A 72,089-nucleotide genomic window follows, 5' to 3' on the forward strand; every position below is an offset into this window, starting at 1 on the left:
CTGTATCAATTTAGATTCAGAAAAAATAATTTCCTTCCTTCCTTCCTTCCTTCCTTCTTTCTCTCTTTCTTTCTTTCTTCTTGTGTGTGTACTGATGCTGGGACTTGAACTCAGAACTTTGCCTTGTCATTTGACTTTTTTGCCCTATGGTTGATGCTCTACCAGTTGAGCCACAGTTTCACTTGTGATTAATTGGAGATAGAGTCTCACAAATTTTCCTGCTCAGGCTGGCTTTGAATTGAGATCTTCAGGTCTCAGCCTCCTGAGTAGCTAGGATTATAGGCCTAAGCCATGGGTGTTTGTGTCTGAAACAAATTTATAATAAGCCATCAAAACATTTGTGATTTTGCCAAACTCAGCTAGACCATCTTCTGCATTTCCATATCCTTAAAGAACTTTCTGATTTTTACAGAGTCTGGAAATTCTTTAGAAACAAATGTTTAAGCCATATGTGGAAACAGATGCTCACAACACTGATGGCCAATTCCTCATCATATGTGGGAGAATGCTTTGTGTGAGATGGGATGAGAAGCTGACCGGATGAGTGCAGACGTGGCTGAAATGCTTAAACACATATTTCCTCTGGGAAGCCCTGAACAGGGTGGAATTTGTTTTGCTACACTTATGGGGCAAATAAAACATTTTCCTTTTGTTTTCTCTCTTCTTTTTTTCAAATCATGTTTTTTTTTTTTTTTAAAAAAACGAAGTAACAAGAAGCTCTGTGCATCTTCTTAGTAAAATCATGGCTATAAGAGCTAATATTTTTATGCTTAAGCTTGTGGAAAGAGCATGATTAATGATCTATTTCAGGTAAAACTCAGGGCTTAGCTTTCACAGTGGCCTACATAGCAACTGAAGAGAATTTTGTGCTGAGGTAGTTGCAATGGAAGTCAAGAATCTGATTGACTTCTCCCCTGATGTTCTCTATTTTGAACTACAAACTGCAAAATGGCAATTTGTTAAATATGGCAGAAATACCTTGCTCTGTTGCTGAGCTGGAAGCCAGAGACAGGCTGTGGTAGGTTGCCATGGTGACTGGACCACAGCTCAGGACTCAGGTCTTATAAACTAGAAGAGATATTACCATGTCCAAATCAGAATGTACCATTTCTGTAGAACTAATAGAGCACTATCGTAAGTATTTCAACGTGTTAAAGTTGTGAGGATAGTCATGAAATGAATAGGTTCTCTTATTGTCCCCAGTTTAGAGAGAGGGAGGTTGATCCTCAGAACAAATAACTTGTTTAACTATTAGAATTAGGCAAGTATTAGGAACCAGTGGCTTTCCTCTGTAATCCTTAGCTGCTCAGGAAGCTGAGACCTGAAGATTGAGGTTAGAAATCATTCTGGGCTCAGCCTTGTAATTGTAGTTAATCAGAAGGCTGAGATCTAAAGATCAAGGTTCAACAGCCTGGGCAGAAAAATCCATGAAATTCTTATTTCTTGTTAACCACCAAAAGGCCAGAGGTGGAGCTATGCTTCAAGTGGTAGAGTGCCAGCTTTGAGTAAAAAAAAATCTCAGGGACAGTGCTCAGGTCCTGAATTCAAGCCTAAGGAAAGGCATACATTCACAGAAAAAAAAAGAACGGGGCAAAATGCAGGTTACTGATGGTTCATGCCTGTAATCCTAGACACTTAGGACGGGAGAGCTGAGGATCAGGGACTAGAGCCAGCTTGGGCAGGAAAGTTCATGAGACTCTCATCTATAATTAACTACCCCAAATCTAGAAGTAGAGCTGTGGCTCAAGTGGTAGGGCACCAACCATAAGTACAAAAGCTAGAGACAATGCTCAGGCCCAGAGTTCAAGTCCCAATGTAGGTACACACACACACACACACACACACACACACACACACACACACACACACACTCTCTCTCTCTCTCTCTCTCTCTCTCTCTCTCTCTCTCTCTCTCTCTCTTTCTCTCTCTCTCATACAATAGAACTGAGCAGTACTGGGTAGTGATGGTTCATACCTATAACCCATGCTACTCAGAAGACTGAGATCTGAGGATCAAGATTCAAAGTCAGACTGAAAACAAATCTAAGGGACTCTAACTTCCAATTAACAGCAACAACAACAATAAACCAGAAGTGGAGGCATAGCTCAAGTGGTAGGTAAGATGCTAGCCTTGAATGAAAAAGCTTAAGGACAGTGCCTAGGCTTTAAGTTCAAGGAAGTACTAGCACCAAACTAATAAATAAACAGCAACAAGAACAAACAACTAGACAATATAGCTTCTCCTGAACTATCAGACTATGTCTGAATAGAGCCATCTCAGTTGCACATATTATAAGGTGAAATGCACTTAATAATTTAACCTAGTGAGTACCAGGGCTCAGCAGAAACAAGTCGCCACCATGGTATGGTCGCCGACATGAAAGAGAGCAGACTGCGTGGCTTTTAACTGGCCAAATATCAAAATTCCAGTCAAAGCACAGATTTGAATGTGCTGAATGCACATGGGTTTTAAACCAAAGTAAAGTTAAAACCTTAAAAATCGAATATGGTCAAGGTGGGAACCATTCATACTTGTATTTGGTCAATCTGCACTGTGTGTGTGTGTGTGTGTGTGTGTGTGTGTGTGTGTGTGTGTGTGTGTGTGTGTGTGTGTGTGTGTGTGTGTGTGTGCGTGTTCTGGTACTGGGGCTTGAACTCAGGACTTGGATCTCTCATTGGCTTTGTTGTTCAAGGCTAGTGCTCTACCACTTGAACCACAACTCCACTTCTAACTTTTTACTGGTTAGTTGGAACTAAGAACCTCAGATCTTCAGATCTCAGCCTGATGAGCTTGGATTGCAGGCATGAGATACCAGCTCCCAGCCCAGTTCTGCATTCTTTTTTCTGCAACTTATTTATTTATTTTTTTAATTCATGTCTTGGCGCTTGAACTCAGGGCCTGAGCACTGTCTCTGAACTTTATATTGCTCAAGGCTAGTGCTCTACCAGTTTGAGTCACAGCTCCGTTTTTGGCTTTTTGCTGTTTAATTGGAGATTAGAATCTCATGGACTTTCCTGCCTGGGCTGGCTTTGAACCATATTCCTCAGGTGGGATTAAGCTGTGAGCCACCAGCACTAGGTTCAGTTTTGTACTTTTAACCTACATGTAGGTTCCTCCTCAGGAGGAAACTTGAGTGGACTGTGACAGTGACCATAATCCCACGGCTATCCTCACCACAAAGGGGCAATTCTCTTCCCTTAGTTTTGTGAAATAGAAACCATGCTACTAAATAACATGAGAGATGATTTTTGCTGGTACTGAGGCTTGAGCTCAGGACTTCATGTGCTCATTCCTTTTCTGCTTGTGGCTAATGCTCTACCACCTCTACTCCTGGCTTTTTGGTGGCCAGTTGGAGATAGGAGTCTAAGCAACTTCCCTGCTCATGATGGCTTCAAACAGTAATTCTCAGAATCTCAGCCTCCTAAGTAGCTTGGATTAGAGGTGTGAGCTGCTGGCACCTGGCTTTTTGTTTTTTTAAACATTTGATCAGTTTTAAAATGAGAATGCCATAGTCAGTTTTCACTGGCTGATAAAAATAATTGAATATATGGTAAGATATTCTGGTAAGATATTTGTAATGCAGGTATATCTGAACATATATCAATCAGATCCTTAGCATTTGGGGGGGGTGCCAGACATGGGGCTTTAACAGAGGTTCTGGGTGTTTTACTCAAGGCTAGCTCTTTACCACTTGAGCCACAGCACCACTTCCAGATTTTTCTGAGTAGTTTATTGGAGATGAATGTTTCATGGACATTTCTGTTTGGGCTGGCTTCGAATTTCAATCCTTAGATCTCAGCCTCTTGAGTAGCTAGGATTACAGGTGTGAGCCACCAGCGCCTAGCTTTCCTTAGTTTTTTCAAAGCTAGTGCTCTACCACTTGAGCCATAGCTGCATTTCCAGTTTTTTGGTAATTAATTGGAGATAAAAGCTTTATCGACTTGACTTTCCAGGCTGGCTTCAAACTACAATCTTCAGATTTCAGATTCCTGAGCAACTAGAATTCCATTCTTGAACCATTGGCATTCAATCTTCATACTATCTAAGAATAATCAAATACATTAAAAATTTACATATTGGTGCTAACCTCCACAAAATTGTACTTATGTATAGCTATTTATGGCCCAAATGGAAAGATTCATGATAAATTCATAAGTCACTACACATACATCATGTGCTATACAGTGTTATACAAATTAATGTAAAATCTCTTTATAGCTTGTAAAATTCAATACTCTCTAATCTTTGTGGAAAATTTTGTGACATGACTGCATTATATTGTGTGCTTAGATTATAACCTAAATCTCTTTGGGTCTTAACCAGAAAACTAAATGTTTTCCATCATTCTGGAAGCTTCCATAATCTCTGCATTCGTGTTATATACATGTTATATATGAAGCCAGAGGCTGCACTATTTCAATCTACTGGAATGAGCAGTGATTCAGACAATTGAAGAAAACCATAACAATCCTGATATATCAGATGAATACCATCCAGGTAGTTTTGTAGTTATGTTTCCATGAATTCACTGATGCCAATACAAGTGAAGATGGTTCCTACCTGCAATGGTTTGACATCATTTTCGGACTTCACAACAATGGGATTTTGCCCACATGTTTAATGTACTCTGGACAAAGCTGTGGGGTTTACTAGTGAAGGTATGTTAAGTGCTGTTTCTCCTTCAGTCAGGAATCTAGCATAAGGTGAGGAGTACCTGGATAGTGTTCTATAAAGTTCATCGTGGTTTAAAAATACTAAGACCCTGTTTCTGTCACTCAGTGGAACATCTCTAAAGTATAATTTGTACCAGAAGAAACACTTTTTGTTGCATGGGTCTGAATCAAGGAAAAGATATCACAGGTAGGTATCAACTTCTGAAACTTGTTTCCTAGAAGATAGGAAATGCTTATTTCAAGATATTAAAAATAAGCCATTGCTGGGTACTGGTGACTCAACACCTGTCATCCTAGCTACTCAGAAGCCTGAAATCTGAGGATCACAGTTCAAAGCCAGCCAAGTGAGAAAAGTCTGTGATAGTCTTATCTCTGAAAAGCTCAAAGTAGAGCTTTGGCTCAAGTGGTAGAGTGCCAGCCTTGAGCAAAAAAGTATAGGGACAGTGCTCAGGCCCTGAGTTATAGCCCCAGGACACACACACACACACACACACACACACACACACACACACACACACACACACACACACACACACACACACACACACACAGAGGAAATTACCAGTCTACAATAGGCAGATGGACATTCTCCAGTTGTTTCCCACTGGAAGTGGGTGGAGAGGGGCATTCCTGAGGAGGGAGCTGCAGGGAAGAAAATTATTCTGTCTCCCAATTTCAAAGCTGTTCTTCTGATTGCAAAGATTCTCACCACAGCATGTAGGAAAAACATAGAGAACTCTTCGAAGAAACTGGCGACTTAAAATTAGAGAAAGATGGCTAAATTGAAGACCACACAGATAGAAAGAAAATAGTGGTGTCTGTGCTTAAAAATATTTTGTGACAGGCATTTTGCAGGCTAATTAGAAGCTACCCACTCACCCTTATGAATAGCACTAATAAAAATCTGTTGTTAATACACACAACCAGAAAAATAGTAGAGCTTAGAAAATGAAGAAAGTTGCCTGAAGGTCCTTCATCTAGCAACATCAAAATATGTGTGTGTGTGAGAGAGAGAGAGAAAGAGAGACAGAGAAACAGAGAGAGACAGAAAGGCACAGAGAGAAAAAGAGAGAGAGAGGGAGAGACAGAGAGACAGAGAGACAGACAGAGAAAGAGACAGAGAGAGATAGGAACAGAGAAAGAGAGGGAAAGAGAGAGAGATATATATAGAGAGAGACATGGAAAGTTGGAGAATGTCAACTGAGAAATGTGTGTAATGTGTATACGTGAAAGAGAGATAGAGAAAAAGAGAGACATACAAAGAGCGAGAGAAGAAGAAGAATAAGAAGGCAAGAGAAGACTAGAGAAGAATAGACTGATAGAGAATTGGAGGCGTAGTGCCTGTGTATATGTGTAACAGAGTGACAGAGAGCATAGAAACAGACAGACAGACTGACACAGAGACACACAGAGAGAAACAGAGACAGAGAGACTGCGACTGAGACACAAAAAGAGATGAGACAAAGATGTAATTTTTAAAAAATATTTTTGTTATCTTTAAGTAGTTATACAAAGGAATTGCCATTTAACAAAGCTGTTTATGAACAAAGTGCATCTTGATCAATGTTGCTCCTTTCAACATCTCACCCACCCACCCACCCCCAGCCTACCACTTCCCTCACTTTTCTTAAGTTTTAGGATACATATTGATTTTTTTGCCATTTAACAAAGCAGCTTATGTGTACAATGCACTTGATCTGTGTCATCCCTTCAACATCTTCTCGCCCCCCTTTCCACCCACCCTTTCCCTTGTATTTCTCAATTCTGTGGTATATACAATGTCTGACTTCCTCTTCCACTCTTCTACCCCTCTTCCCTGGTTCCCGTTTCCTGGTACTTATTTTGTTGGGCTTTGACTTAGTTTTTCTAAAGAGTTATAGTGTTTAAGATCTCCACAGAGCCTATTATACTTCAGTTCATTTGAGAGATAGAATTTCAATTTAGGAGAAAAACTAGGAATCAGAATCCTCTGGCCCATGATTGAAGAGTGTGCTCTATAGTGCCTGCGTGAACCGAGGGGCGGGGCTTGTCCTGCACAACTTCCACTGAACAGAAGAGTCTCCTTGTTGCGTGGAATCTTATGCAGGGAAGTGCTCAGGGCCCTGGCAGCACTCAAATGGCACGCATTGACGTGATCACTGGAAACCATGTTTTATAAAGAGATTATTTATAATGTGTGATAAAAGCTGGAGAAGACAGTCCTGTGTGGTTAAGCATCCTAGTGCCAGTACCAGCTAGAAATGGCCGTTCTTACCAGAACCTGCTGAGCAAGTAGGCCAAGGTGGAGAAGACCCTTCAGGAGGAGGGGCCATGCAGGGAGAGGCAGGCAGTAGAGAGGTCTGGAGGAAAATCTCCAATGTAGCCCTAGCTCTGATCTCTTAGCTACGCCTCCTGTGGTGTGCTGAAATTTGTTGAACTACACAGACAATATTTGGAGTCAAGGCCTTTGAAAAAGGGATTAAGTGAAACTAAGTCCACTCAGATGAGCTCTAACTCAGTAGCACTGGTTTGCTTAGAAGAAGAGGGGATCCAAAAAGCTGGTGGCTCAGGCCTGCAATCCCAGCTACTCAGGGGCCTGAGATCTGGGGATCATGGTTCAAAGCCAGCTCAGGCAGGAATGCCTCTGAGATTCTTATTTCCAGTTAATCAACAAAAAGATGGAAGTGGAACTGTGGCACAAGTGGTAGAGCACTAGTCATGAGCAGAAAAAGCTAAGCTAGAGCTCAAGGCCCTGATTTCAAGCCTCACTACTAGCGCATACTCACAAATGTTGTAATGGACCATTCATATCTAGGTATTCATCATTTAAGAAAATGAAAATAATTATATAATCGTCATAACAACAGTAGAAAAAATATATCTGAGTCATTCCTTGTTTATGGACCTAGAAAATTCTGTAGAGACTGTAGGTTATCCATGGTGAAACTGGTAACTGCCCATCCTACAAAAGACCCTATGGGAAAGCACCATCGCCGTGAGCTGTACTATACATGGGTCACAAAGACAGCCACTGTCCAAGCAGCACTGGACACCTAGGTAGATAGGATAAATTGTAATCTACCTTGTACAGCCTTTCATTTTTGTGCCTGTCCTGGGGCTTGAACTCAGGGCCCAGGTGCTGTCCCTGAGCTTTTTTTCCTGAAGGAGAGTGTTCTATCACTTAAGCCACAGTATCACTCCCCACTGTTTGGTATTTAATTGGAGATAAGTCTCATGACTTTCTTGACTGAATTGCTTTTGAACCATGATCTTCAGATCTCAGCCTCTTGAGTGGCTAGAATTACAGGCACTAGCTACCAGCTCCTAGCTCATTTTGATTTCAGAAACTTAGAGACAGAGAGAGACAGAGACAGGGAGAAAAAACAGATTGTGTTTGTGTCTATGGAGGAGAACACTGTTGGGCTGGAGAGACTAAGGAATTCATTGGAGCCAACCAAAGTTAGGAAGCATCATGTCTTGCATGTCATTATCCAATTGGATAATGACATTATTCTGATCAAAGTGGTACCTCAGATACTAATTACAATCTACCCCCTCCTGTCAGATGTCTGCAGATCCATTTCATTTCCCCCTTGAGATAAGAACATCTTCAGCAAGAGATTCCCCAGGAGAAAGGGAATGGAGAGGTTGGTTGCAGAATGTGTTCTGGGAAGGGAGCTGGGAGGTTCTCTTCTCTGTGAGGATCTGAAGTCTACTTCCAGCTCAGCAATGAACACAGTGGCTTCCTCCTGCTTCACAAATCTGTGAAGGTTCTTCCTGATCTTCTGAATGATCATTAGTGCGATTGATTTTTTTTTTTTCTGATGTAAGACAGAGGAAATCAGCTGGGAATAAGGAGAAAACAGCCTTCCCAGAACTTGGAATCAATCTTTCTTATTGGATGGCTACTGCAAATAGATCCTGGTTCTCACTGTGAGAGGCAGGCGTGGGTGACAGCAGTTGTCTCTGAGGATGGGGTCGTGGTAAAGGCTCCACATTCACCCAGCTGGGATGGCCAAAGAGATGGAAGCATAGTAGGGATGGGTTGAATAAAATGGGTTAAATAAAATGAACAGATAGGCTTCTAGTCTGATACTTTATTTCAAGAATGAATAGATTTTATATACATACAAATACAATGAGGATTTTTGTATTGCTTTTTTTTTTTTTTTTAAATTGTGCCCAACCTGGGGCTTGAAATCAAGGCATAAGTGCTGACATATTGTGTGAAAGCCTAGCACTTTACCACTTTAAGCCACAGCTTCATCTCCAGGTTTTTGGTAGTTAAATTGGAGACAGGAGTCCCATGGACTTTCCTGACCAGATTATCTTTGAACCATGATTCTCAAATTTCAGCCTCTTGAGTAGCTAAGATTATAGGCATGAGCCACTGGCACCCAGCACACACTGGAATTTATTATAAAGAATTAGTTCACAGGATTGAGGGGCTTAAAAACTCCCCTTGTTGGAATTTGCAAAAACTGTGCCTTTAACTCGTGTGTGTCTGCAGGTGTATATGGTCCTCTAAAAGAACATCCTTGCTGATTCTATCATTTTCCCCATGACAGGTGCTCCAGGGAAAGCTGCTTCTAGTTTGGGTCTTGGCATCCATTTCATGGGCTATTGTCACAGGCTCTAATCATCTAATTCCTTTTCATTTTCCTGACTAATGGGATGATTTTCCATAGCATTCATTGGGACAGGGGAGTGGCTGTCTCTTTGTTTTTGAAGAGACTGAATCTCAAGCCTGAAATTCTGAGAGCAAAGCATCCTGTTCCTTGGGGGCAGAAAATAAGAAGTCGATGTGGGTGTGTGATTTTAATTTTCCTGGAACATCACAATAATTTATTAAATGTAATTAGTTTTTCACCAAGGGTGAAGTCTTTTTTTTCCATGCAGAGGCTCTGTATTCCCATTCAGATTTCCTCCATCTCCTCTTCCTCCTCCTTTCATCTTCTCTTTTTCATCTTTTTCTTTCTTCTCTTCCTCTTTCTATCCATTTTCTTCTTCACCTCTTCTTTTTTATCTTCTTTTTTCTTCTCTCATTCATCCTCCTCCTTCCATTCTCCATTTTCTTCCTCATCTTTTTCTTCTTCCTCTTCCTTTTCCTTCTTTCCTCTTTTGTATCATCTTCTCCTTTGTCCCTTTTTTCTTTCTTTTGCCTCTTCTTCCTCCTTCTCTTCCCTTTCCTTTTTTCCCTCCATTTCCTCATATTTTCTTCCTCTTCCCATTCTCCTTTATGTAGCTCAGGCTGGACTTCAACTTATGATATAGACTAAAGCTGGCCTCAAATTTGCTTTTTTTCAGCTTCCCCAAGTGCTGGGATTATAGGTATGAACCACCATGCTCTAACAATTAAAAACAACAACAACAACAACAACAAAAAACATTGCTTCCAGGAAATTCTCTAATCAGTTTTCTGCCTCTAGTTGAATGGTGTTATCAGAGGGCCTGAGCACAAGGTTGATATCAGAGGTCCCAGATGGTCAGATATTCAAAAGGAGAGTATTGGTGGTGAAATAGGAAGAACTACTTTCATTTGTGTGGCTGCCCATGGAAGATAGAGCTATCTTGAGTGTTGCTAGCAGCCTGGAGTCAGGGTTGAGGGGTCTGCATAGCAGTGTGGTGTCTCATTGGTGTCAGGGAGGCAAAGAGAGGATGAATCTCCATTTTCTTCCAAGAGAATTTTCTTTGGTGCCAAGAGGGCTGCAGTTGTTCAAGTGTGACCCTTCATTGTTTCTACAGGCTCCCCAAGGTGTTTATCAGATCTGGGATAAAGTGGTGGGGGAGGGGAGGGGACAATTCAGAAAGGGACAGCCCAGAGAGAGGTGGGGGTGGGGGTGGAAATTGAATGAATAATTGGATCTATTCATTTATTTTTGCTGGTCCTGGGGCTTAAACTCAGCCGAGGTGTTGTTCCTGAGCTTTTTTTCTTTGTTCTCTGTGCCTGGGTGCTGTCCATAGCTCTTCAGCTCAAGGCTAGTGCTCTACCATTTGAGCCACAGCGCCACTTCTGGTTTTCTGGTGGTTTATTGAAGATGTGTCTCATGGACTTTCCTGCCCAGGCTGGCTTTGAACCTCAGCCCTCAGATGTCAGCCTCCTGAGTAGCCAGGATTACAGGCATGAGCCATTCTCAACTGGTGGATATCCCTTTAGTAATATCTGCCCCAAAGTAAGAAGGGCCAATTAAACCTTCTGAGGATCTTTGGAGTTGACTCTGAGTTTGGAGTTGACTCTGGGTGGAGGAGGGGAGTTGTTTACCACTGCCATTGGTAGTGAGGAGTAGAGAGATCCCAGTTATGTTGTGTGTGTTAGGAAGTCATTTCTAATGATCTGCGTGTGTGTTCACATGTGCACCAAGTATGCACGCTCACACACTCTTGAGCCATGCGTCCAGACTCTGGGATTTTGCTGGTTATTAGGAGTAGAATCTTCAGATTTTTCTGTTTGGTTGGCTTCAAACTCCAGTCTTCAATTCTCAGCCTCTTGAGTACCTGGGATTACAGGCAGGAGCCACAATACTTGGCAAGTTGCTTCTGATTCGGAGGCTCAGCCTCATCACCAAGCAACTGTGACATCATTGTCACATAGGTGATGTCATAATTCCAATCATCATTGTGATTCTATACTCTCCAAAGACTTAAGTCTCAAGCGATAGGGTTGGAAAGCTCTAATGACCTTTCCTCCTCATAGAACCAATGTATTAGTAAGTGATCATAGCACAAAGAAATGAAGAAACATACTCTCCTCTTCACATCTACCCAGAGGAAGGGGAGAGTCATTCCTGAAAGCCTTTGGCTGATGTCCAACTATATCATGTTCTTGTGATAGATGTTTCTTCCAGTCCTGGGGCTTGAACATTGGATTTAGATGCCTTCCCTCAGCTTTTTTGCTCAAGACTAGCACTCTACCACTTAAGCCATGGCTCTACCTCCAGCTTTTGGGGGGTTAACTAAAGGTAAGAGTCTGATGGAGTCTGTGGAGTCTAGCTACCACATATGAGAGAACACATGCACCCTTTGTCTCTGTGAGCTTGGTTCTCACTTACGTTGATTTGTTCTGGGTCTATCCATTTCTATGATATCATTCAATGTATAAATTTCTTATTATTTCTATCAGTATATTATAATAATGTATCATTGCACCAATCAAGGGATTGTCATTTTATAGAAATTACAGCAATATATTTTAAATGATAATGATGACCTATGGCTCTTGCCTGTAACTCTACCTAATCAGGCTCACGCCTGCAATCCTACTCAGGGGAATGAGATCTGAGGATAGTGGTTCAAAGCCAGCTCAGGCAGCAAAGTCCATGCTATCTCCAATGAACTACTCAGAAAAAGCTGGAAGTGGGGCTGTGGCTCAAGTAATAGAGTGCTAGCCTTGAGCCCAAACAGGCTCAGGGACAGTGCCCAGGCCTTTAGTTCAAGCCCCAGGACCAGGAAAAAAAAAGCTGAGATCAGAGGATCACAGTTTGAAAAAAATTATAACAAGTTATGAGTCTTGAAGCAAGACTCATAACTCCAAGACTCATAACTCCAATTAACCACCAAAAAACCCAGAAATTGAAGTGTTGTTCAAGTGGTAGAGCTCCAGCCTTGAGTTAAAAATGCTATTGAAGAGTGTAGGCCACAAGTGTAGGTACCAGTACTAGTACAAAAAAAAAGCCACCTACTTTTGTCTCCTGAATGTTGGAAAACTAATATGCTAGTATCCACAAGAAAAGCAATCCAAACCCCCTAAGATCCGGCCTCTTATCTTACAGCTGAATAAGTCAATTCGACCTAGCAATAATTGACAAAGTGTTTGAACATTACACAATATTAGCTTTGGGAGATTACGGGAGTTGCTGCCACAGTTTTCTGTGTGCAGTATCTGTTCCCACGGAAGAGCCAGGATAAATCAGTCAAATTCCCTTTGAACATTATATGAAATGGCTTCTTCCAATCAAAGGTCTTTATTATTGCTGGTAATTGCTGATTTTCTTTCTCTACCTGAGATATTGCTGGCCTTCAAGTTTTAGTCTGAATTATTCTCTTTCCATGTGTGTGTCTGACTCTCTTTTTTCTTCCTTCCTTTTCCTTCCTTCCCTTATTTCCTCCCTCCCTCCCTCCCTCCCTCTTTCCCTTCCTCCCTCCCTCCCTCCCTCCCTCCCTTCCTTCCTTCCTTCCTTCCTTCCTTCCTTCCCTTCATCCTTCCTTTCTTTTTTCCTTCTTTCCCTCTCTCCCTTCCTCCTCTCTGTTTCCCTCTCTCTCTGCATGACCAACAGAAAGTCTTAACAGAATGGCTGATTCTTCCAGGGTGATCACAGTCTTGGCCAGTCATCACCACAGAGCTCAGGCTCCGTTCCATACTTTAGGCAGGAAAGGCAACATATATTGATCAGCGTCTTTCACCTTGGAAAGAAGGAGATTGACCTGCCTTGCAAAAGGACCCTATTGTATTCCTTTAACTGTGGAGGCACAGATGGAAAAGTCAGTACCTGCGACAAATGCACTTCCTTGAGACACAAGTTCACAGATTCTCTTTCCTCCTGGGCATAGTACATGGCTCCTAGCAGGGCCTCTCAGCCAGACTACATGCATTTCCCAGACCATCTCTGGGAAATTTCTGCTGTGTTGAAAACATGTGTTCAAGACAAGCAAACAGAAACTTTGACATCCACTGAGGAGTTGTACATAGTGCACCACTGATACCCTAACATCTGCTTGGTACACAAGAGCACTCTTCACAGTTCACTCTAAAATGTGGTGCTAAGAGTAGGAGCCTACAAGTGTTTGCTAACAGGGGAGGGGTAGGGAACTCCTCATTGTTCTGCTGGTGATGAGGCAGGTGTGGTGATTAGATCTTGGCTTTTGGGACAAGTCTTAGCCTGGGATATTTGGAGACAGGTGCTGTGTTATCAAAGCTGCCTTCTGCTACTGTGTGCTCTCCTGAGAAACAGAAACAAAATTTGACATGGAGAAAGCAACTCAACTGCCTGGAAACCAGCGACACACCACAGCTCAATGGCCGACAAGGATGCCTTCCCATGCCATGGTAGTGTGGCCAGGTGGCCTGAGTGCTTTCTTAGGCCCTTATTCACAGGCTTCTCTGGGAAAATGCAAGTAACAATCCCAACTACATTATTTCTCCACAAACTGATTTCATGCCATTATATAAGAAAAATACTAATAGCCTAATTTAGCACTTTGGTATCTAGTCATAATTGCTAAGCATATAAATTGACTGGGAAGTAAGGAGAAAAACATTGTTTGGGGCTCATTCTGAACAGATTTCCAAACATTGAATATAAACCCTTACAGTGAGCCTCTTTCCTCTCTTTTCATGTGTTACTTCAGAATAGACCCTCATTAGCAATACCATGTACTGTTTGTTTGCTTCAACTATTAAAGAAGCAAAATGCAGGAAAATATTAAAGCAACTTTATCTGAAAGCAATAGAAATAGACAAACTCTTTGTACAAGGTAGGGTCCAGAGTCCATCTAGGTCTTTCTCTAGGGCCTGCTTTATATAAAGGTCCCTTGGCCCTTCCCTCTTAGCATGAGTTTCTGGTCTGATTGGTCCAGGGGTGGTGATGTGCTTGAGGAAGTCGTATGATTGGCTCCCTATCTCTACACGATCCTGCTCAGTGATTCTCTCCATGCTTCTTGCTGAGTCAACCCCCACAGGGGTGCATGCATTTTGCTGGGTCATCCTCTCCATGCATCCTAGAGGTCACTTCCCCATCATGTTGGAGACTGTCCTGGCCACCATCTTTTATTTAGCCAGGGAGACCTAACTTTCTCTCAGTTGGTAGAGTAGTAAATGATTCTGGAGTACATATACTCTAATCAGAAGATATTTTTAACTCTAAACTAGACCTAGTTAACTTTAACTCTAAGCTAGATCAATGATAAACCATTTGCCTAGCATGCAAGAGGCCCTAGGTTCCATTGTTATTACTAGAGAAAATAAAAAAGAAAACAAAACTAATCTATAGGAGCTTACATAAACAAATGATTTGCTTTCCCTGTACAAGATGACTTTTCCACACACTGAGAATCTTACTGATGTCTCAGTTGTAAAAATTAATTAGATTTTTGTAACTGTGAAGCTTTAAAAACACCATGACCTAGCGCTCATTGCCTGTCAGCTGCATTATGATCTGTTCTCACTTGAAATTACTTGAAATTAACAATGTAATTCCAGCCATGTTAAATTTGTAGCAATGTAAATTTGTCATTCCAAAACAATGCTTGGAAAGAACAGTGTCCAATTCCTTGCATTTACACAGATAGGAAAGGATGGACTTTAAAATTTTTTTGAATTATAATTTCTTTCCTGAAGGAAAAGCATCACTATGTTTAATCTCATCAACCTGCATTTAAACAAAGGAGGTAAATTATGTTTTTGCTATCAGATGATTTACCAAAACTGATCTGAGGTGATCTGTGGGTTTAGAACATTTCCCAAACTCATCTAAGATGAGGCAGAAGTGAAAAGTTGAAGAAAAAGATGTCTGTGTTTGATTTTTTAAATACTGATACACAGATGAATGTACCCTTTAGTGTTCTATTTTGCTTCTCCCTCAGTCAAAAATGGTTATTTAATACAACTGATGGGTTATTTTTCTTCTGTTTTTTGTGCATGAATGAATATTGGTAAAATCTAAAATATTTTTCAAATCAATTCTACATTATAGCACACCAAATGAGAACACATACCATGGAAAAGAGAAAAGCACCAGTTAATAATGTGAATTCAAGCCAGGTTCTGGTGGTTCATGATCAAAAGAGCTCCAGGACAGTACCCAGGCCTTGAGTTCAAGCCCCATGTCTGACCAAAAAAAAGTGTGAATTCAAACCTAAGGGAGGAAATAGAAAAAAAGTTAATATATCCTCTTGATTAGAAAGTTCTTTCCTGGAGTCAGCTTAATAGCATTTCAAAGGTAAAAGTAGGAGCTTGGCACTAATGGCTCACACGTGAAATCCTTACTCCTCAAGAAGATGAGGAGGGTGGAAGTTCACAGGCCAGCAAGACAAACCTGAGACTCCTATTTCCAAGTTTTCTGTAAAAAGCCAGAAGCAGATGTGTGACTCAAGTAACAGAATATCAGCCTTGAGGAAAAAAGCCAAACAAGAGGAGAAGGCCCTGAGTTCAAACCCCAATCATGGCGCACACACACACACACACACACACACACACACACACACACACACACACACACACACACACACACACACACACACACACACACACACACACACACACACACACAAAGCAGCAGCCAGACTCCAGTGGCAAATGCCTGTAATCCTAGCTACTCAGGAGGCTAAGATCTGAGAATGGCCAGCCCGGACGGGAAAGTCCGTGAGACTCTTATCTCCAATAAACCACTAGAAAACAGGAAGTGGCACTGTGGTTCGAGCGGTAGAGTGTTCACCTTGAGCTGAATAGCTCAAGGACAGAGACCAAGCTCCATGACTGACCAAAAAAAAGAGAGAGAAAAGAGAAAGAGAAGAGGAGAAGAGAGGAGAGGAAGAGAGAAGGAAAAGAAAAATAGAAAGAAGGGGAAGAGGGAAGGAGGGGAGGGGAAAGGATGGGAAGGGGAGGAACAGAGAAATAAAGCAGAGGAGGGGACAGGAGGGGAAAAAAGGAAAGGAGAAAAGAAAATAGATTCATGTTCTTTAGTCTTATACGCATATATATACATACATGATAGGAAACAGGTGCATGATATGAAAATGAAACACATTTTTTAAATATATTCCAGTTGAGACCTAAATAACAACCTTGAGTAATGTGTGTAACTCTCAAAATACAAATAACTCATTAGTGTTTAAGGAAAAAAGGAAAATGTCCTTGTGCCAATTCTGATGAACAGCACTCTCAAGCACTGCTCATGGGGATTTAACACAACTGGAGAAAAGGATGTGTGAAAACCGTACACTCACCACATTTCAATCAAACAGAAATTTCCAAGAAGTATATATGTATAAACAAGTATATATGTAAAGAGGAAACATACCACTGGAGACCAGTGGTTCATGCCTGTAATTCCAATTACTCAAGAGGCTGAGATTTGAAGATCAGGTTCAAAGTCAGTCCACATAGACTAAGATATGAAGGTTGGTGCTGGTAGTTCATGTCTATAATACTAGCTACTCAGATGGCTGAGATTAGAAAAAAAATGCAGTTTGAATCCATTCAAGAGAGGTAAATCTGCAAGACCCTCATCTACAATTGACCAGCAAAAAGCCAGAAGTAGAACTGTGATTCAAGTGGTAGAGTATCAGTTGTGAATGAAAAAGCTGAGCAAAGCCCAGAGTTTAAGATGCAGTGCTGGCAAAAGGATTTTTTCCTCCTGTATTTCCATTTTGATTCTGTATATCAAGGACATGAAAAGATTTATAATGCAATGGAAAGAAGGCAAAGATATGGCAGATCTTCAGTCCTATTTCCCAGATGAGTGGGCATGCTGAGGAGCAGCATAGCGTTTTCTGTACCAAGGAGGGTTTAATCCATGCTCTTGGCACACATGCTTTCTAGACCTAGTAGCTATACTGTGCTTGTTGTTGTTGGTTGTGGTAGTGGTGGTTTGGGGGCTTGCACTCAGGGCCTGGGCTCTGTTTCTGAGATTTTCTGCTCAAGGCTAGCACTTACTACTTTGAGCCACGGCTCTACTTCCAGTTTTCTGGTGGTTAACTGGAGATAAGCGTTTCATGGACTTTCCTGCCCAGGGCTGGCTTTGAACCGAGATCCTCAGATCTTAGACTCTTGAGTAGCTGGTATTACAGGTGGGAGCCACAGCATCCAGCTTCATGCCTGTATGTTGACCTGGGCTTTGAAGATTGTATGCTTCAGAATGTGTTGGTGCTGCTACTACTTTCCCAGTGTCTTAACAAACCTTGTCGTTTTCTGGTGTTTTTCCTAATACTTATAATTAGTTCATGCCTCATACCTCCTACATGTGTGTGTAGCACCCAGGAGGGCTGGCTTTCTGTGAAGTTGACAGGCAGCTGCTGGGCACTGTGATTTCAGAGGGCCTCGCATCTTGTCTCCCTTGCTGAGATTCTCAGCCTGCCCCACCTGTCCTTGACGTGGACATTCCTTTAAGACACGATAAAAGCCTAGCAATGTATTCTTAGCAGTATGACTTGGGAGACCTCTCCACCAGCGTGTGGTGAACTCAGCCACCCAAAGTACATTTTTATGGGGTGTCAAGTTTCTCTTGGCTTGGCGGCCCCCCAGGCACTCAGAAAAATCTTTTCCAGTGCAGCTGCCCAGCTTGCCACCAACTTCTGTGTGTGTAAGCAGATGGCAGCATTATAATATATCAGTGCAAAGCTGCATCAGAATAGATAAAACTCACAAGCAATTGCATGTTTTGGTCCCAGAGGCCATGGAGAGCCCCAGGAGAATATTACAGCATGGTGAAGGTGGTGATGATGCAATCCTTAAATCAATGCTCGAAGAATCACTGGCATGGCAGGGCAGAGGCCCCTAGCATGAAGCCTTCTACTGATGTGAACCAGTTTCCTTTCTACAGCTCAGGGACAGTGCTGAGCTCCACAGGCAATTCTTACCTATGGATATTTTATTTGAAGAAAGCAAAGGTTTGTAGCAATTTTAGAACTGTTTGAGAAAAGTGAAGATCTTTATATAATGCCTTAGAAACTTACACAGGACACTGGCTTGGAATGTGATTTTTTTTTATTTTTAGAAAGATTTTCTCTCTCTCTCTCTCTCTCTCTCTCTCTCTCTCTCTCTCTCTCTCTCTCTCTCTCTCTCTCTCTCTCTCTCTCTCTCTTTCTCTCTCTCTCTCTCTCTATCAATCCATTCATCTAGTCTTTCCATTATCCACGTAGGGCCAGAACTGGAGTTTGGACTCAAGAGTCTCATACTCTCACTTTTTCACTCAAGGCTGGTGTTCTACCATTTGAGCCACAGCTCCACTTCCCCTGGTTTGAAATTTGCCTAGAATTATCCATTTCCTGAGTCTCTGATATGTGAAGAAACTGAGATATTGTCACTGCACATGTGACTTTTCCTTGATGCTGGCTGGACAGTTGTTTGGAAGAATTTCTAAATGATTGGAATTCATTCTATAAATGCTTGATCCTGAGCTTTTTGTCTATGCTTTTGCTGACTGATAACTGCCTTCTTAGCATCTATGCAGATGTTTCATTTCTCCAGGATTCAGTCTTAGAAGGCAGCATATATCTAGACCCAGTTATTTTAGATTATAACAATTGGTTGGGTATACAGGTTCCTAAGCACTGTCTTATGGTTCTAGTGTTTCTGTGCTCTCAGCTGTTCTATAGTTTTATTTACTTTGGTCTTTTTGTGTCTTGGTGGGATAGTTAACAGTTTCCTAATGATTTCAAAACAGCAGTTCTTAGTTGTGTGAATCTTTTTGCTGTTTACTTACTCTCTGTTTTGTTTCTGTTCTGACCATCAGTGTTTCTTTTCTTCTGCTACACTTGACTTAATTTGTTCTTTTTTAGGTCCTATAGGCAAATATATAAGTTGATTTGATATCTTTATGTGCTTAATGTAGCATTTATAATTATAAACTGCCCTCTTGGGGGAAATAGATGGTAAAGTGCCTTTGGTGAGTGTCATAGGTTTTGTTAGGTTTTAATTGTGTTTGTCTGAGGTCCTTATGAAATGCTCTTTTGCTTTCTTCTTTGAGTGATTAGCTGTTAAGCAGTAAATTCTTTAATTTTGGCACATTTATGAATGTTTAAAAATTCCTTCTGGTATTTGTTCCTACATTTATACTTTTTATGGTTAGAAAATATACGGGGTGTAATTTGGATCTTATTGAAGCTGTTAAGACTTGAGCCACAATTACACTTACAGCCTTTTGATAGCAAATTGGATATAAGCATTTCATAGACTGACTTGCCCTGCCTGGCTTTGAACTGTGATCCTCATATCTCAACTTCCCAAGTCACTACGCTCACTAGTGTGAGCCACCAGTGCCCAGAGTCTGTCTGTGTGAGCAAGGTATTACAGTATGCTACCTTCATTGTAATGTAGTATATCTATCTGTTCAAATTTCTTAATATTTGCTTATCATACTTAGATGTTCCCATCTTGGCTGCATATACATTTGTAATTGTTATATACATCTGTTGGGTTGATCTATCATCATACAACCATACAATCTTTCCTTTCCTCTTTTTTCCTCTTGATTTTGACTGATGGACTTCTTTGCCTGAAGTGACTGGTCACTGTTTGCATGGGATGTCCTTGGGTATGGCAAGTCTTTTCTGGTTGCCTTTAATATTTAGTTTTCACCTAAGGCTTCTGATAATTTTATTATGATATGCCTCATAATTTTATTATGACAAGCTGATCTTGCTTAGAATTTCTTGAGCAAATTATCCTCAGACCTCCCAAGTTTTGTGAAACTTTTTACCAATCTTTCTTTAAATCTATTTGCCTTCATTTTCTCCCCTGTTCCCCGCCCCTCCCCCCCCCCGCCCTTTCTAGCTCCCTTCATTCTTTCTTCCTGTCTTCTCCATCCCTCCTTTCCTCTTCCTGGGGCATCCATAATTCATATATGCACTTTCCTTATGGTCCTCACTGGTTCTATCTGCTTTTCCCTTTTTAAAAAAAAATTCTTTTTGCTCCTTTAAGTGAGTAATTTCAAAAGAACTCTGTTTGCTGTTTGTTTCATCTGCATAATCAACTCTGAGGTTTTCAATTGTGTTTATAAGTTCTGTAGTTGAAGTCTTCAGCTTTAAGATGTGAGGATATGGTTGTTTTTGTCTTTTTTGGTGTGTGTATTTGCCAATCCTGGGGCTTGAATTCAGTACCTGGGCATTGTCCCTGAGCTTTGGTGCTCAATTCTAGTGCTCTTCCACCTGAACCATAGATACCCTTCTGGTTTTTTGGTGGATAATTGGAGATAAGAGGCTCACAGATGTTCTTGCTTGGGCTAGCTTTGAACTGTAATCCTCAGATCTCACTCAGAACAGTAATTAGGATTACAGGCATGAGCCACTGACACATTTTTTTTTCTTTAATGGTTTCTATTTCTTCATTAGACTCCTTTTGCTCATGCATCATTTCTCTGACTTCTTTTAAAGGTCCATGTATCTCTGGCATTTTACTGAGTTTTTAAAAGCTGATCATTTTCAACTTAATTCAGACAAATTATGAATCGTCTCAGGTGCTCTCCCACCCCGCGCTGTGCTGCCTGGCCTCCTGCACCCCGCAGGTCTCCCTGCACTTTGCCTTGCGCAGGGCACCAGCTCTTCCCTTTCTCCTCAGATCTGCTGCATCCCAGGCTTTGGAGGAAATGAGTTTTACTGGCCTCATCGTTGGTGGAGGTTCTGTTTACCTCTCCTCATAATGTGAAGACAAGCTGGGCGCTGGTGGCTCATGCCTGTAATCCTAGCTGCTGAGATCTGAGGCTGAGATCTGAGGATCGCAGTTCAAAGCCAGCTGGGGCACGAAAAGGCAGTAAGACTGTAAGACTCTTTATCTCCAATAAACCACCAGAAAACTGGAAGTGGCACTGTAGCTCAAGAGGTAGAGCTTTCTCCTTGAGCTAAGCAGCTCAGGGACAGCGCTTAGGCCGAGTTCAAGTCCCACAACCAAAAAACAACAACAAACAACAGCAACAACAAAAAAAACAAAAACCAAACAAAAAAAAACGCCAAAACATGGGAGACTGAGCTTGGGTGGGGGTCCAGAAGTGCAACCTGTTTCATATAAAAATGAGGGAAAACAGCCTTTGCTGGTTATTCAGTTTTAGCTTTGACTTGGCCATCCCAGGGGCCCACAGCAGAGATGGGGAGGGGGGGGGAAAGGGGGAGGAAGAGAATAAAGAGGCTTATTGGTAAGACCATCTTCCCCACAGGAGAAGGAGAAGAATGGCGTCTGCCCCTATCCAGGTGGTGGCTTTATAGCCCTGGGGCCCGTAGGGGGAGGTACACTGCGTGTACTGCTAGGTCTGGGCAGACAGTGGGAGTGGCCAGCTATTCTGGCAGGAGCTCTATGGCAGGGAGGAGTCAGGTCTGGGTGGCTGGAGGTTATAGGCTGCACAGGGAAATGTACTGGGAGTGGCTGAGGACCTGAGGTGGGGAGAATGCCAACACAAATAACTCCATTGATCTCAGAATGCAGCTGATGGGAGCTGAGCTGAAGGCTCATTCCTACTGACCCAAGCGGCCACGGGCAGCAGAATTGCCTCTTGAGACATGGCCCAGCATTTGTCCAGACAGGCCTGAGACTTTCCTCTGCCCTCAGCTCACAGCTGAGTGGGTGGAGGCTGTGTTGTATGGCAGCGTCAGGATCCACAGAGAGGTAGACATTTTCAGGCTTGTCACCCAAGCCATTGGTACACGCCAGGCCTTCCAAATCGCTTGTCTCATCAGCCTAGGCCAAGGCCAGATGGAACAGGAGGTGATCCCAGAGCCCAAAGGGTGGGTTTTAAATCAGAACTATAGGTACTTAGTCTAACTTCAATGTGTGGCCTTCTTGCCTGAAAACCAGATCTCTGTCTTCAGAATTTCAACATCTATCGACCCTGTGTCAGGTCAGAACTCCAACAAAGGCAGTGTTCAGGGTACTGGTAATGTTTTCTGGTTGCTACGGGGTGATACAAATGGCTCCCTATGCTGCCTTCTTTGTGATATCACTCCATTAAGTGGTTTTAAATAAACTTTCTATATATTGTGTTTATGATATTTGAATACTTCTTTTTTTTTCTTTGCCAATCCTGGGCTTGAACTTAGGCCCTGGGCACTGTCCCTGAGTGTTTTTTCCCTCAAAGATAGTACTCTACCACTTGAGCCATAGCATCACTTCTGGCTTTTGTAGCACTTAATTGGAGGTAAGAGTCTCATAGACTTTCCAGCCTGGGTTGGCTTTGGATCATGACCCTTAGATCTCAGCCTCCTGAGTAGCTAGGATTACATGTGTGAGCCATCAGCACCCACCCCCTAGTTTCTGGTTGTATGTCCAGGAGTCTCCTGAGACACATTGTAATTATATTCTTTTCATTTTCCTGATTATTTTCCCCTCTGAGTATTTAAATGTAGGAATCTGCCAGTTTCTTTATTGTTCCCTCAATTGTTTGTGTTCTCATGAGACCCAGCTGGCTTAATGCCCACAAATTTATGCTTCCATTTTGCAATATGGACAAAGGAAGTTTTTAAAGAAATAATTCAAGTTATTCAACAAGTGATCTTTTCTTGTTTGCTTGTTACAGGACAGCTTTAAATGACCTCAACATATGGGGAATACATTTAAAAATTATTGTAGGAAAATATGTGATATCAAGAAGTGACTCAGATGACTTAATCAGTAGGAGAAGTTTATAGTGATGTTCTAAAGAAGTGGAATCTCAGCTCTGCATTATATAGACTTTTAAAGGATATTAATTTGTCTTTCATATGAAAAAACTAGAGCAGGAAGTTCTTTAAGTGGAATCCCCAGACTTAGTAAAGTAAAAAATATGTGCCTTCTAGGCTTATCTATTGCTTATCACTCTGCAATTACTTTTAGTTATTGCTAACAATGTTGTACTTCACTTTCTCTGATTCTGAGAACTTAGTGATGTTCTTCCCTCATTAATCACACAATAATATGATTATCAAAAGTATTAATACCCTTCTTTGCCAACCACAAACTTACAAACCATGTAGATTGCATTTTATCACCTTTCTTAAGGCAACTGAGTTCAAAGAGAATCAAGAAGCAAGAAGGAGAAGGAATGGGAGGGGGAGGAGGAGGAAGAGGAAGTAGAAGAAAAGGAGAAAACAGATTTCAGGTTGTTGGGGAAAATAAAAGTATTTCATACCTTAAAAATTTTTAAATATGTGTCTATAGAGAAGTACAGGAAAGTTCAACAAACTGTATATTTAAAAGTTCTACAAATAATACAGAAAATATGCTGGCATTTCCTCTAATGATCATGGCTAAAAGTCACATTACTAACCCTTCTTATAGCTCTGTAACTAGTCCTATTTTGTTTTAGTGGCTTAGATTGTATTGACCAATGTGACATGGTAGAGCTGGAGTCCCACACGTGTTAATGTACAGCCATTTCCATGCATGCTGGAATGTAAACCTTCTGCCTAAAGCATGGCTGTTCTCAGGTATAAATGGAAACCTTGGTTCATCTTCCATTCTCTTTCTTGCCAGAGGTTGAACTTCCCATGCTGTCTCCCCATCAACAGTGAATTTTTGTGATCATTCTGAAATTCTTTCAAACTTCTTTCTGCCTCCTCTCAGGAGTTACTTAGATTATTGTCATATATATGTCAGCCAAGGCACAGTTAATGATGTAAGGGGGATTTCATGTCATTTCTAGTTACACTTCCTGGCTTTATTAGCCAGCTTGAGTTTTGTTCCTGGGGAATTATGTGGATGTGATAGATTTTATTGTTTGTTTCAGGTCTCATGTATTATGCAGCTTTTGTGCACTTTTTTTCTTTGCTATGTGTTTAAAAATCTTTCTTCACAGCATATGGCTGTTACATTAATGTTAGTAGGACAGAAGCCTATGTTTTCCTAAGAGAATGCACCTTTATTAGTTGCTCGTATCAGCTTTCTAAACTGAAATGATTAGTTCACAAATGAGTATTGTGTTAACATCAGTTAACATCAGTTTTTCTTTTTTCTTTTGTCAGTTGTGGGGCTTGAACTCTGGGCTTGGGTGATGTCCTTGTGCTCTTCAGCTCAAGGCTCGTGCTCTACCGCATGAGCCACAGCGCCACTTCCGGTGTTCTAGTAGTTTATTAGAGATAAGAATCTCACGGACTTTCCTGACCCGGCTGGCTTTGAACTGTGATCCTCAGATCTCAGCCTCTTAAGTAGCTAGGATTACAGGCGTGAGGCACCAACGCCTGGCTTAACATTAGTTTTTCTAAATGATAGATTCTTCCTTAAAAGGCTAGGATGTGGGATAGTTAATTCTGTACTGACTGATGGTGTAGGAGTTTCGACAAGTAGAGCAGTGAGGCTGAATTTGTGGGGGAAATGTATTCTTTTCTATTCTCTTTTACATGATATCATGGTATACAAGGTGATATTTCAAGGGCTTATCCTTGGGTTTCTAAAACTGCTTAAAAAGTGGTGTTTTCTTTTATGTGACTGAGTGGTCACCATGCACCAGATATCCAGGCCAGTTAAGCTAGAATGTTGCATTTGGGAGTTAGTGCCAGCTCTCCATTCAATGACTATTTTCAGCTCTGAAATCCATGGGTCAAGCAAATGAGGACTAAAAAGAAATCTCAGCCAGTAAAGCTTTGGCCAGCCCTTGTACTTGCTACTTGGATTGATTTCTTTGTTTTTGAAGTCAAACACTTCAAAATTACTCCAAACCATAGCCACTGATAAACTTTATATGTGCAAATCAAAGTACACTTGCATTTGTTGTGTTCTTGGTGATGGACATTGTGATTGGATTGAGATAGAATCTCAGGGTTGTTTTGATGTACATTTTCTTTGTAGCCAGAATGTTTAGTATTTCTTTATTTATTTTTGACCCCTGTATTTCTTCTTTCCAGATTTTCTGTTCAGTTTACTTGCCCACTTACTAATTGAGCTGGTGATTCTCTGGGAGTCTAGTTTTGGAGCTTCCTGTTTATTCCTAGTCAGATGTGTAGCTGGCAAAGTTTTTCTCCCATTCTGTTGTCTTTTCAGTCTGCTTCCTACTTCCTTTGATGTATAGAAGCTTTTTAGTTTGATGCAATCCCATTTATCCATCCTTGCTCTTATTTGCTCAACTATTGAGAAAGTTACTGTTGATGTCACTATGTTCTAGTGTGTTCCCTATTTTTTCCTGTAGTAGTTGAAAAGTTTCAGGCTTTATGTTAAGAACCACAATCACACCATGATCCACATGAATTCTTATTATGGAGTGAGAAAGTAGAATCTAGTTTCAGTCTTCTACATGTGGGTATCCAGTTTTTCTAGCACCATTTAAATGCTGCCTTCTAACATCTAAAAAACTGGGAAAATAATGTAACATCTCACTCAAAATATTTTGTAGTTCATCTTTTCAAGTATATAACTGCAAAATCCTTATAGAACAGATATTATTCAAAAGTTATTTTGAAGAGTATTCAAAAATCTTTCACATTGTTACAATATGCTTTTATTTATCTGCTCATCTTAATTATAGTATGACATGTGATCAAATATATTTATCTTTCAAGGTTGTTATACAGCTCCAATTGCAAGGTTATAATAGCCAGTATTTTCCTAGGGACACACCTAAAGGTAAGTGGCTATTATTCGCATCTTGATTTCTAATCAGGTCACATATTTACTTACTGGGTTTGTTATGCTCCCCAACCCGGGAAAAGTATGGGGGAGTCATATGGTCAACACACTGAACACAGGACTTTCATTTGGCTTTCAAGGATGAACTTAATGGGACCATGAATCCTAATATATAAATCACTGTTAAGGTTTAGTGTTTTTTTTCCCCTTTCAGAGGATATTTGCACTTCAATACTTAATAAAGGGTTAGGCCAATGACTGAGAATCAGTATGTAAAGTGAGGGCTTCATGCAGAGCTCTGAATAGTAGGTTAGATTTTATAGGTGAGCAGGAGGCTTAGTATGTGTTTCAAACTAGTCCATGGAGGCTGTGCTTCTCTGGGGCACACAAATAAGTAAATCGTGCTGAGGGCTTCTTGCACTGGCCTTTTTCTAAGACTGGTGAAACAGCAGGGATTTCATTGTAGTCTTCTGACAAGCAGCTATCTCTGGTTCTACTGTATCATTCCCCAGCCTCCTCCTACACTCAGATTACCATTGGGAAGCATAAAAATCATGACAAAGAAATGTCCTATAAAAAAGATTTTATCTGCTTGTTAATCAACTCTGGTAGGTTAATTTGGATAGGCCAGTAATGAAAAAAAAAAAGATCTCTCCTTCTCTTTTTTTGTGCAGTATAGGGGCTTGACCTCAGGGCCTCTAGTGCTCTAGATTAGCTTTCTCACGGAAAGCTGGCACTTTACCACTTGAGACAAATCTTCACTTTCAGCCTCTTACTGGTTTACTAAAGATAAGAGTGTCATAGAATTTTCTGTACTTGGCTGGTTTCAGACTAAAGATCTTCAGATCTCAGCCTCCTGAGTAGCTAGGATTACAGGTGTGAGCCAGGGGTGCCTGTGTGAGAAAAATTATTTGTCTTAGCCAATTCTTTATTTTATTTTTTATTCTTTATTTATAATGAGAGGTAGAATCCTTACAATAATAAGCAAATGAATTAAGGGTAATTAGGCAAAAAATAACTAACACAACCATAAAACAACTAGTTTGGTGAAGGGCACATGTATGATAGATGGGGTATTTCTGTCTTGCTTTCAGACAGTGTCCAGCTGATAACCTGCTTTAGCTGGAACATAAGTAGGTTATTGATATCACTGCTTGAGAACAAAGCTGACCAGTCAGTAAACAATACCGGCTGTTTCTAGACTATGGGTTATACTCTCATGATTTATTTGCACAAAGTATAGTAATAAAACAATGAAGCTAGAAGATACTTGGTCAAGCATGAAGAATAGCACTGTGCCTTATCTCAGGATGGAACACAGATTAAGACAAAATAACAATTTGGTCACCACTGTTTGTACCACTTACAGAAAACTGGCATTTAAAATAAACTATAGCATTGTTTGTTACACATGAACACTGAGCTTAATGTAATTTTAACTTATCATAGAAATGTGAAAAGGAGAAATATTCAAATGCATATACAAATAATCTATATAAATACGTTAGCTACATTATTATTATCTTGTGCCTATAGTAGGGCTTGCACTGAGGGCCTATGGGCTGTCCCTTAGCCTTTATCTCAATACTGGTGCTCTACTACTTGAGCCACATCCCCACATGTGGCTTTTTGCTGGTTAATTGGAGATAAGTCTTCTGGATTTTCCTTTCTGGGCTGGCTTTGAACAATCCTCAGATCTCAGCCTCTGACTAGCCAGGATTACAGGTGTGAGCTATGCATTGTATATAAAATTATATATATATATATTTATAAATATATAAAATATATAGTATATATTTATGTGATATATAATGTAAATATATCTTATATAGGAATATAAGTAGGAATATAAGTAGCATATATGTATGTGCACATATATAAATCATATAAGACATTCAAATTAAAATGTAATTACTCAGCCACATGGAAAATTCAATTTCTGCCCTTTGCCATTTGCTATTGATCAGGAATAAATCAGTACAATGTGGCAGAAACGTTATATAAGCAGTCGAGAGACTGAATTCCCAGAGGCACAGGGTATCCACTATGTTGTTCTTGCTAAAAGAGGTTCAGACAAAATGATCTCAGAAGTCTCTAGATGCTAAAATGCTCCAGTACTTCTGGTAATCTGGTATCTATGTGGCTTCATATGTGAAGCAAAGTGCACCTCATTGAAATAGCACCAAGTAATCATTGCACTTGCCATGAATGTAAAGTGTTTCTATTGGTTTTGCAATCATATCTAGTCCAGAAAAATAATTAAAAAAATAATTTGTCCTTGAGTTCCTTTTGCTCAGGGATAGCACTTTATCACTTGTGGCTATTTCAGCGATTAATTGGAGCTAAGAGTCTCATGGAACTTCCTGCCCTGGCTGGCTTCAAATTGTGATCCTCAGATCTCAGCCTCATGAGTAGGTAGGACTACAGGAGTGAGCTACCGGCTCACTCTTCTGAAAACATGGCACACTTCCATGCAAAATTATAAGAATTGTATGAGTATGCTTAGAAAAATACATGCTAAGTATATATGTAATTAAAGAAAAGGAAAGAAGATAGCGATCAAGCGAGTGGTTGGATTGTGAGCTTCAGAAAAGTTCTCATGTTCATATTCTTCTTACACATTGTCTATTTTTATCCTAAATAAAGGCACAAAGGAAAAAAAGAAAAATATTTTGAAAAGCACAAAGGATAACGGTGGTAATTGTTAAATGTTACATTTTGCTTGAAAATATTTGTGAAGAGGATTAATAACCAAATAACATCTATATATACATACATACATATAAAATAACTGGATATAGTTATATATTATGTTAACCATATATATATATATAACTATATGTAGTATATATAATATATTATATATAATATATTGTATAATATAATATATAATATATTATATATAATATATTGTATAATATACAATATAATACAATATATTATATAACTATATATAGTGATATATAGCATATATTATATATAGTATATATGGTATACATATATTATAAATATTATATAACTATATTTAGTGATATAAAGTATATATATTATGTATATAGTATATAGTACATATATACAATATACTATAATATATTATATATAATATATTGTATATAATATGTAATATATAGTAATTTATATAACTATACATAGTGATGTATAGTATATATATTATGTATATAGTATATATATTATAGTACATATATACTATATACTATACTATGTATAGTATATGTATACTAAATATAGTATATGTATACTAAATATATTATATATACTATATATAGGTATAACTATATATAGTATATATATATACACACTGTATATACATACATATATACATTAGTATATATATACTATATATAATAGTATATATATGTATGTATCTCTATATATAATATATATGTATGTATATAATATATACATACATATATATACTAGTATATATATACTATATATACTATATATATACATACATATATATACATTAATGTATGTATCTATATATATAATATATATGTATGTATATATAATATACATATATAATATATATGTGTATGTATATATAATATACATACATAAATATAATATATATGTGTGTATGTATATATAATATACATACACATATATATATTATATATACTATATATATACTAGCATATAATATATATAAGTGCCTAGCTTATACCAACACACACATATGTATATATACATACACATGTGTATGTATATTGCATGTATATATGTTGTATATCTAGCATAACTATAGTAATAGAGTATATAGTTATATAGTACATATACTATAGTATCTCTAGTATATAATATATATAGCTATATATAGTGTGTATATATATATATACTACAAATACTATATATACATATATATACTTATATGTTATACTATATATACTATACATACTACAGTATATATAACTATATATAGTTATATAAATAATTATATATATTATATATTATACATATAGTATATATATAAAACCAGATATAGTTATATGTATGTATATACTATATATATATAGTATATATATACTATATACAGTATATTATATATTATATATTATTATATATGCTATATATAATATAGTCTATATATACTATATATAGTTATATGGTATATGTAATATATCATATATAATACATTATATAAGTATATATAGTTATGTGGTTTATGTAATATATTATATATAATATAGTATATATGTATATATATTATATGTAAGATATATTTTATATATTATATGTATACATACTATATATGATATATATCATGTTATATATAATTTATATAACTATATACTATATATTATATATGCTATATACTATATATACCCATATACTATATGTATAGCTACTTATAGTATATATAGTATTTTGTATATAATATATACTATATATACTATAACATATACTATATAAACTATATATATCATATATATTATTACATATACTATATATAGTAGTATATATACTATATATTGTAGTATATATAGTATATAGTATATATTAGAGATACTATAGTATATGTACTATATAACTATATACTCTATTACTATAGTTATGCTAGATATACAACATATATACATGTAATATACATATACATATACATGTGTATGTATATATACATATGTGTGTGTTGGTATAAGCTAGGCACTGATGTAATCTGAATCATTCAGGAAGTTGAGATCTGGAGGTTCATTGTTTAAAGCCAGCCAGGGCAGAAAAGTTCCAAAATAACCAGTGAAAAGTCAGGCTGGAGGTATGATCAACTGTAGAGCACCAGCTGAGCACACAAGTCTTTGACTTTGGGGTCATCTTCTTGTATATTTTCATGTAGACAGATGAGTCTATGCATTGGTCCTTCAGAATTTCAAGTGACTTGTAACGGTCAACCTGTCATTATGGCATGCTTGAACAAGCATTTGGAAGGAGTAGATACCAAGGACCTCAGACCTCAGCTGCCAGTGACTTAGAATTTGTGGAACTTTCTTGAACCTGTCTGGTTCTTTCCCAGGTGTTGTGAATATTGGGCAAGGCGAGAGATACTTTGTAAGAATATCTCCAGCATATTTAACTGGTTTATATGCCAGTACATTTTTTTGGAAAGAAAATATTTCAATCCATCTCCAATAAATCCCTCAATTTCCAGTGATTTCCTGAGTCTTAACCATGATATTGCCAATGATACATATAATTTTTAAAATGTGGCTGGGCACTGGTAGTTCATGCCTGTAATCTAACTACACAGGAGGCTGAGATCTGAGGATCACCGTTCATAGCCAGCCAGGGCAGGAAACTCCATTAAACTCTTATTTCCAGTTAAACACCCGAAAACTGGAAGTGGAGCTGTGGCTCAAAGTGGTAGAGTGCTAGCCTTGAGCAAAAGAGCTCAGGGACAGAGCCCAGGCCCTAAGTTCAAGCCCCAAGATACCACCTCCATTAACAACAACAACAACAAAAACAAAAAGCAAAACAAAACCCCAGAAAATCCCACAAGCTTTGCTTTGCCTTTTCTGTGATTTTAGTCCATGTTACACCTTCTGTGGGATGCTTACAATCTGAGGTATGAGGAACACCAGAACCTCAATTGAATCTAGAAAGCTTCATGCAGAATGTCCTCATAGTTATTACTTGATCTAAGTCTGGTGTACCAATCAAGTATGCATGAAACGTAACTAGGGCTAGCTAAAGTCTTGGCAGTTGTCCTTGGAAAAAATTCATCTTGAGTTTGCTTAAAGGTCTAGGAACCTCAGGAAACCTCTGAGTGACCCTTCCTACAGCGTGGTGGTTTCTGGTGATATCTGAACCCAAGAATGTTTTCTGAAGGGTTTGGATTTCGTTTGGAAAGCCATAGCTAATCCTAGGTAATCACTAATGAATAAAAAGGCTGGTCTTCCTTGGATCCTCATAAATGTGGTGCAGTGCATAAAAATTCATGACTTTTACTGCAGAGTAAAATTACACCTCTTAATTAGTTATTTAAAATGACCTAGGTAGATATTTTAAACTATTCTTTCTGTCATTCAATCATTACTTTACCTAAGACAAGCCATACGTTTTGTGTACTTTTTGAATTTAGAGACAATTTCTGGGATGTGGAGCTAATTAGTATAACATAGCTTTTTTATTAAGATGATTTTACACTCTAAAATTGTTTTAATGTATTATAAGAACCAAGAAAAACCTAATAGCAAAGTGAGACTCCATGTGGCCAGGGAAAGTACCTCTGAAATAAAAAGTCACTTATGGGAGGCATGTACACCCACTCACACGGTTAGGTGTCCTTTCTTCTCTGTTGCATTTCTCATAAAGTGGGAGAAACAAACTAGTGGATATCAGCATTAAGTGCCCCAAGATTTGCAAAAGGTATTATAAAAATATCATCTATCTAGCTCCAGTGGTTTATAACTGTAATCCTAACCACTCAGGAGGCTGAGAGCTGGAAGATCATGGATCCAGGCTAGTCCAGGCAGAAAAGTTTACTAACTCCATCTCGAATTAACCAGTAAGTAGCAGGTCTAGAGGCCTGCTGAAAGGGTAAAGTGTCAGCCAAGTGTGCTGAGGATCTGAGTTCAGGTTCCAGAGCTACAATAAACAAATAAGTAAATAGCAAGTATATAAGTAATTAAGTAAAGAAGCAATTAGTAAATAAATAACATTTAGAGCTTATTTTCAAGGACAGCCTGAACTATATATTAAATGGTTAAGAGATACGAAATAGAATGTGCCCCCTTTGCCTTCTTTTTCAAACCCCTGTAGAAGTAGTTTTAACTTCACCCAACTTAAAAATTCTTGTTATGAGAACTTTTTGCCTGTTTAGTTTTGGTCTTTTTTGAAATGCTTTTATATCTCAAAGTCTTAGAATATTTAAGAAGTTTGGCATTTTTTTTCCCATAAATCTGTTTATACATAATTATATTAGAGTGTATATAGAGGAAGCATTTGGGGAACCATCCAGTAAAAGAAACACAATGTCTCTAAGTGTGCTTTAGTTTTTTGGGGCAACATTGTTACCTTGTAGAGAAATAAATTGATGAAGATTCATACTCTTCAGAGGGAATCCCGGATAAGCTCTGTTAGGAATAGAAAAATAAGTTAAATTGTAGAGAGGCAATTTTGATATGCAGACAATTAAAGTTTCTTTCTATTGTCTAGTTTTGGTACACAGACATCTGAAGCTTTTTTCTATTGGTTAGTTTAGATATACAGGCATCAAAGCCTCCCTTCTATGGATTAGTTTTGGGATAAAGCCACCAAAAGTTTCTATTGGTTAGCTGAGATATGCAGACATGAAAACTTTCCTTCTATTGGTTAGTTAGATTATGTCAATGACATCTTAAAGGCTAGGCCTGTATCTTCATATAATGCTATATACATGGATGGCATACCAGTGTATAGACCTACTGGGGATGGTTAGATCCTGATAGATTTTCTTTTAGGACTTGAGAGTACTTTGTAAGCAAGTAGAAGTCAGTACCATAGTCAGACAGGTGCTCTGGACAAGTAGACCCAAGTCTTCCTAAACTCTGTATTACATTGGCTTTTTTTTGTAATGATGCTGGTCTTGGGGCTTGAACTCAGGGCCTGAGAACTGTCAAGATTTTATGCTCAAGGCTAGTGCTGTACCACTTGAGCCACAGCTCTACTTTTAGGTTTTTGGTGTTTAAGTGGAAATAAGACTGAACTTTGATCCTTAGTCTCAACCTCTTGAGTAGCTAGGATGACAGGCATGAACCACCTGGCCTACACAAGCGTTTTGCTATCAACAGAAAGAAAATTGTCTTCTAAACTTTTGGGGAACAGACTGCTCTCCTCCTTTTTTTCTTTTTTCTATTTGGAGACTGTCTTGAATCCAGACAAAGCTAGCCTGGATCTGAAGATCCTTCTACTCCCACCTCCTGAGTGCTGGGATTACAGATGTACACTACCATGACCAGCAGGAAAAGGTTCTTTTTATTTTTTGAATTAAAAGCAGTTCTTTGCAAAAGCTGATGATGAATGAGGTAGCCTCAAGGCGTATAAGTCTTGGACTGTACCTCTGGAAGTGGTGGATACGACACTATTGGTACAGATGATTGATACCTGTGGATTGTGAACAAACTACCTCTGAAGACTGGTAAACTTCAGGTTTCTCAAAAAACACCTACCTTTGTGGGGGAGGGTTTGGTGTGACAATCGCTATTTAAAAAATCTTAGAAAATCAACCCTTTTGATTAAAAAAATTTTTTTGCACTCATACTGAGTCTTAAATTCAGGGCCTCTAATTCTCTGTTGCTTTTCCACTTAGGGCTGGTGCCAACCATGTGAGCTACACCTCTATTTCCTGATTTTACTTCTTATTGATGATGTTAATACTGCAAGCATCTAACTCTTCTCTGGTCAACTCATTGGCTCCCGAATTCCCTGGTTTCTACTTTCTGCTCCACAACCTCCTGAAAGAACCAGTTACACCAGTTAGTATTAAAATCCTATTTCCTATTTAATTTTCATAAATTGCTATAACACGTTTTCATACAACAGGATGGGCTGTATGTATCACCACTCATTTATGCTCCAGTTTGAAAATTTCAATTTGTTCATTTTCTATTAAAATTCCATTTGTAAGTGTCTACATTTGCAGAGTGCAAGTCATAGTGTTATAGTGTGGTATTTTGCTAAGAGTATTTCTGGTGAAATACTCTGCAGTGGCAAGAATGACAAATTTTTCTCTGAGGAAAGCATTAGAAGTTGATGATACATGATGGAATAGTATATAGAAAGCAGACAGGCCATTTTAGCTTGTTTTTGATGATAAAGATGGCTTAACTCAACAAAGAACAGATAAGACCTGTCAAAATGCCAAAGTCAGTGACATTATCATTATCTACAGTTGCAGTCACTATCAAAAGCTATTTCCTTAAAATAAAAAAAATGAAAAACTCTCTGGTCAATCGGTTATTGTTAAACTATTCAAAAACTTTTACAATTATTTCATGTAGGTAAATTCACTCTTCTTAATATGGTTCTTCTTATTTTATTTATTTAATTTTTGCCAGTTTTGGGACTTGAACTCAAGGCCTGGGCACTGTTCCTGAGCTTCTCTTGCTCAAGGCTAGCACTCTACCCCTTGAGCCACAGCACCACTTCCAGCTTTTTCTGTTTACATGGAACTGAGGAATTGAACCCAGGGCTTCATGCATGCTAGGCAAGCATTCTACCACTAAGCCACATTCCAGCCCCTTAAAAAATTGTTTTATTATCTTTATACTTCCTTCCTTCTTTCCCTCCCTTTCTTTCTTCCTTCCTTCTTTTTTAAAAAAAGTATGTGTGCCAGTACCAGGGCTTGAATTCACAGCCTGCATGCGGTTCCTTTGCTATTCTGCTCAAGGCTAGCCCTCTACCACTTGAGCCACACCTTTATTTCTTGATTTTTGGTAGTTAATTGGACAAAAGTCTCAGAGTTTCCTGCTTACACTAGCTTTGCCCTCCATCCTCAGATTTCAGCCTCCTGAGAACCTAGGGTTTCAGGCATGATCCACACACTTTTTGGGGAGCGGGGGAGGGGAGGGAAAGGGGTCGGTCGTGGGGGAGCTTGAACTCTGGCCCTGGGCGCTGTCCAGAGTGAGGGCTTTACCATTTGAGCCACCGTGCCAGTTCCGGTTTCCTGATGGTTTATTGGAGATAAGAGTCACACAGACTTTCCTGCCCTGGCTGACTTTAATCGCGATACTCAGATTTTAGCCTTCTGAGTAGCTAGGATTACAGACGTGAGCCACAGTCACCCAGATCCACACTCTTAACTAGTTGTACAAAGAAGTTTCAGTTCAACATTTCAATTCTTGAGTACAATGCATCGTGATCAATGTGGCCCCTTCCATCCGTCATCATTGTGGTCCTTTCTTTCTCATTTTGAGTATAACAAATAGGGAATCAAGGCCACCACAAGGTTGCAATCTAGGGAGTTTTGATTCAGGAAGAACACACTAGAGCCAGGGCACATGGAGGTCAGGACCTACAGCAAATAGTGTTCTGAGAATCTTGGCACAGGATGCAATGCTTAGTGGATGCTGTATTTATGGTTGGCCTTGGAATAAGTTTCTTATCCAGTTCTTGGAACCAAAGAAGGTTTTGGGAGTAAATTAAGGACTCGATTCTGCTTCATTTCAGTTTCTTTCCTCTGTCCCAGAGGACTTGTTGATACAAGAGCTGACAAAGTACATAATGTTTTGGGGTCATCTGAGAGGAATACAGGGTCTAGAGGGTTTCATACATTTTCCTGTCTAGTTATGAAAGCAATGTTTGGAGACAGGCTCATTACTGCCATCAAAGATGAAGCAACCAACCACACACAGAATTCTTCAGCAGTTGGTTGAAGGAAATATGATTTGTGAATTGCAGAACAAGGAGTTTGGTGTGGTATTCATGATTTCATAAAGATATAGTCCAGGGAAGGCTGAGTACTACTCTACGTGGTAGACTTTACCAAGAAACAATTTTCAAATTAATTTTTAAATTGTTATTATAAAGATGATGTACAGAGAGATTACAGTTACATAAGTAAGGTAAAGAGTACATTTCTTTTCAAACAATGTCATCCCTCCCTTTGCTCTCTTAGTTTTCCCCTCCCATTCCCACCCCCAAGTTTTAGAGTTCATTATCCAAGTAGTGTCTAGTGAGTACCACTGCCCCATTTGTTCATCCTTTGTCCATCCATTTCCACACTGAGATAAAATTGTTAAGCAATGCAGATGTAAAACATCCTTTTCTTGAGTCTTGTTTTCATTAATTGTGGCATATTGGACAAATCATATTTCTTTACCCTAGTATCCTCAAGTGGGCATAATTACTTAACATATGCAAAGCTCAATGAATAAGAAATGATGACTAAGGACTAATTATAATGCTAAAATGTCTTCCAAAATTTATTACTTATTTAGTCTGAAAGTTGTGTAAATTATAGGTATTAACACAAATATTCAGACTTTTATATCTAAAATAAATTTTCAAGAATGACTTTTAGCAGTTGGGTGTTGCTTGCTAACACCTGTAATCCTAGCAACTCAGTAGTCTGAGTCCTGAGGATCATGTTGTAAAGACAGGCCAGGTAGGAAAATCTATGAAACTGTTATCTCAAATTAACCAGCAAAGAGCCAGAAGTGGAGCTGGTGGTTCAAGTGGAACAAGGCTTACACTAACCTTGAATGAAAAGCTAAGGACAGCACCCAGGCCCTGAGTTTAAGTTCCAATACTAGCAAAAAAATTACAATGACTTTGTTATATCCTAGACAACACATCTATCTTATCTTTTTATGTTGTAAAAGGAGGGAATCAGAGCCTAGCCGGGAGCTGGTGGCTTATACCTGTAATCTTAGCTACTCAGGAGACTGAGATCTGAGGATAGCAGTTCAAAGACAGCAAGGCAGAGAAGTCACCATGAGACTCTTTTGAAAATTAACCACTCAACAAACCAGAAGTGGCACTGTGGCTCAAGTGGTAGAGCACTAGCCTTGAGCACAGAGAGGCTCAGGGAAAGCGCCCAGGCCCTGAGTTCAAGCCCCACAATCAACAAAAAAAGGGGGGTTGAAATCATGTGTTTCTTTTTTCATAACAAAATGTCTCCTCATACAACATGCACATTCTTTCAAAAGGCAAAGTGTAAAGGCACCATCTAGCTTGATTTGGGTGTTGGGGCTATTTTAATAAAGTCTACTTTCCCATTCAAGCCCAGTTGTGTTAGGGAGGACGGATATCTGAGAAGTTTATTATTGTCGTGGCCACGTATATCTTTTCAGAGGTCTTAAATTATCCTCATGTAGCATTCCTGAGCCTCTATCAGGGGCTTCCTTTAGCACCTCTTCTCTATGTAGGGCAGGTTCTTAGTGAAAGAAAGACTGAAAAGTAAGATGATATCATCACTGATACAAATATTACTACAGCAGTGGATAAACAGCTGTACAGCCGTGCAGGCACACGTGTGAGTTCAAGAGAGTCTGGAAGTGGAAGAAGGGCTCAAGTGGCAAAGCATCAGCCTTAAATGAAAATGCTAAGTAAAACGTGAGTTCTTGAATAGAAGTCTCAGTAACCAGCTCATTAAAAAAAAAAAAAAAAGCTTCTGCTCATACAGTCCATGATTGAGTAGCCTTGCAAAATCTGCATATACACCAGAGACATATTTCTAAAGACAAACAGGGCTGTTTTCTTTGTGGATTTGTATCTACTAGCACATTTCAGACAATGAAATCAGAGTAAGTATCAGTAGTAAATATGCCTAGGGTTTGGTAGTATGGTAAATCTTTCTTGCCCAGGTGAGCACAAAGAACTTAAGAGCAGATAAGGATCTGCATCTTATTAATTTAGTAGGACCTAGAAGTACAAATTTAGTTCTTCATGGTACAAAGCATCCCTCTTATCAGTATGAAACACTTCAGAATTACTAGCCTAAAAATTATTCCTATGTTTGATTAATGATACAGGAGACACTGCATTCAGAGATGATTTGGGGCGGGGGGTACCAGGCATATGACCTGGCATTGGGTGTGAGTAGGCTATGATGGAAAGGAAAGGTGGGAGGATGAAGTCATAATATTCAATGTGCAGATGCAAAAATGGAGCCGGTGACTTGAGGGGAGGGGCGGGGTGTGCAGAGATGGGGAGATGATGAAAGGGGTGACATTGATCAGGATGCATTGTATTCATAAATTGACATGGGGGATTGAAATCCTGTGTACAACTACTTAAAGATAATAAAAATGAACAGAATAAATAAGAATTGTCTTTTTGTACCTTTGAGAGTTGTACTCAAAGTTAAAATACAGGATCAGTAATTTGGAGGAGAAAATGAGCCTGTTAGAAAAGAGAAGGAGGCAGGGTGCTGGTGGCTCACGCCTGTAATCGTAGCTACTCAGGAGGCTGAAATCTAAGGATCATGGTTCAAAGTCAGCCTGGGCAGCAAAGTCTATGAGATATTTTTTTTTTCAATTAAGCACCAAAAATAGCTGGAAGTGGAGTTGTCTCTCAAGTGGTAGAGCACTAGCCTTGAGTAAAAAAGCTCAGGGACAGTGTTTAGGCCCACAACTGACCAGAAAAAAAAAAGGAAAAGTAAAGAGAAAGGAAACTTCTAGTTAGAATGCTGCACTGATGACTAATTGAGGTGATTAAGAGATGTTTCTTTCTTTGCTTTTGTGTATCTGTGTATTGTGTATTGTATGTGTGTGTGTGGACATATGGGTGCATGCGGGTACTGGGGATTGAACTCAGGGCCTGGGTGCTGTCCTTTGACTTTTTTGCTCAATACTGGTACTCTACCAACTAGGCAACACTTCCACTTTTGGCTTTCTGGTGTTAAATGATGATAAAGAGTCTCTTGGACTTTCCTGCCCAGGCTGACTTTGAACCTTGATCCTCAGATCTCAGCCTCCTGAGCAGCCAGAGTTACAAGTGTGAGCCACCAGGGACCCAGTTCGTTTCTAAAGACAAACAGGGGTGTTTTCTTTGTGGATTTGTATCTACTAGCACATGGCACACACACTGATGGAAATTTGACGAGAGCCCCTATAAAGCCAAAGTACAAGGAAAGAGCAGAAGGAAGTAAAGCATGAATGCAAAGTCCTGCTAGGATTTTTTCAGATGTGCCGCCACCCAGCGTAGTTAACAGAGAGAGGAATACATTTTCACATTGTGCCACATCCCAGTTCCAGTCATGGCAGCAGAGGGACCACTTCCACAGTTCACTCTGTAGCCTGCCTTCTTCTTTAAGTACAAACTCAAATGGAAGCTTTCATGGAGTGAGGGAAAAACTCGAAGGGAAAACGGTGCTCAGAGCCAGAAAAGCACAGTTGCTGCTGGCTGGGCGTATTCACAGCTTGGTGCTTGATTCCACAGCTGCCAAATGTATCTCAAGAGAGACTATAAATACGGTTGGCTGAGCTGGGGTGAGGGATCCAGAAGGCTGACAGGGTCGAATGAATGGCTTGCCAGCAGGGGATGGGCATGCGCCACATTCTGATGGCATTACATCCACGTAACATTTCCTACTGTAAGTACGCCCTCCTTTGGCAGAAAGGCCAGGATGACTAAGTAAAGCAACCAGGGTGAGTCAATGTCATTAGGGATGGGTGATTTCAGAGCTTGTATCTGGAGGCAGTTGTGAGATGGTCATGGAAAACCTGCTCCCAGATCGTGGGCCTGGAAGAGCTGTCGAAACTAGCAGATAGAAGAAAGGTAAACATTTTCTCTGGAATGTGTTTGTAATGACTGCGTGTTTATTTGTTTACTTATTATTTTCTGTGCCAATACTGGAGCTTGACTCAGGACCTGAACACTGTATCTTAGGTGGTTTTGTTTGTTTGTTTGTTTTTTGTTTTTTTTTTTACTCAAGGCTAGAACTCTACAACTTGAACCAGACCTCCACTTCTGGCTGTTCTTTTTTGGTGGAGTCTTCCTGACTTTCCTGCTTGGACTGGCTTTGAACTGCAGTCTTCTGATCTCAGATTCCTAAAGTAGCTAGGATGTCAACTAGGAGCCATTTGACTTATTTTTCATTTAATTGCTATCTGTCTGTCTGTCTGTCTGTCTTTTGGTACTGGTCCTAGGATTCCAGCTCAAGGGCCTGGGCACTATCTCTGAGCTTCTTTTGCTCCAGGTTAGCACTCTACCAGTTGAACCACAGCTCTAATTTCAGCTTTTTTGGCAATTTTGGTGGAGAGAAGAGTCTCACAGACTGTCCTACCTGGACTGGCTTCGAACTGTGATCCTCAGATCACAGTTGGATCCTCAGATCACGCTGGAGTAGTTAGGATTCACAGGCATGAGCCACCAGTGCCTAGATTTAATAGCATTATAATAGACACAAAAATATATTCTAAAATACAATAAAGTTAGGAACATAAGAAAATCTCTAGTTATGCTTACCTTTATGTGTGTGTATGAGGGAGGGGGAGACAGACAGAGACAGAGAGAGTGACATACAATATCTATTATTTAGTTCCACTTTGTTTCAGTGTCCCTAATCATTGATATTAACCTCAAGATAGATCTATTTTCATTAGCATATTGTAATATTCTTGGCTTGATGCATGTCTTGCCTGCCATTCCTTTGTGCTGCCTTTATTTTCTGGAAGAATTTGAGTGCCTCTGATTTTATGTATGCATGTATTTATTTATTTATTGAATGTGCCAGTATTGACACCTGAATTTGAGGCCTTGAGCTCTCAGCTTGTCTTTTCCACGTACAGCTGGCACTCTGCAACTTGAGGTACACCTCCATTTCTGGCCTTTTGGTGGTTAATTGGAGATAAGAGTCTCATGGACTTTCCTGCCTGAGCTAACTTCATACTGTAATCTTCAGATCTCAGCTTCCTGAGTAGCTAAGATTACAGGTATGAGCCACAGGTGCCTCATGCAAAGAAAGATATTCTTTCTATAAGAGTTAAGAATAGTACATTTTCTTAGCATTGATTTAAAATATTCTTGTTTCTTTTTGCTCCTTGTCTGGACATAGAGCTTGCTTTAGAATGCTAGATAAATTAGTGTGCAACTATTGGTATCAATGAAAAGTTTGCTCCCATTTTAATTGTCACGTTTGAAAGATAATGCTTATTTTTCTCTTCAATAGTTTTTGAATTGTAGTTTTCACAGTTTTGTTCTTGTTTCTAGGTGGTCTGTTTGTGCTTCATCATCTTACTTAGGACTTGTGTTCCTTTTTTACTCAGTTTCTTTTTCACTTAGAAAGGTTCTCAGAATGCCAAATGTTACCATGATAATCCCTCTCTGAAAATTTCTCTTTCCTTCTTATGGGGTGGAGGTTAAGTGGGTATAGAGCTAGACTCTGCCTCTTGGTAGAAACATTGCAAACTATTGTGACCTTTCTGCTTTGTACTAAGGCTATGTGGATTTGACCGCAGAAGAGCAAAGATTCCCTTGTGGTTGCGTGAAGACCATTGGGTTCCCATCCTGGTATACAGCTGGTCCTAAAATCTGCTATAGATTGAATTTGACTATATATCCCAATTCATTTGTTGAAACTAGAATCACCCCCCCCCCCCATATCCCACACACCCACACCATGCGTTAAGATTTGGAGATGGGATTTCTGGGAGCTAATGAGGTTTAGATTCATGGGGCTATGAATATGGGACCCACATGGTGGGATTTGTATCCTTACAAAACAGGCACACCAGAGTGCTTGTCACAGGAGCACACAGAAAAAGACATGGCTGATAGCAACAAGCTAAACCAATGTCTCTCATGGAAGTCAGCCACACCAACAGCCTTATCTTGGATTCGAGCCTCCAGGACTGGGAGAGAAAACATTTCTGTTGTTGAAGTCACCTAGTCTGTGGTGTTTTGTCAGGACAGCCATGCTGACTAAGACAACTTCCCCTGCAAAAACCTCATGAAGACTTAGGTTTTTTTTTCTTCTCTGTTTTGGCTTTAAAACTCCTTCCCAGCTATTATTTAATTCTCTTGGTAATCCTTCCCAACTCAGACTTTCCTCCTGCTGGTTCCTTCCTCCTCTCCAGCATCCAGAAATTTCTTTTCCTTCCTTCTTTCCTCTTTTCCCTTCCCTCCCTCCCTCCCTCTCTTCATTCCTCCCTTCTTCCCTTCCTTCCTTCCTTCCTTCCCCCCCTCTCTCTCTCTCGTTCTCTTTTTCCTTCTTTCTCTCTTCTTTTGTTCCAAAATGGACTGAATGACACATTTCACGTTCTGATTTGGTAAGCTTTTGTGTTCGTGTGATAAAAAGTGTTCATCTAATATATTATTAAAGGTTTTTCTGTATTAGTTATAACTTAGAGTTAATGGTCTCATAGGCTCCTAAATAGATAGGCGACACCACCACAGATGGTTCATGTATCGGGCATGTAATTAATAGGGAAGACACACAGTCACCTGAGAAATATCATGGGGTTCAGAGTATCTAGTGTTGTACTATCCAATATGGCACCTGCTAAATGTAAGTGATGCTTCAAATCAATTAAAATTAATTCATTGTAATAAGTTAATCACAATCATAGTTATGATTATATAATATGGTCATTGATTGTAATTAATATTAAGTATAATATCGATTGTAACTAATTATGTTTAATTTTGATTAATCAATTACATTGTTATTAATTACCATCGATAACATATCATATAATCACAATTAATCATTACACCATTAATTAACATTTTAATCAATTAGTTGTGATTAATTAAAATTAATCAGTTAAAGCAAGGGGTAATTAAAAATTGGATTTCACTGGCAGGCCAGTGATATTTCAACTATGCCGACTGGCAATGACATTATGCCACCCACGGGAGTACTTTTGTCCCTTGAGAGAGTGAATGCTGAATGGTGCTGTGCCAGAGTTTTGCTGAGTGTTGGACTAGACAGTGACTAGATGGAGACAATGACATTTACTGACTCGTAGAAGGAAGGGAGGTTTAAGCCCTGGGATCGATAGTGTGGAGGGAATCTGCATAATTGATTCTGTCACTGTGTGGGTAAATATTGAGTCAGAATCAAATTTGGAATTGAGGCAAGGCCTTACCTAGCCTGGCTGTGAGGGAACATCTGTGGCTCCAATTACACAGACAGAGAGACAATCAGAGATAGAGTGAAAAACAAAAGAAAGGCCGAGCTTCTGTGGCTCACTCTTGTCATCCTAGCTGTTCAGAAAACTGAGAGTTGAGGATTGTGGTTCAAAGCCAGCTAGCGCAGGAAAGTCCATGAGATTCTTATCTCCAGTAGCAGAAAGCCAGAAGTAGAAGTGTGGTGCAAGCCAAACCTGAGGCCTGGCATTGAGGGAAAAGCCAAGCAAGAATGCAAATCAGTCCCTGAGTTCAAGCCTCTGTATTGGCACAGAGAGAGAGAGACAGAGACAGAGACAGAGAGACAGAGACAGAGAGACAGAGACAGGCAGAGACAGAGAAACAGAGAGAGGCAGAGACAGAGAGAGTCAGAGACAGAGAGAGAACATATGCTCAGAAATCTCCTTACATTATTTTCTTTTGGCTGATAGTAAAAATAATAGGAATGTTTGAAAAACCTAACTTACTTTTCCTCTTGCATAGTGTATTCTGAGCATACTTTCTCTCTTCTCTAAAGACACTGATTTACTGTCATTTAGCTTCAGAAGTCTACGTCACATGAAGACAAGAATAGAATGCAATATTCTTTCAGACTGGTAGTACCTATGGAGATCAAATGCATGCATCTTCCCTTTAACAGCTACTTTCAAGGTGCTATTATTTTTACCTTGCTGTCTTTTGGCTTGTTTGTTAATATTGTATTTCCTTTCTTGTCTTTTTTCTAGTACCCCCACATAAGTTCCTCTCCTACTTTGTTATGTATAAAATAATATTTAACAAATAACCAAACTTGCCTGGAGCTAATGGGTCATACCTATAAGTCTAACTATTCAGGAGGCTGAGATTTGAGGACTGCAGTTCAAAGCCAGCCTGGAGAGAAAAGTCTGTAAGACTCATCTCCAATTAACAAGCAATAACCAGGAAGTAGGATGTTCATTGTGAGCAGAAAAACCAAGTGAGAGTGTGAGGTCTTGAGTTCAAGCCCCTCCATTAGTGGCATGTGTGCGTGTGCATGCGTGCACATGCACACACACACACAAACGTGCACACACAAACGCGCACACACACAGCTACAGTTGTCAGATTTTAATTTCATCCTGCAAAAGCCTCTGCCTCTGCCCTTCTCCTGAGAGAATGTGCGGTTATTGTCAAATGGTCCCTAAACATCCATTTCCTGCCTTCTCCTTGGAGATCAGCAGTTAAACTTTTAAAGGGCCTATGACTTCATAAATGAAGGGAGTGAGCTTGACTTATGGCTCAGCCCTCTCTCCTTGGCCATGAGTCAGTGTCTTATCTTCCTATAGATCAGCCTTTCCTTCTTAAATCATTATCTGCTTCATCATAGCAAAGACTAAAGGAGTACCTGGGAGTGCACCCAATGTGCTGAGTACTTCCCACTGCAAATTCATTTTGCTCTTCACAAACCTTTATGGCTCTTGGATACTGCTGTACAGAGATTCCCCCAAATGTCAAAGCATTTTATACCCAGTCCAGGGGACTCATCTCCAGCCAATCACCCTTGATCCAGAGGTGGCGCTGTGGCTCAAGTGATAGAACACTAGCCTTGATTTTAAAAAAAAACTCAGGAACATCACCTAGGTTCTAAGTTCAAGCCCCTAAGACTGACACAACAACAACAAACCTTCTCATGGGAATATAATTTTATAAGGACATGTAGAATTTTGAAGAAAACCATATCTAACTGCAAACTTCATAGCCACATGAGTTGATCTATTTTGGTTCTTTATGTCTGAGCAGTTCCATCTACTCTGCTTAAATTCTTGCTAAGGTTTATCTTATGAATTATTTCTTTTCATATAGTAAATGATGGAACTTTATCACAATGTTAATAATAATATTGTTTAAATAATATTTAGCACCAATATACATCCCTCCAAGATTATAATTAAAACAGAGAGATGTGATTTAAAAAGGGGAGGACTGATTATGAATCCCAAAAGCATGTGTTTCTGAGGGAAAAAAAGAAATGGAAAAATAATCTCCAAATGAGTAGATTTCTTCTCTCTTAGAATTATATTTTTGTGGGAAAAAAGCACTGTCCCTGTGCATTTTTGCTCAATGCTGGCACTCTACCACTTGAATCTTGAATCACAGCTCCACTTCTAGATTTTGGTGATTCATTATAAATAAGGATCTCATGGTTCCTGTTGGGGATGGTTTTGAACCGTGATAATCAGATGCCAGGCTCCCCAGAAGTTAGGATTACAGGTCTGAGCCATTGATGCCAACAGATTATCTGCATTTTATAATTCACTAGTTGACTATAATTTATGCAACAAGCTCTGAAGTTGGTCTGTGCTCCTGAATCAATCATGTCTGGAGTCTAAATACAAGTTACAAACCAGATTAAATCTCCAGATGAGAAGAAAGGTGTATATGAACTCTCTTTCAACAAATAAGAATTAGCAACAATATCTGTAGCTAGACACTTTTGGCTAAACTGAAGGCTGATTTTATTTCCATAAAAAATGTACATTTATACATCAGTTCTAACCTGTTGCTGTTAACTCCCATGCCTGTCGTTAAAAAAAAAAGAAAAAGAGCCAGGATCTTTTGGCTCATTGGACGTAATTCTAGCTAATCAGGAAGCTGAGATTTGAGGATCATAATTTGAAGCAATCCCAAGGATGGAAAATTTTATGTCCAACTAACCAGCCAAAACCAGATGTAAAGATGTGACTCAAGTGATAGAGCACTATCCTTGAGCAAAAAAGCCAAATGAGAGCTCAAGTCCCTTGAGTGAAACTCCTTTGATTTTGAATTCTGCCAAAAGTGCATTCATGTCTGCATACTCGGTTAAAATCCATTCTTATGGATTTTATCTTTGAACCTTATCTTTGAAAATGAAATAAATATATTTATCCGATTCACACCATATAATTCATACAGCTAAGTAACAGTTGTCTGTTCAGGCTTCATGCTTGGAAAGTAATAAGGAATATAAGCATGACCTTGTTTGAAAGAACTTTGTTCTGAGAAAACAAGTTTTGACACCGAATTAAAAAACAAAACAAAACCATACTTGATAATAAAGTATAAGATAGTCCATAATTCTCATTAAGTTTAAAAAGTCATATTTGGTATGTGCACAATAGTTCATTCTTGAGAATCTTTGTATTCTATAACATTATGCATGTCCTATAAATAACAGGGTTTATGGAAATAAGTAGGGCATGGGACATAGCTTTTCTGTGGAGCCTGATAACCAAAGCGATAAACTTGCTGAGATGTCAGAAATGAACTCACTTAGCGACACTGCTTAGGGACTGTAAAGTGAGTATAAAGATAATAAAATAAATGTATTGACCTGGAAGATACAGAGATGATGATGATGAAGGTTCAGGTCTGTGATTCTTGGAGGAAAAAACACAAACAACAGTTTGTAGAGAGAAGTCTGCTCCAGCCTCAGAGCCCTAGACTAAGGTTGATGTGTAATGTTCTGAAAATGTGTCTAAAATACGTGCAATGGGCAAGCTGAGGGGCTCCTCTTCCCTGGGAAAAGTTTGAATTCTGTTCCTGCAGTCTCAGCGTCTCTTGCTTAGGAAAAAATGCCTGACAGAAAGCTGAAAAAAACACTCTATTGTCTGTCAGGATCTGTCCTCGTTTTTCAGTTACTTTGGGGAGCTACTGATGTTCACATCTGTACCTTTCAAGTTCCATGTTTCATAATCCTACTCATGAAAGCACTACAAACATTGTCACTTTTCAGAGCCATCTCTGGTTGGAAGTAGAGGAGGCTCAAGGTTCAGATGCGGTAAATGGGATGAGAAAGAAACAGGAGATTGGTGTGTCCCAGAAGCCAGTGGCCCAGGGTTGGGGAGGGGGAGGGGGAGAGGCCAGCATCGTGGATGCACAGCTGGATTATGGATGGTGCTGGATTATGTATGGATGGTGCTGGGAGGACAGTGGAGAGATAGTCTTTGGATAGAACAGTAATGAACAAGCCAGTAATCTTAAGAACTGTTCTGGTGAACTACCATGTCCAGTAGATGTCAGAAGTTTGGAGAGTCACTTGGAGAAAACAAAAAGAGGAAGGGGGAGTAGGGAGGGAGAGGAAGCAGGAAGGGAAGGAGGAGGAGAGAGAAGAGGACATGGGAAGGTTAAGAAAGAAGGGGGGGAGAGAGGGGGAGAGAAAGAAGCCAAAGGAAGAAGAGGAGAGAGGAGAGAGGAGAGGAGGAAAGGGAGATAGAGACTGAAAACTAAGAGAGAGATTGACAAAGGAGAGAGAGAATAAAGGAAAAACAAAGGAGAGAAAAGGGAGGAGATGGCACATAGGAAATATTGTGAAAGTTGCAGTCAGTTATAGTAATTAGTGCCATTTAGAAAGCTGAAAATGAAGTGGGAAAATTGGGTCTGGTCGGTGCCATCTTGGCCATATGGTGGATGGTAGGGTCTGGCATCTTGTCTTCATGCTGGGGGAAGGTGAAGCCCTCACCTCCCAGGTGGTGGGTGTGCTGGAATCCCTGGAGGCAGGGGCCAGGTCTTGGATGATAGTGGACTAAACCTGTCAGTCTAGTGCCTGGGACTCAAATTTCCTGTGATCCTGCACTCTGCCCCTCCCATTTAAGCTGAGACTAGCTTAGGCACTATTATGCCATGCCATGTGTCTCCTGTCTGCTCATGTCCTATCTCCTGCTCCTCTGGTCTACATGGCATCCCACTTCAGTGCCCCCCTGGCTGGGGCTGAATTGATTTGTTGGTATTGTTTTTATTCTTTCCTTTCTGGCCCTCATGGCTCAGTTTCCTAACAGTGTTAGGTGTATTTGCTGGCTGCTGGTCTTCGAGACAGGAGTCTACTATTGTTTTGTTGGCCTTTTAATAAAAACTCCAAATTTGACCTCTCAAAATGTGGTTTCTCTGTTTTCTTATGACTGGATTTGTATCTGATTTATGGTACAACAAAAGGATGCTTAAAATAGATAAAACAAATAAATAAGTACAAGAAACAAAGCAATGGCCACTAGTGAAACAAGCCACAGTGTGAACAGACACTCATTTGGCAATGAGAAAAGTATGGATAACTAGAGAATGAATGGTTTCTGTGTAATGGTGTTAATGTTAACTCATGATTATCAGACAGACCAGTCATGGAGACATAGACTTTTCTTTCAGGAGACACAGAAGGAAGGTTCAGTCAACCAAAAGAGGAGCAAAGGGCCCTTATGTTTAAGAGAAAATGAAATTAACATATATAGAAGGGAGTAACCAGAGATAGGGAAAATATGAAGAATAAGACAGACATTAAATGATGGAGTTAAGTTCTGCACTAGACATGACATAATCTAGGATGGAGAAAGAAGTATTAGAAATAGACAGGACCATTCGAGTCACTAAGGGGGAGCAAAGTGCTATGTGGGATCAGTGACTTGCTGCAGGAGATTTGATCGGTATTTGAATGTCACCAGTAGAAACACCTGGTTTTGTGTGTGTGTGTGTGTGTTTTGTGTGTGTGTGTGTGTGTGTGTGTGTGTGTGTGTATGCGAGTGCACATGAGTGTTTGGTCTTCTGTAGTAATCCTATCAGATGCCCCAAGGAGGCCCTGTATGTGTACTTATTTCAGTGATTCCTGCCATCTTGCAAGTGTTTTTACCAAAACTGCCTACCCCAGGATTTCCTGATTGCTTGTTATCTGCCTCTTGGAATATATCATTTCATTTTCTCATAGTTCCCTTAAGATAGCCCAAGGCCAACCTTTTATAAAAGTAGAGGTTGAAAGGATACAGTTTTGATTTAACCTTGCCTGTCCATTAACCCACTCTTTACCTTTTGGCATTAATAAAAGTTTATGAGGTAGCAGTGCTTGTAGTATTGTTTATTTAGCTAGTTGCTCTACCACTTGAGCCACAGTGCCATTTCCAGTTTTCTGGAACTGGAGATGAGTGTCATGGACTTTCCTTCCCAGGCTGGCTTCTAACAGCGATCCTCAAATCTAATCCTCCTGAGTATCTAGGATTACAGGTTTGAGCCACTGGCACCTCATAATTTTTTAATGGATAATATTGCAGCTACCTGCAAACAGAGACAAATAAACTAGCCAACGCTTAATACATGGCACTGCTCTGGATTGTCCCCAACACGTGGTAGAAACGATCTCCAGTGTGGTGTCCCTGAGGTGCTGGATCCTTTAATAAGGTGGGACTGGGGCTGGGCACAGTGACTGATGCCTGTAATTCCAGCTTCTCTGCAAGTAGAGATCAATCAAGAGGATTGAGTTTCCTGGATGGATTTTAAAGCTTGGTAAGACTACTTTTCAACCAGCATGGCACACATCTGTAATCTCAGCTATACAGGAAGCATAGGTAGGAGGATTGAGGTCTGAAGTTGGTTGTGGGGAAAATCCAAGACCCTATTTAAAAGATAATCTAAAGCAAAATAAAGAATGGAGGTGGCTCAACTGGTTAAATGCCTTTGTAGCAGTGCCAGGCTCTGATTTCAAATCCAAGTAGCTTAGAGGGAGGGAGGGAGGGAGGGAGGGAGAGAGAGAGAGAGAGACAGACAGACAGACAGACAGACAGACAGACAGACAGACAGACAGAGACAGAAAGACAGAGAGACAGAGAGACAGAGACAGAGACAGAGAGAGATGGAGAGAGAGAGAGACAGAGAGAGAGACAGAGAGAGAGAGACAGAGAGAGACAGAGAGAGACAGAGAGACAGAGTTAGTATCAGGCCATGGAGGTGTTCTTCTCAAAGAAAGAGTGATTGTCACCTGTAGGGGGCTTGTTGGGCTGATGGTGGGTAGAGACAGGTTGTTATGTAGATCAGAAACAGTTCCATTTTGGATCTGTGCCTCAAAGTGGTACAGCACTTGCCTTGTACAAAAGAGTGCAGGCATAGTGCCCAGGCCCTGAGTTCAAGCCCCATGACTGACAGAAAAAGAAAAGGCTTCTTCCAGTCCTCTGATTTCTGGCCCTCTGGTCCTCATCTCTTCTATTGGCCGTAGTTTCCACTTCCACACTGGACTTACCAGCTCCCAGAATCCTGAGACAAATGAACTTCATTTCTTGGTATTTTAGACAGCCAGGAATTTTTTTTATAGCAGCACAAAATGGAAAAAGACAGATGGCAAATTCAGTCACTCAAACCAAACAGCGACCTCCCAGGTCAGAGGCAGTGGAGTGACTAATCTCAGTAGAGGGAGATCAGCACAGGAGAGACCCACAGAGAGGCCATGTCCAGCTCCCTCCATGGGCAGCCTATGGGTCATGGCTATCATTCTTGCCATGGTTACACAGGGGCCACTATGACATCACAGCAGAAGGAACACATCAGGTGAGGAGCTGGATGACAGCAGTTACTAAGTCACCAGCACATTTCTTTTTCAGTCATTTTGCCTCCATGCCCAGGGGTCCCTCCTCCAGAGACAGGTTCCCATTTCACCCATTTCAGTCTCCTGCCCCCTCCCTCTGCCCCACAGTGGCCATGGGTCTGTGTCCTCTGGGCAGGCCTCATTCTGTTTCTTCTTGTATCTGGCTGGTAAGGGCTCATCCAGGGCTAAAAGATGAGGTTTGGTTCTGGACTACAGATGAGTAGGGCTGGACCTTCAGGAAGGTGTTTTCACCCATCCCCTGTTGTTGTAAGCCCTGCTCCCGTGCTGCTCGGCTTCCTTCAGTGATAATGTGTAACTCTTGCCTCTCAGCATCTTCCTGTTTGGGACATTCTATAAAAGAGGAATGGCAATGAACAATTGAGCCCCTGCCTTCAGTTGCTGCAGGTTGAGTCCATGCCTGGGGTCCAGGTCTGTGTTTCTGTCTTGGTAGAGTGCAGGTAGATGGGGTTCCAGAGCCAGTGCTTCTGGCCTATGCTTCTGCTTTATTGCATGGGGAAAGTAAAACATAACTTCCTTATTTCTGTCTCATGGCATTGCAGTGCATTACAGTATATTGTATTGTATGTAGTGGGACTAAACCCAAGGCCTCCTGGCTCCTTTTCACTCAAGGTTGGTGGTTTACCACTTGAGCCATACCTCCATGTCTGGCTTTTTTGTTGGTTAACTGGAGCTAGGAGTCTTACAGACTTTTCTGCCTGGGCTGCCTTAGAATCTTCATCCTCATATCTCAGCTTCTGGAGTAACTTAGATTATAGGTATGAGGCCATTCATTGTCCAGGTACCTGATATTCATCCCTTTTCTAAAAGCAAGGGGAAAATCAAAGATGTAGTTATGGCTTGAAACTTAATTACACAGAAAGTTGACTTCATTTGATGTTTAGTTTAGCTTTTCTATTACAAGTGTAGTTGGCATCCAGATATGAAAATTATATTTACTATCTCTATAAATATTAGAACAGTGAATTAAGTTTATTTATTTAGTGCCACTCCTGGGACTTGAACTAGAGGCCTAGGTACTATGCCTGAACTTTTTTTTTGCTTAAGGCTACCATTCTACCACTTGAGCTATAGCTTTACTTTTTGGTAATTAATTGGATAAAATTCTAACAGACTTTTCTGCTCAGGGCTGGCTTGAACTAGGATCCTCAGATCTCAGCCTTACAAGTAATGAAGATCACAAGTATAAGCTACCAGTGTCCAACAAGACAGGAATTGTTTTGAATGATTCTTCTTTTTTGGGGGGGGGTCCGGTTATGGGGCCTGAACTCTGGGCCTGGGCACTGTCCCTCAGCTCTTCAGCTCAAAGCTAGAGCTCTACCACTTGAGCCACAGTGCCACTTCCGGGTTTTTTCTTTTTGCTTATGTGGTGCTGAGGAATCGAACCCAGGGCCTCATGCATGCAAGGCAAGCGCTCTACCACTGAGCCACCTTCCCAACCCTGAATGATTCTTCTTATATGGACTGCTTATATATTCTCTGAACCTTTGTCCATGCCACTCTTGCTTAGAGAACAAACAACTGCTCTCCCATACTCTAAATGCATTAACTTCTAAAATGCCAGAGACAACCCTTCTCCACTTAGAACCAGAATCCCCACTGTTTTCAATGCTTCACACATGTATGTTTTATGTCTCTTCTACATGGCAGTCTTCTTAAGGATGAAAATTGTATCTTCTGTTTTTCAGTTTCCCATGATACTCAGTAAAACTCTTGCCACAGAACAGATACCCAATGAATGCCTGATGTCTGAAGAAATAAAGATTTTAAATTGTTTCAGAAATTTCCTGCTCAGTTCTTTTGTCCACAAGTGTACCTAGTACATTTATTTATCCCTCAATACTTCTTAAAAAATAGTGATTATCTACTGCCTGCCAGATAAAATTTCCAAGGAAATCTCTGCCAATAGCATGCATACTTGATTTGAAATTTAATGCTGTTTACGCAGAAATTTCCAAGCAGATGTTGAACAAATTTCTGTGACTGATGAAAATAAACTACCATATCTCCGCTCTCATTGTAGGATGAGAGACTCAGCAGGTGCCCTTGCTTCAGAGGAGTTTTTTTTTCTCTCTTTTAAACAATAATCTAAAATAAGCTGGACACCAGTGGCTGACACATGCAATCCTAGCTTCTCAAGAGGCTGAGATCTGAAGATCATGGTTCAGAGCCAGCCAGGGCAAGGAAAGTGTATGAGATCTCTTATTTCCCATCAACCACCACAATAACTGAAAGTAGAAGTGTGGCAAGTGGTAGAACATCAGCCTTGAATTAAAAAAAAACAACAGGAAGGAAGAAAGAAAGCCCAGGAACAGTGCCTAGGCTCTGAGTTTAAAAAACAAAACAAAACAAAATAAAATAGTTGAGTAGGTGAAAAGAAAAATATGAAATAAAAACCATCAATCAGGATAAGTATTACATTTAACAAATGTATGTGAACCCTACGAAAATTTGAGATTTTGGCACATGGGGCATTTTACACAGTCCTCTTTTCTTTTTGTCTGCATTCCTGCCTAATAGACATCTCTTCATTGTGCTTCCAGCATTTGTGGGAAGGTGTGGATGGCTTTTCAAAGTTGTTAGCAATGCTGGAATCCCATAGACAAAGCTAGAAATGTGTGTTCTCCATCCATCTCACTACTTATAAAACAAAGCAATGTTGCAGTGCACATGAGAGAACCATGGAGGTGTGACTGATCAAGGGCCACTGGACACAGAAAGGAACTTGTTACATTGAACAATCTGTACAAGTGTGTGAAGATTAAAAACAAATTCAAAAAAGAAAAGAATGACCTAACATCATACTTTTATGAGTATTATTTGTTTCGAAGAAATCCCAGTTGTGTTGTCTTATTAAATTGGATTTATGCAAAAATTCACTCCATACATACTGCATTCAAAGCATGGGGCTTAGAGTGGTCAGAGTGGATGGTGACCCACACGGTATAATATTTCCCTTGATCAAAATGCCCTTGGCACTGTGTGCTCCAAAGAAGAAGAGGAAGAAGGTATGCACTCTACACTCTGTTCCTCGAGACTTAGGAGGTGAGAAATTTGTGTTACCACTGAGGAGGAGTACTTCAAGTAAAAGGATTGTTGCTTAGCTGACACCAGTGGCTCATGCCTGTAATCCCAGCTACTTAGGAGGCTGAGATCTGAAGATCATAGTTCGAAGATGGGCCAGGCAGGAAAGTCTGTGAGACTCTCATCTCTAATTAACCATCAAAATGCCAGAAGTGGAGCTGTGGCTTAAGTTCAGAGTGCTAGTCTTGAGTTAAGAAGCTCGGAGATAGCACTCAGGCCCTGAGTTCAAGCCCAAAGACTAGCACAAAAATGAAGTATTTTCTCTTGAGGTGCTGGATAAAGAAAAATTATTTGTTTTATTAGCCTCCCCAGATTTGCTATTAAGAACAACCTTAGTTGACTCACTTGATCTCTAGTACCAAAGAACAAATGTCTCCTCCCATTCATTAGAAATAATTCTGGTAATAAAGTAAGCTTCATTATTTGACCTTAAAAATAACTATTTTTCTTTCCTCTGGTGACATGTATAATAATAAATTTACTTATCCTGATTTTTCAGCACTTATATTTTCTCATGTTTTTTCCTCCTTCATCCAATGTTAAAAGCAATGGTAACTTTTTATGAGATCCTAACTTCAGAATAGATGCTTTAGAAGATACCAATAATCAAAATTGTTTTTAGCCATTAAACTAAGGACATAGAATACAAAATAAAAGGGAACACTCAGAGAATACAGGAGGCTGATATAACTGAGAAACCAAAGAAGAAGTGGCTTTGGGTATCTTGAATCCCAGGGTTCAAACCTGGTAGTACATAGGACTTTTAGTATGCTGCCAGTACACTAACTTGTTGTGTAATGGTACAATGTGGAGCCATGAAATTTGCACAAACACTCATTTACTACTATGGATTTGAAAGGCCTTCAGTTGTTTAATTTGAAGTGGTGCAGAGAAGTGTTTTGTGACAGCTCTCACACATCATACATTTATAACCAAAAGGAAAGTAATTGCTGCTGTAAAACATAGCCTCACCCAACAGGGCAGTCCCCCATAAACTCCTCAGGTGCCAGTTGTCCAGGGATGGAGATGGGCAACCCTGACTGGTGCAGGGTGCTGATTGCAAATAAGTGGTGGCTTCTTGTTATAAATACCCTTTGCCAGTCTGATGTTTACCTGAGATATCAACAGATACACCTGCTGTTTTACTGCATCATCTCCCTCTGAATTGCTCTTAGCACATATCTGTTTGGTCCAATAAGAAAAAAAATATCCCAGGTAGATTTTCCATAGAAGAGCTATCAACAACAGCCAACATGAGGAAGTGTTAGTTCTGAAGCTCTGTTAGCACTGGCTGGCACAAATACCAATTCCATGCACTTCAGTTCCACTACTGTTCTCTGACCTTGAGGTGTCTGCATGTTACTGTGTTATAACATCCACATGTAAAACAAAAATGAAGTTCTGCCCAGATACTGATGGCTCACATCATTAGTTATCCCAGCTACTCAGAAGGCTGAGATCATAAAGATCCAAGATCCCAATTAAAAGTCAGCCCTGGTAGGAAAGACTGAGAATCTTATCTTCAAGTAACCACCAAAATGCCAGAAGTGGAGATGTGGCTCAAGTGGTAGAGCACCAGCTTTGAATGGAAAAGCTAAGCAAGAGCATAAGGTCTTGAGTTCAAGTTCCTGGCACTAAACAAATATTGTATGTCTTATCCCAGTCTTGCTTTATCTGTCAGGATAATATTTCACTTAAAGCCTGGATTTCAATTTCTGCAATGAACACCTGGGCTGTGAGATTTAAATAAATTTAAATTACATTACCTTCTTGTAAGGTTAACTTGAAGAACCTAAAGCTGTAGTCATGATTAAAAGTGTGCATTGTTAAGGGCAATGGTGTTTGGTGAGATTTCTTTGAATTGTATTGAAATTCTTTAGGGAAAAGAACTCTAAAAGGAAATGATGACCTTTCACATTAAATATACATATGTACCCAGCCAAGTGATTGATGAATTATTCATCACAGAAACAAAATGCATTGTGTGTTTTTAAAAGAAATGCTAAACCCACATCCCTTACATTAACACATGCATGAGCATGCAAACACACACATATACACACACACCTTCACACAGAGGCAATAGGATATTGATCAGCAAGGGCTTGAGGATCTCTGGTTCACGTCTTTTTCTCTAAGACTGTTGTTCTCAGGTGCCATAAATCAGTCAGGGTGATGGGAGCATGGGGAAGTGGAGGCTGTACATCTCAGCTGGGCAGAAAACAGACAAAAGAAAGGAATCCTCAAAGGTACATGCCCTACAACCTTCTCTGGTTAGGCCTCATCTCCCAACATAGCACCCCCACCTGGGGACTAAGAGTTCAACACATTACCCTCCGGAAGGAATTTCAAGTTCAAACTATAACATTATCCAAGGAACTACTGGTGATTTTCACATGTATATTTCCAGAATAAGAAGTATTATTTAGACTGCATGAAAACTCATTAGCCAAATGCTGGATTTTCATTTAAAAACATTTATTGTAAAGTTGATGAACAGGGGATTATAGTTACATAAGTAATGAGTAATGAATATCTTTCTTTTTAAACACTATTACCCCCTCCTTCATTTTCTCCTGCTTGCCCCTACCACTCCCCCCACCCCGAGTTGTTAAGTTCATTTCCAACATATTGTCTAGTGAGTATCATTGTTGCACTAGTTCATCCTTTGTCCTGCTGTTTCTGATTCCCTTTCCCTTCCATGGATCAGATAAGCTCATAAACAAGACAGAGGGTACAAAAACTAAAACAGAAAGAAAAAATAGAAATAACTACATATAGGACATAATAAGAACCTTTTGTTTCTAATTCTTGAATGTATTTCCATTTCTTTTTTTTTTTCTTTTTCTTTTTTGTTGATTGTGGGCCTGAACTCTAGGCCTGGGTACTGTCCTTCAGCTCTTCAGCTCAAGGCTAGCACTCTACCACTTGAACCACAGTGCCACTGCTGGCTTTTTCTGTTTATGTGGTGCTGAGGAATTGAACTCAGGGCCTCAGGCATGCAAGGCAAGCACTCTACCACGGAGCCACCTTCCCAGCCCCACCTCATTTGTTTCATGTACAGTTTGTCCCAGCTTTATATAGCACAGTTTGGGATCTGGCTTCCTACTTAATATGTTTCATATTATCAAAGTTTGGGTCTCAGTAAGTATAATAAAAATGTTCTAGATGTTTCTAGATTATATCCCCTTTCTTTTTTCATACTCCATAAAATTCAGTGGAATCAACACAAATAACCCCCAAATAGCTCTTCTACTTTGGTCTATTACAGCAGTGAATATTTTCTCCCAATTACATATCCAGTTTCCTGTCTTCCTCCTTGCTAAATAGAAGTTAGTAAAAATTAAAGGAACCCAAACTTACTAGATTCACTACACTTATCAGCATCAAAGCATATTCAAAGCTTCATACCTCCTGGTATTCCATTTCACTTAACCATATTCTCTCTTTGACTCTAATATAAATAAAGTTTGTTTGTAAAGATCAATATAGGAAGTCAATGCAATTTAAAAGAAATGCAATTTAAAAGAAATTAGCTTTCTGATTTTACTAATTATTTAGTTCAACTCTGTCTTTGATTTTGGCAAAACTATTAGCTGGTATTTTCATATCAAACTGAGAAAGGCTTGCTGTAATTCTCCTCCATTGTAATTCTGTGCTTAAAATATAAGTCATTGTTCTTTCAATGCATTCACTTTCTCAGGAAGGAAAAAATGCCCTACAATTAAAATTCACTGTAATTCATCATTACACTTCAAGGCAATAGGTGAGATTTTAGAGTAGGCTATGCCTAATGTGATATGTGCTCACCTTTCCTGTAGGATTAAGGAGACTACTAATTATTTCCCTATGATAGTCTTGACAACTGATTTTCTGAACCAAAAGTGTATAGCTCTCATTTTTCATATGATAACCTCACCTAACAGCTCATTTGACATCAAATTCAGAATTTCTTTCTCTCTTCTTTTTGTCTGCTTCCTCTTAATAAAGAAACAATTAGGTGTGGGTTCCTTGTAAAGCCAAGTCCTAAAACTATACCATTGTTCAGCTGAATAGAATTCTATAGTTAAGCTAGTCTAATTGTCCCTTGTCCTCTGGTCAATACAGTTTTAGACTTAGTGACTCATGCAAGCTAAACAAATCACCCAAGTTCTTACAAAAGGTCACAAAAAGAAAAAAGCTGGAAGTGGCACTGTGGCTCAAGTGGTAGAATGCTGGACTTGAGCTGAAGAGCTGAGGGATAGCACCCAGGCCCAGAGTTCAGGAGCCAAAAAAAACAAAAAAAGAAAGAAAGAAAGAAATGAGGTATCTGGGTATGTAAATGTAATCTATCAACATTACAGGATATTCTGAACTTGTAACTTTAAATGTAATGATTGAATGAATGTACAAGATTAAATGAAAAGCCACAACATGCAACTAGGCAAGTCCCTTCATTTTTTTAAAAGAATACATAAAATTATGCAGGTTTATGCATGTTTGAAAGGAACATAAGAAAGCATTTTAGTAGACTATGGCAGGTAGTAGATTTTCATTTATATTTTACAATGATTTGCTGTCTTTCATGATTTTTAAAGTGTTAATAGATGGGATCTAGTGGTTTATGCCTGTAATCCTAGCTTCTCAGGAAACAGTTTCTCAGGAAACAAACATAAGGATTGCTGTTCAAAGCTATCCCAGACAGAGAAGTTCTAGTGACTCTTTTATCTCTAATCAACCAGCAAAAAGCCAGAAGTGGACGTGTGGATCAAGTGGTAGAGTACTATCCTTGAGCAAAACAAAACAAAACAAAACAAAACTAAGAGCACAAGATTCTGTGTTCAAGGCCCAATAGTGACACAGAAAAGATTATAAACAATAAATTTTATCTAGAAGAATTACTTGAGGGTTACTTCTTCTCCACTTTGATGTTATATAGAAAATTTCCTAAAAAAAAATCTAAATTAAAAATTCTAAACTTCAGTAAAAACAGAAATCATATTTGATTTAAATAATCTTAATTGTCCCAAAGTTTATTTGGGTTGTAAGTAGTCTTTTGACCTGGCTTCACTATTACCTGAGGAATTCTTGGGTGAATGTGATATAGGAGTGCATTATGTACACTCTAAACAGACTTCCTTGAAGGCCTGGAAGCTGCCCTCAGCCATCTGAAAATTTGTGATGATCCAATCAGTGTTCTGCAAGTTGGGTGCGAAACTTCTGTGGCCTCGATTAAGACTAGATAGGGTAGGTGCTGGTGACTCGTGCCTGTAATCCTAGCTACTCAGGAGGCTGAGATCTGAGGATCACGGTTCAGAGCCAGCCCACACAGGGAAGTCCATGAGACTCTTAAGTCCAATTAACCACCAGAAAACTGGAAGTGGCACTGTGACTCAAGTGGTAGAGTGCTCGCCTTGAGCTGAAGAGCTCAGCAACAGTGCCCAGGCCCAGAGTTCAAGCCCCACGACCGATCAAAAAATAAATAAATAAATAAAAGGTCGGCACAAGCTTCTGGTGTCTCTCCAGAAAGAAGCAGAATGGAGTGAAGTGGGTGAGGCCTCATTTGACTCTCATACAGAAACAATTGCTTCTAAATAGTAGCAAGCCATGCAATAATTAGGTGCTTTGTCTATTGCAAATAACTTCTAAACTAAAGCTTAGAATTATTCATTATATAATAATTGTAATTATGATTATTATAATGATTCATTATAGCTTTAAAAACTTTTACTTCTCTACTTCTGACAAACTATTTCTAGCTTTATTAGTCATCAGCTAGGAAATACAGTAAAGTTGACATTTAGTGTACATTTGAAACATTATTATGTACAAATAAGCAATGGCACTGGTTAAGTATTTTTAAAAATTCTGTTCTTTCCTGGTGCCAGTGGCTTATAACTGTAATCCTAGCTACTCAAGAGGCTGAGATTTGAAGATTACAGTTTGAAGCTAGCCAGGGCAGGAAAGTCTGTGAGACTCTTATCTCCAAATAACCACCACAAAGCCAGAAGTAGAGCTGTGGCTCAAGTGATAGACCCCAAGACCTGAGCACAAAAACTCAGGGATAGCTACCAGGCTCTGAGTTCAAGCCTCAGGACCAGGCACGCACGCGTGCGCGTGTGCTCGCGCGCGCGCGCACACACACACACACACACACACACACACACACACACACTTCTGTTCTTGTTGGCCCACACTTGTATGTCAGCTACTCTGGAGGTGAAGATAGGAAGATCTTGTGTTTGAGACTTGTCTTAGAAAACTTAGCCAATAACAATATAAAAGCAAAAGGGCTGAGGGTATAGGCCAAGTGGCAGAACACATGTTTAGCAATCTTCAGACTGTGGGTGAATTCTATCAGTTAATCTATCAATCAACCAAAAGTCCATTAATCTATTCTTCAGCTGCTTAGCTAGAACTGCTGGTATTTTTCTGATCGCAACCATAAATGAGTGCTGGTTAGTCACAGGTTCATCCTTATACCTAAATGTGCAGGATTTTGAGTCTGTACCATAATTCCTTCTCCTGTGACTTTCTATGTTGGTCCAATGCTGTATGAGTGTCCAAACTTCCCAAAACTCTGAGGCCCGAGGACTGGGCTTCTTCCTGGATCAGCAGTCAACTTTGCATCACCTGTAGCAAATGTGCACAGGGTTCTGAGATTCACTTCTTCATGAGGGATGGAGATTTCCATGGTTGGACTTATTTCCTGATTAGCATCTGGGCCGGCAGTGTGATCGCAGGCCTGGTTACCGGTGAGAGACAGGCACACAGCAGTCCACCCAGATCCCCTTGAGAGAGGCATCTTTCTCATGCCTCAGCCTAAAGAATCCTGAAACCATTTGTGATTCCTGGTACCCGGAGAAAGGGAGGGGAGGGGGGGCCTTCTCTACCCTTGTTAGTTCCATTCTTTGATTTTTGACCAACACAGAAATATTTTAATAGCATTCAGCAAGCAATTTTAATATGACTAAGGCAATTCCTTTGCATACTTGCTAGCTCATCAACCTTTAGATACTTTTCTTAACCTACCTTGTATGTTGTTTCAACCTTCTCATGTTTCTTCTGATTGAGCTACTTTAAAGGGATTTGAATTCTGCCCACCTATCATGATCAAGTCTGTAGTGAATGAGTTGGGATGTGTGTTCTTACAAATTTGACTTGAAGTCACAGAATTGGAGTACGAATCCTGGGTGCAAGTGCTTCATCTTAGATGCTTTCTCTAGAACTTAGAAATCATCTACAGGCTTGATTTTTCCCAATATTGGAAATTTTACATCTACTTTCTTCTTTATAAACAGTTTTTATTTAAATGTTATAATCTCCATATTAAATTTTAAACTATCATCGTCACCGTCGTCATCATCATCATCATCATCATCATCATCATCATCATCATCATCATCATCATCATCATCATCATCTCAGGGCTTGGGCATTGTCATTGAGTTTCTTTTGCTCACACCTAGTGCTCTACCACTTGAGCTAGCACTCCACTTCCAGCTTTTTTGGTAGTCAGTTGGAGATAAGAGTCTCATGGACTTTCTTGCCTTGAGCTTGCTTCAAACCCTGATTCTCAAATCTCAGCTTCCTGGGTAGTTAGGATTAGAGGTGTGAGCCACTGGTGTCCAGCTTAAAGTTGTATTAACTTCTATGAAGGGGTTTTAACATGCCATGTTGATTTATGAGTATAATGCATCTTAATCAGTGTCATCCCTTTCATCGTTCTTACCACCTCCTCTTCATATTAACCTTTTTTTTTTGTGCCAATGTTGGAGTTTGAACTCAGGATCTCATCTCACTTGTTTTATTTTTTTTTCTCAAGGCTGGCACTTAATCGAGATACCCAGACTGTCTTCAAACTCTGTTCCGCTTTCTGAATATCTAGGATTATAGGTATGAGCTACTGGCACCAGGCCACGAATTAACGTTAAGTGTCTGAGGGTAGTAGTCCCTTACCATTCCCCAGTTGCATCTTTCCACTGCCTGCTTGGCTCCTTTATGCCTTCCTTTCTTGCCATTTTATTGGTCAGCAGCCTATAGCAATCCTAGTGATAATTTCTTAGTCTCAGAAAACTTCTGTACAATGAGAGCAATGAGAAATTAGTATAACTAGTATAACTGTGTTGGGTCTTTATTTATTTATATTAAGCTTTACTTTCAGAGGAACAGTTGGAGCAGAATTAAAGGTCAAAGTGTAGTGTTGATTACACAGCAGCATTGTAGGAATGGGACACCTTCCCTGAGAATCTGACCACTAGAATTCTTCCTTAGTGTCTACCCAGAGTTAGTCTTTCCACTCCCCGCTGCATCTCATCCAGCACACGTTGTTCCAGCTCTCCAGGACTTTTCCCCAGGCTGAAGTAATTCAACCAGGACAGGATCTTCTTTCTCACTGGCTTAATTCTTCCCAAGATGCATTGAGACAAACATTTATTAGGGGACACAGTTATCTTATATGTAAGTTCAAATAAAAAACAAACAAACAAACAAAAAACCACAGAGACTACCGGATAGTCTCAGTGATTTATATGTATATTTATTTCACAGTAATGTTTAGGTTTTTTTTTTCAGAAAGGACCACCCCGTCTGCTGAGAAGACTTCCTCCAATATGCAAAGGAAAGAATGAAGTTCATTGAAATACTCAGTGAAGTAATCATTTGAAATATGACAAAGATACTCACCTGAAATTTATTTTTCCTAGTGATTTTATGTGGCCATCTTTGTCTTTAATGAATTGCTCTTTACAAAAAAATCTAAGCAAAGTCTCCTGGAAATCAATCAGGAGCAGAGAACAGAGGTATTTTTGCATCATCTCCTGACAGGAACTAGAGCCTCTGTGGAAAAAAGTGTCGCCAAGTCAACAGAACACTTGAAATAGAGTGGAAATTTCCTGATGACGACAGCCACAATATATCAACAGGGAGACAAAAAAGAAATTGTTCTTAAATGAGAGAGCAGGGAAGGCACTGTGGAGTAGCAACCTTCTTGGTTCTTTTAACAACGTGCTTTATGGCCTGGGGTGATTCACTTAATCTCCCTTGGTTTTGGATTCCTCTGTGTAAAATGAGAGGATTGGACTAAAACTCAGTAGTTTCCAAATTATGAACCTTGGAATAATTACAAGGAGGCCTTGAATTTATTTGCTTTATAGATTTCCACAATCACCAGGGTCCAAGAGTCCAATTGTGGTCATGTGGGAGCTGAAAAAATATTTTGACTTTTTTTAAAGGTCCTTGTTTAGGACACCTTTGGGTAAATGATATTTGAAGGCTTTTCAGACCATAAAACACCATTGTTTTACGAGTTAGGGGGCCAGATGTTGAAGTAGATGGTCCGGATTGGAGTTTTTCTCCCCAAAGTAGAGTTGTCATTTAGCAAGAGCAGTGGATACTAATCAGGAGTCTGAGTTATAGGCCAGACGTGTGTGTGTGTGTGTGTGTGTGTGTGTGTGTGTGTGTGTGTGTGTGTGTGTGTGTGTGTGTGTGTTGGTCCTGGGGTTTGAACTCTAGGCCTGCACACTGTCTCTGAGCTTTTGTACTCAAGGTTAGCACTGGGTTACTTAAGCCACATCTCCACTTCTGTCCAGGCTGGCTTCAAATACAAATTCTCAGATCTCAGCCCCTAAGTAACTAGCATTATAGGTGTGAGCCACCAGTGCCTGGCTAGGCCAGACTTTTATTCGTTAATTTTGTGGCTTTGGACAAGTTAGGTTGTCAGTTGCTTCGACTGAGATAATTATTTTAAAAGATTACATAGAAATGTAAAGTGTTCTTCAAATTCAAGTTGGTTAAACTGAGGACTGGTAGTTCACACCTATAATCCTGTATTTAGAAGGCAGAGATATGAGGATGGAAGGTTCAAAGCCATCCCTGAAATACAAATTGGCTATATTCTTATCTCTAACCAGTAAAAGGCCAGCAGTAGAGGTGTTGCTCAAGTAATAGAATGCTGAAAGTAAGTAAGAGTAAGAAAGAGTAAGAAAGCTGAAAGACAGTACCCAGAACATGATTCAAGCCTCACTCTTGGCGTGCGTGCGTGCTTGCATGTGTGCGCGCGCGCGTACACACACACACTCCAGATAATTTTATTGCTTTTCTTTAACAATGCTTTCAGTCATACAGTATGAAATTTGCAGAACTGGAGTTCAAATAAGCCATGTCTCTAGCTTTTGTCTCTTCAACTTCTTATAATCTTCATATTCTTGAGCTGTTCATTGCTCTTATTTTTCTACTTGGAGGTTGATATATGTAACTGGTTTCAGCATTTTTGACATTTGCACAGTAGCTCAAGTAAACATACTTTCTATTTGAAAGAAAATAATATAAATTCTTGTAAACAATGAAAAACTAGCCAGTGAATTGCCTATAAATTGTATGGAATAACGATAATTTAATGTTACTTGACAGGCAGAGAAAATGGTTTTCTTACTTGTCCTTATAATTTCCTTAAATATATGGGATGTCTTTTCTTTTTTTCTTTTTGGTGATGGTTCTAGGGGTTGAACTTAGGGCCTGGGCACAGTCCCTGAGCTTTTTTTTTTTCTTTCCTCAAGGCTAGTGTTCTACTGCTTGAGCCATAACTCAACTTCTGGTTTCTTGATGGTTAATTGGAAGTAAGAGTCTTGGGCTTTCCTGTCTGGGCTGGCTTTAAACTGCAATATTCATATTTCAGCCTCCTGAGTATCGAGGATTATGGTGTGAGCCACCAGTGCCCAGCAAGTCTTATTTTTCAGCATCTCACAATGTATGTTAATGTTACACTGGAATCACTAGACGTGATATACAGGAGGGTTGATCATACTGATTTGATGTTCTCTGTGTGAGGGGGTTCTTTAACACTGTGTGAGTTCTCTGTCTGGTGCTGGAGATTAAATTGTCAGAGTCGATACTTAGGAAGAAATGATGGACACAAATTGTGAAGGACCAAGAAAATCTGGACCCTCATTAATATGAACAGGACTTTGAGCATAGCCCAGAACCTGTGTGAGGCATCTAATCTGAAAGAAACTCAATTAGACTTACTTTAAATATCTGTCCAGAGTGTAAGCTCATCATTCACAAAGACTTCACTTGTATGGAAGCTTATTTCCATGGCTAAAATAATTTTATCTTTCTATTCACTTTCGTCAGTTCTCAGAATAGTAATCAGATCTGTTCTATTATGACTCAAGGCAAATTGGCAAATCAGATTGTTCTTTTCCTTGAAAGTTTCTATTTCCAACATTGCTCAGATAGCAACTCTGGGGTCTGTAAGAAGTATGGAAGGCACTGGGTGGCCAGTGCTGTACTGTAAGGCTTCCTACTTCCTCCACATCTGCATCACTTTTCTATTATCTTTCTGATTTTTCTTTTTTCAAAAAAAATTGCTGTTGTAAAGATGATGTACAGAGGGGTTACAGTTACATAAGTCAGGTAAGGAGTAGATTTCTTTTTGAACAGTGTCACCCCTCCCTTTGCTCTCTTCTAGTTTTTCCTTCCTGTTCCCACCAAAAAGTTATATAGTATATTTTCATCATTGTGTCTAGTGAGTTTGACTGCTGCATTTGTTCATCTTTTGATCTCTATTTCTGTTCCCTTCCTTACATAGATAAATGAACAAGCAAGACAGAAAAGAAAACAAAAACAGCAATAAACACACACATACACACATGTAAACAAAGGGAAAAAAACTCCTGTTTGCATTTCCTGGAGTACATTTGGATAAATTTTTGTTTTATTTTATTTTTTATTTTTCAAATTATTTTTTTATTGTGAACATACTGTACAGAGGGGTTACAATTACATGGGCAAGATAATGAGTACATTTCTTATCAAGCATTGCAGCCTCCTCCTTTGTTTACCCTTCACATCCCTTCCCAGCATCCCCCCATCCCCCCACCCAATCCTCCCCCCCCACCAAAGTTGTAAAGTTTGTTTTGGACATGACAACTTGTACTTCTCATTGTTGCAACGGGTCCACCTGTATCCTTAAACGACTTGTTTTTCCCCTTCTCCTCCACAAATTATACCGACATCAAATATAGTGAAAGCAGGGGTTATACTGTGGGGGAGGGACATACAAAGCAACAAAGAAATAATCTTATAAATGCGTTAGAAACAAATGCATGAAAGAAAAAAACATTTAAATACATATCTAAGGGTTCATTTTCCTAACATCACATTATCTGACCTTTTCCGCTTGACTCATACATATACTAGATATTGCAAATAAGGGAAACCATGGGACCTATGTTTCTTTGGGCCTGGCTTACTTCACTTAATATAATTTTTTCCAAGCCTTTCCATTTCCTAACAAATGGGGCAATGTCATTCTTTCTGATGGAGGCATAGAATTCCATTGTGTATATATACCACATTTTCTTGATCCATTCATCTACTGAGGGGCATCAGAGTTGGTTCCATTTCTTAGCTATGGTAAATAAGGCTGCAATAAACATAGTTGTGCTGGTAGCTTTAGTGTGGTCTTGTTTGTAAACATTTGGGTAAATGCCCAAAAGTGGGATTGCTGGGTCATAGGGGAGCTCTATGTGAAGTCTTTTGAGGAACCTCCATACTGCTTTCCAAAGTGGTTGAACAAGTTTACACTCCCACCAACAATGAAGTAAGGTTCCCTTCTGTCCACATCCCCTCCAGCATCTGTTGTTATTAGAGTTCTTGATTTTTGCCATTCTAACTGGGGTGAGGTGGTATCTCAATGTTGTTTTGATTTGCATTTCTTTTATGGCTAGGGAGGTTGAGCATTTCTTCATGTATCTATTGGCCATCCTTATTTCTTCTTTAGAGAAGTTTCTCTTTAAGTCTTTAGCCCACTTATTTATTGGGCAGTTGTTTCTTTGAGGATTTGTTGTTGGGGGATTTATTTTTTTGAGTTCCAAGTATATTTTAGATATGAGACCCTTGTCCGTTGTATGGCTAGTGAAGATCTTCTCCCAATCCGTGGGATTTCTATTGATCTTGCTAGCTATGTCCTTTGCCATGCAGAAGCTCTGTAACTTTATGCAATCCCATTTGTCCAACCTTTCTTTGATTTGTTGTGTTTCTGGGTCTCTATTAGGAACATTTTGGCCTGCGCCAAGGAGACCTAGGGTTTCTCCTATTCCATCCTGTAATGTTTTCAAAGTGTCTGCTTTGAGTCCGAGGTCTTTGATTGGATAAATATTATTTTATATGATCAGATGTACACAGCAATTGAGCCTTTGTGATCCTCTCCTAAGAATATCCTCCTATGGTCTCACTGTGTGTGAATGCCTACAGACCTGTATCATTTACCATGTCCCAGTGTGATTAGTACCTGAATTCTACCTCATTCCATTTGGATAGGATAAAATGCTTAGATTGACATTGTCTACATGTTCTAGAATCTTTGCATCTACCCACAAAACAGATTTGTGAGCAGTTGAGGTGGTAGAGGTGGCCAAGGGCTGGTTACTTGTCTTTCTGTGCACAGCTATAGCAGGTAGTTCCATTGGTGGTCGCAGCATTGAGTCAGCCTCCAGCCTCACTTCCCTCTGCACACTGGGACATCAGGGCAGATTGGCAGTGAGCACTGGGTCTATTTCTCCCATCACTGTAAAAAACAAGGAAAAAGGAAAGTCTTAGCCAGGTGTTGGCTCACACATGTAGTCTTAGCTACTAAGGAGGCTGAGATCTGAGATCATGGTGCAAAGCTAGCTCAGGCAAGAAAGTCTATGAGACTGAATGTTTTTTTTAATCTTCAAGTAGGTATACAAAGAAGTTGCCATTCATCAAAGGAGTTTATGAACAGACTGCCAATTAACTTCCAAAAAGCTAGAAGAGGAGCTGTGGCTTATGTGATATTGTATTGCCTTTAGTGAAAGAGCTCAGGGACACTGCCCAGGACCTGAGTTCAAAAAAAGAAAGAAAGAAAGAAAGAAAGAAAGAAAGAAAGAAAGAAAGAAAGAAAGAAAGAAAGAAAGAAAGAAAGAAAGAAAGAAAGAAAGAAAGAAAGAAAGAATAAAGAAAGAAAGAAAGAAAGAAAAAAGAAAGGAAGAAAGAAAGAAAGAAGAGAAAAGAAAGAAAGAAGAGAAAAGAAAGAAAGAAAAAGAAAAAGTCTGATCATCTAAACCAGCAACCAATCCCACACTGATTCTGAAAATACTGTCTTCTCTGTGGTTCTCTCTGTTTAATACATAGTGTCTCTTTTCTGTACCCAACATGTATGAATCTACTGTCTCCCCAGTTAAATGCCATTATAGAGACTACTTTAAAATTATACCTTCCTCAATATACTTTTTCTCTACCTATTCTTATTCCTTTTGCTAGCACTTTCTTTCTTTCTTTCTTTCTTTCTTTCTTTCTTTCTTTCTTTCTTTCTTTCTTTCTTTCTTTCTTTCTTTCTTTCTTTCTTTCTTTCTTGCTTGCTTGCTTGCTTGCTTGCTTGCTTGCTTGCTTGCTTGCTTGCTTTATCCTTTCTTCCTTCTTTCTTTTGTTCATTCATTCATTCATTCTTTCCTTTCTTCCTTCCCTCTCTTTCTCTCTTTCCTTCTTTGTTTTGGAGCTGATTCAGGGGCTTGATCTACTAGGCACTTTCCCTGAGCTTTTTTTTTGCTCAAGGCTAGTATTCTACAGCTGAGCCACACCTTCAGTTCTAACTTTTTTTCTGGTTAATTGGAGATAAGAGGCTCATGGACTTTCCTTCCCTGCTAGTTTCAAACCTCCATCTTCAGATCTCAGTCACCTGAGTTGCTAGGATGACAGGTGTGAGCCACTCCACCTATCTGTCTATTCTGTTTTTAAGTATGCAATTGATTTCAGATATATGTTATTTATCTTCTTTATATCTGCCTCTCTTCTGCCTAAGACTGTTATAATAGGCCTAATTTTACCAGTCATTGCTTTTCATCCTCTCCCACAGTTAACACTTACATACATTGTAGATACTCAGAAAATACCTGCATGATAGGATTTGCTGGGGAACTGGACACTTTATTCTGATCTGATTCCTAAGAATATGGACAAAAGTGTAAGAATGTCTTCATACACACACACACACACGCACACACACACACACACACACACAGTTGTTAAGGTTATGTGCATTATTTATAAAAAGCCTCTCTTGTAGTCTATATTTTGTGTCATGAATGGCCGTCAGTATTTCAACGGATTTCCCTTCCCTGTTCTGAGACACAAAGCAGCACTGTGTTTCAGGAGGGCCAGCGATGATCTGAAACAATAGCAGGGACTCTGAGCCATGGCTCCGTGGAAGCAGGGAGCCTTTGTAATGCTCTCCGGCTGCATTCCACTGGCGACAACACAAGGACCGCCTTTAGCTTTCCACTCAACCCCAGATAGTTGGTGAGTTTGGTCAGGCTGTAGAGAAGTTTATTTTTAGCAACTTAACTACATTACATGAAACCTTCCCATCTTTCCCAAAGTGTTTTCTATGGCTTCTTTCTTCCTCCTATTGAATCTCAAGAGAGTCAGGCAGAGGCCAGGGCTGCAGGCTCACTCACAGGAAAATGCACCATATGAAATACAGCCCAGGCCTTCTGACTCCATCTGATATCCTGGGTGACTATTTGGAGAAGCTGTGAATATGTCTATTGACAATACCATAGAGTCCCCTTTTCTGCCTCCCCACCAAGTCATACCCACTCAGAGATAAGAAACAAACTCATTTACCAGCTTCTAGGACATGTAGGAAATGTCATCTTAAGTTTTCCACTCTTTCCTATTGGAAGGATACTAGAATTCAGATGGAGATTGTCTAATTGCAATTTGGGAATATTTAAAAGCTACTAGGAGCTGGTGGCTCACGCCTATAATTCTAGTTACTGAGGAGGCTGAGATCTGAAGATTGCAGTTCAAAGCCAGCCTGTGAGATTTTTATCTCCAATTAAGCAACAAAAAGCCAGAAGTGGATCTGAGGCTCTAGTGGTAGAGCATAGCACTTAAAAACCATGCCCAGGTCCTGAATTCAAGCCCTAAGACTGGCACCGAAAGAAAGAAAGAAAGAAAGAAAGAAAGAAAGAAAGAAAGAAAGAAAGAAAGAAAGAAAGAAAGAAAGAAAGAAAGAAAGAAAGAAAGAAAGAAAGAAAGAAAGAAAGAAAAAGAAAGAGGATGATGTCTGGATGGAAGTAGAGTACCTGATTACGCAAAAGTACACACCTCCTGTCTTTCTCCAGTAAGAAAAGCTTATTAAACACAAGCAATATCCGATGATGTTTTATATTAGACCACTGTGATAGAGATATGAACAATATGCAAGACAGTGTTAGAAAATGTGCAGTAAACACTTCACAATGCCTACTGTCCTACTCAGACCTTTGCTAATTTTATGAATCTCAAAGTTTTAAAAATTATTTGTGGGTTTGTAATTATAGCTCTTTCTTTTCTCCCTCTTTCTTTTTCTCTCCCTCTCTTCTTTATTTCATTCTTTCTTTCTTCATCTTTCTTTCTTTTTTCCTTTCTCTCATTTCTTTTCTTCCTTCCCCTTTCTTCTTTCCTCTCTCTTTCTCATCCTCCCTCCCCCTTCTTTTTCCTTTTCCTTCCTTCCTTCCTTCCTTCCTTCCTTCCTTCCTTCCTTCCTTCCTTCCTTCCTTCCTTCTTTCCTTCCTTCCCTCCCTCCCTCCCTCCCTCCTTCCCTCCCTCCCTCTCTCCTTCCCTCCCTCCCTCCTTCCTTCCTTCCTCCTTTCCTTCCTTCCTTCCTTCTACTCTCTCTCTCTCTCTCTCTCTTCCTACGTAGGGCTTGATCTCAGAGCTTAGGCACTGTCCCCTGAACTTGCTTTTTTTTGTTTTCTCAAATCTGGCACTCTATGACCAGATCCAAAGCTCTACTCTGGTTTTAGTGGTTAATTAGAGATGAGTGTCATAGATTTTCTACTCATGCTGGCTTTGAAATGTGATCTTCAGATCTTAACCTCATGTAGCTAGGATTACAGCTGTGAGTTACCAATGCCTGGCTTTATATTTTTAAAATCGTATACAAATAGGATATGTTCTCTGTAGGCTGGTTTTCAATGCAAAACTAAAAATAGTATTTAATTTTATACTATATATGTTGAAAAGTTGGTGTATATACTAGTCATTAAAAATAATCTATATGATGCTTACTGTAAATGCTTATTGAATGGTTGATTATGAAGACTGAAAACACATCAAGAGTAAATTTGAATTCAAATCATTTCCCACTTAAACTATAATTTTACAAAGAGGACTGCACTGTTTGCAAATCTGACATTTCAGTTTTCAGTATTATTTTTAATCTTTTTTAAGAGAATTTCTTAAGATAATTTTTAAGAGAATTATTTAAGAAAATTTGTTTCTCTCCTTCGCGCCCTCCCTCCCTGACCCCCCTCTGTCTTTCTGTCTCTCTCTCATGATTTATTAGCCAGATAGCTAAATAATGCTGCTTGCTTTCTGTAATAAGTAACCAGGAGACAAACTCAAAAGCTGTCAAAGATAGGAACAACTGATTTGAATTCCACCTTTATCACGTGCAAACTTCATTCCTAAAGAAATTTTTGAGCAGTCTGTGAGTGGGGACAGTTCACAGGAGATGCTGAGAATGCCTTTAGAAACTCTAAGACTTTAGAGAGTATTACTTTCCTTTGAAGCATGGTTAATTGGTGACAGCTGACATAGTCATACAGAAATGATTTTCTTTTTTGGTACTGGAGTCTTGAGCTGGCTAGGAAGGCACACTGCAAATTTATCCTATCATGACCTAATTACTTTAGTTATTTTCACATAGGCTCTTCCATATCATCCCAGGGCTATCAGATACAACTATCTAATGCCTTTGTCTTCACTCAGAGAGGCAAGTAACACCACCAACAGCTTGTCTCACTAGAGTTTTCTAATCTCAGCTACTTGAAATCTCTGCCTTCCCGGTAGCTGGGATTATAGACTACAGTACATGGTCCTGAAAGTGACTCTTTTGATGATCCAAGTCAATGTAGAATGTGAAAGAATAAATTAGAACAGGCAATTGGCAAATAGTTACATATGACAAAATGCAAAGAATTTGGTTTAACTAAAAGAGCAAAAGCAACACAAGACTTTATTAAAAAGATGGTATATAGGAAAAGAAAGTCCCCATTAAATAATGTTGAAATTGTAGAATGAAAAGAGATTTTTGCAGCAGTTATTTTTTAATATTTTGTATTATAAAAATACTGTACAGAGGGGTTACATTTCCTATCAAGCATTGCTGCCTCCTCAGTTATTTTAATTATGACCTTTAATATACACAAC

At 39.5% G+C, this 72,089-nt stretch overlaps 1 long non-coding RNA gene across 1 annotated transcript; it reads left to right on the forward strand.

The window, feature by feature from the left end:
* Window positions 1–11,350: 11,350 nt before the first annotated feature.
* Window positions 11,351–34,436, forward strand: LOC138826812 (uncharacterized). Its single transcript, XR_011371864.1, has 3 exons — window positions 11,351–11,612; window positions 25,822–25,885; window positions 34,191–34,436. It is a non-coding gene; the product is annotated as an uncharacterized lncRNA (long non-coding RNA).
* The last annotated feature ends 37,653 nt before the right edge of the window (window positions 34,437–72,089 follow it).

The sequence above is a fragment of the Dipodomys merriami genome, unplaced genomic scaffold (genome assembly GCF_024711535.1).
Source record: "Dipodomys merriami isolate MVZ:Mamm:240054 unplaced genomic scaffold, mDipMer1.0.p SCAF_15, whole genome shotgun sequence".
NCBI lineage: Eukaryota > Metazoa > Chordata > Mammalia > Rodentia > Heteromyidae > Dipodomys > Dipodomys merriami.